The 69760-nt window shown below is 48.3% G+C and overlaps 6 protein-coding genes and 1 pseudogene across 8 annotated transcripts in view; 5 read left to right on the top strand and 2 right to left on the bottom strand.

Annotated features, from left to right (window-relative positions):
* LOC138808140 (protein RoBo-1-like) overlaps positions 1-4330 on the top strand; it is a 5280-nt gene extending 950 nt beyond the window's left edge. For both annotated transcript variants that reach the window (XM_069994097.1, XM_069994096.1), the window contains exons 2-6: positions 529-618; positions 820-927; positions 1700-1843; positions 3155-3286; positions 4016-4330. In XM_069994097.1, the coding sequence (XP_069850198.1) occupies positions 546-618; positions 820-927; positions 1700-1843; positions 3155-3286; positions 4016-4218 (660 nt within the window). In that variant the 5' untranslated portion in view covers positions 529-545 and the 3' untranslated portion in view covers positions 4219-4330. The remainder of the gene's footprint in view (positions 1-528; positions 619-819; positions 928-1699; positions 1844-3154; positions 3287-4015) is intronic.
* Positions 4331-7056: 2726 nt separating this feature from the next.
* LOC138808136 (uncharacterized) lies at positions 7057-17646 on the bottom strand. The gene is made up of 5 exons (XM_069994092.1): positions 17379-17646; positions 16969-17137; positions 14422-14513; positions 8622-8798; positions 7057-7327 (listed from the first exon to the last, which is right to left on the bottom strand). The coding sequence occupies exons 1-5, from the start codon at positions 17644-17646 to the stop codon at positions 7110-7112; spliced, it is 924 nt and encodes a 307-aa protein (XP_069850193.1). The 3' UTR covers positions 7057-7109.
* A 9388-nt stretch (positions 17647-27034) lies between these two features.
* LOC138808123 (olfactory receptor 2T27-like) lies at positions 27035-28042 on the bottom strand. The gene has a single exon (XM_069994077.1). It carries the CDS (start codon positions 28040-28042, stop codon positions 27035-27037), a length of 1008 nt encoding a protein of 335 aa, XP_069850178.1.
* A 15012-nt stretch (positions 28043-43054) lies between these two features.
* Positions 43055-44005, top strand: LOC138808125 (olfactory receptor 2T29-like). Its single transcript, XM_069994080.1, has one exon. The coding sequence runs from the start codon at positions 43055-43057 to the stop codon at positions 44003-44005; it is 951 nt and encodes a 316-aa protein (XP_069850181.1).
* Positions 44006-51341: 7336 nt separating this feature from the next.
* LOC138808124 (olfactory receptor 2T29-like) lies at positions 51342-54564 on the top strand. 2 transcript variants are annotated; one of them, XM_069994079.1, is made up of 2 exons: positions 51342-51355; positions 53634-54564. In XM_069994079.1, exons 1-2 carry the CDS (start codon positions 51342-51344, stop codon positions 54562-54564), a joined length of 945 nt encoding a protein of 314 aa, XP_069850180.1. The 2 variants fall into 2 exon arrangements, with proteins under 2 accessions (XP_069850180.1, XP_069850179.1); XM_069994078.1 differs by lacking the exon at positions 51342-51355 and having other exon boundaries at positions 53602-54564.
* A 10960-nt stretch (positions 54565-65524) lies between these two features.
* LOC138808135 (olfactory receptor 2W3-like) lies at positions 65525-66469 on the top strand. The gene has a single exon (XM_069994091.1). The coding sequence runs from the start codon at positions 65525-65527 to the stop codon at positions 66467-66469; it is 945 nt and encodes a 314-aa protein (XP_069850192.1).
* On the top strand, positions 66466-68560 carry LOC138808134 (olfactory receptor 2T5-like; annotated as a pseudogene).
* Positions 68561-69760: the final 1200 nt, after the last annotated feature.

Raw genomic sequence — 69760 nt, 5'->3', positions numbered from 1 at the left:
TCCAATCTGAACCTATAAATGTGGAAGTCGAGGAAAGACGGTGTCTGTTGGTTAAACTTACTCCTTGCCCTGTGGTGGTATCTGGAACATTAATTATCCAATAGACAGCGGTCTGCGTGATGGCGACGCGGTCATCTTCACGACCACCCCGTCTGCGTGATGACGGCGCGGTCATCTTCACGACCACCCCGTCTGCGTGATGGCGGCGCGGTCATCTTCACCACCACCCCGTCTGCGTGATGGCGGCGCGGTCATCTTCACGACCACCCCGTCTGCGTGATGGCGGCGCGGTCATCTTCACCACCACCCCGTCTGCGTGATGGCGGCGCGGTCATCTTCACGACCACCCCGTCTGCGTGATGGCGGCTCAGTCATCTTCACGACCACCCCGTCTGCGTGATGGCGGCGCGGTCATCTTCACGACCACCCCGTCTGCGTGATGGCGGCGCGGTCATCTTCACCACCACCCCCGTCTGCGGCTGCGTCCGGCAGAGCCCCACAGTGCTGACACGTGGCCCCTCTTTGCAGACTCTCACCGAGCGGCCATGCCCCGGCTCTCCGTGCCCCGGAGGCTCCTCTGCGTCTGCGTCCTGGCCACCTGTGTGTTCAGCACTGTGGGTAAGAGAACACAAACAACGCCTTTCTTCCAACATGCTGGGGGGGGCAGGGAAGGCCCCGGGGTGGGGTGGTCAGTCCCTGGAGGACAGAGCCTCGTGGAGCCCCGTCTCCAGGCATGTTTCCGGTACTGGAAGCAGCTACAGTGCCTGACAGCTTCCTTTCCTGAATTGGTTTTGAGCAATGCGCGTGTCCTTGTTGTAGAGACAGTCACCTGTGAAGACTGCCTGCTGGAAACGTGCACCCAGACACCAAAGACCTGTGAAAGCACCGATGGCTGCTTCACCAACATGCAGTTCTGGAACAAGTCTGGTGAGTCGCCACAGACATCAGCCACACGGCCACGCTGCCCACGCTGCAGGTGCCCCGGGGGGCGGGGGCAGGGGAACGGGAGGGCGGGAGAACGGGGGAACAGGGGGGCGGGGAATGGGGGGACAGGGGAACGGGGAACAGGGGGGCGGGGAATGGGGGGACAGGGGAACGGGGGAACAGGGGGACGGGGGGATGGGGGGATGGGGGAACGGGGGAACAGGGGGGCGGGGGAATGGGGGGACAGGGGAACGAGAGCAGGGGAATGGGGGAACGGGGGGATGGGGGAATGGGGGGACGGGGGAACGGGGGGGCTCACTCCTTCCAGCACATTCTGCCTCACAGTAAGCCCTGGCCAGCAGGAGGTAGGCAGGCGGGGTGGATGGAGGGGTGGATGGAGGGGTGGATGGAGGGGTGGATGGAGGGGTGGATGGAGGGGTGGATGGAGGTGGTGGATGGAGGGGTGGATGGAGGGGTGGATGGAGGTGGTGGATGGAGGGGTGGATGGAGGGGTGGATGGAGGGGTGGATGGAGGGGTGGATGGAGGGGTGGATGGAGGGGTGGATGGAGGTGGTGGATGGAGGGGTGGATGGAGGAGTATTTGGAGGGGTGGATGGAGGGGTGGATGGAGGAGTATTTGGAGGGGTGGATGGAGGGGTGGGTGGAGGGGTGGATGGAGGGGTGGATGGAGGGGTGGGTGGAGGGGTATTTGGAGGGGTGGATGGAGGGGTGGATCCTTGAAGGGTGACTTAGGCTGCCCCGCCCCTTTCTGCAGGGACTGCGTTTGCAGGGTTCAAGGAGAAGGGCTGTTTGTCTGGCTGCGTGCCGCTGTCGTTCTCTGCCACACTCGGGGAGCAGAGGACCTTTGAGTACAAGCGCCAATGCTGCCAAGCTGACAGATGCAACCAGAACTTTCCGGGTAAGTGCCAACTTCGCTGTGTCTCCCTTCGCTCCTGTCTCTGTCCTGTGGCTTTTTTTCTCTAACTTGTGGGTGCCTGACTAGAACCTATTTCTACTGCGGAGATGCCGGGGTTTTGCCTGCTAATTGCTTCTACTTTCACTGTCTGCTGGAAGGGTCGAGGTTGGATATAAATAAGCGTCTCTCCTGTTTGGGAGGCTGCCTGACAGCTGAGGGCAGGGCTGGTTCTCGGGGTTTTCTCTAATAGTGGGTGTATAGAGAGACTGAGTGTAGAGTGAAAGGCTTTGATTTGGCCAGGGGCCAGTGGCTCGTGCCTGTAATTCTAGCTACTTAGGAGTCTCTAACCTCTGAGAATTGTGGTTTGAAATTAGCCTGGGGAAGAAAAGTCTGTGAAACTCTTGGCTCCAGTTAGTCCCCCAAAAGCTGGAAGTAGAGCTATGGTTCAAGTGGAAAGAGTGTCAGCCTGGCTGGAAAAGCTAGGGGTCACCCTGGCCTGCGTTCAAAGCCCATTTTACAAACAAAGAAACAAATGCTTTGCTTTGCATCCCGTTGGCATCTTCTTCGTCCATATAATTTCTCACACTGGCTTTTTTGGGGGGGTATTTTTTTGGTGGGGGGATTGGTACTGGTCCTGTACTTGAACTCAGGGCCTGGACACTGTCCTTGAGCTTTTCTGCTCAAGGCTAGTGCTCTGCCTCTTGAGCCACAGCTCCACTTACGGCTTTTTGGTGCTTCATTGGAGACAAGAGTCTCACAGACTTTCCCACTCAGGCTGGCTTTGAACTGTGATCCTCATATCTCAGCCTCCCGAGTAGCTGGGATGATGGTGGGCTGCTGGGGTCTGTCAAGATGCCTTTGAGGCCTAGAGGTTTGCTCTTCGAAACTTCTGCCTCCTAGCAGATGTGCTCGCTGGCTGCGATGTTAGAATCTCATTTCCTGGCTCCACACTGGTTTTCCTTTGTTGAGGCCCGTCTTACACTGCTAGGCTTAAGTAACCTTAAGGCCCCATTCACCTCCTCGAGAGGCGGGACTGCAGGTGTGAGCCCTGAACACATTTTAGAGCATTCTTTTAGATCAGAAGTGACCCTTTTCCCCATTGTGTAGATAGCTTTCTCCTGCGAAGGTGAAGAGGGTCATTGATACAAGGGGACAGTACCACTGGATTTCTTTACCGCCCTTTTGCCCACCAATGCCATCACGGCTGTAAATTCTTTGGGAGGAATCACGACCTGGAGTGGAGGTGGGTAGTCATATTCCCAGCTATTTTTCGTGCCTAGGCCTCAGGATGAAAACTGACCTCTCTTCATTCAGTGTTTCAGAAGTCCTCAGTCACCAATGGAGTTGAATGTCCTGCCTGCTACTCCGAGAAAGAGTCTTCCTGCGTCCCGGCTCCTCTGAAATGCACAGGGCCGGAGAAGAGCTGTGTGGAGGTCACTGGCACAGGTACCAGTATTTTTTCCCAAGCATTGAGGTTCCTCTTCTGAAAGGGTAGATCTAGGGCACGAGCCATCTGGTGGATAACGAACTAGTTACGTCAAAACTCCACCGCGTCCACCACCGGTCATTGGCCCCTCAGCACCTGTAGGTGTGAGCGTGGGCCCCGCGTGGAGGGGCGGCCGGCCCGTGGTGTCTGTGGCTGCTGACTGCTGCCAGCTGTCAGCTGAGGCTGTGGCTGGTAATCTGAGGCTGGCCCGGGAGGGAACTTGGTCCGGGGTTGGGATGCCGGGGCACGTGGGATGTCACGTAAGATTCAGAAGGGGAATGAAGCCACTGATGAGGACACAGTCTTTCACTCCAAATTACATGGGCAGCGTAGAGTTTTCACAGTATTACTCCCCGGGGCCTTTGGAAGAAGGAGCCTTATCTTGAAAGGGAACGCTATACTATTTTCAATTGTTTTCCCCAAACAATGCAAATCTAAGGAAGAAGACGCGTATACCTCACAAGAGTTTTAGCCAGACTCCAGAGCTTCTGCCTCTGTCGGCCACAGCTCTCCTCCCGCACACAGAGGCCCCAGGCTCAGTCCCCCCGTAAGGGCTCTCCTCTACCAGAGAGAAAATGGCGACCATCTCTTCCTGAGCCAGAGGCGCTCTGACCACTGGAAGTGACGTGCCGGGGAGAGCAGCAGGCGCAGAGACTCACTCCTGAGGCTTTTCTCTCTTTTTTTGGCAGGAACCAAAGATGGTGAGACTTCCTTGGAATTTTTTGGAAAGGGCTGTGCAACTGAATCTGCCTGCAACCTGGAGGACGTCACTCTAATGGGGTCAACACAAATACGCACCTCCTGTTCCAGGGCTGTGGACGCAAGCCCCCGACAGGCGTCCACCATCTCCTCAGTCCTGGCTGGTGTCTTCCTGCTGAAGCTCTTTATTTAATTGTTCAGGCACTGGCATGATCCCATAATCCTACAGACCTGGACGTGTTGTCATTCTTGGATTGTTTCTTTCTCCAATGGGAGACAATTAAAAACAAACAAACCTGAAACTTGTATAAGTCTGTATGGAGTTGCTTATTCATTTTACTTTAGGTTAAAAGAAATCCTTATTCATTCTCTAGGAGCTTCTTTTTCCTCCCCTATTGTACATCTTAAGAGTCTGAGAGGTATCTGTAAGAATCTCCGGGATTCAATTCCCATTAGAACCCACATCTGCAGGCACAAATCCCAGAGCACATCTCTTTTCTGATATTCTTCATTGCTGCTTCTAATCCTTACTCCCACGGCTAAGAAAATGTTTCTCCATGAGCAATTCAAGGCCCGGGGAGGCTTTTACCAGTTTGTTGAAGTTGCAGGTGCATGGGATCTATGGCCCCTATCTCAGACTCAGGAGTGTGGGCTTCTTGCTCTGTGCACTGGATACAGACAGAGATTTTCTGTGAAGGTAGTTTTAAATACTTAGATTAAAGGATGAAAATACATAGGCCAAGATCCCAGAAAGCTGTGGCCGCCATGGCAGGGTTGGGAAGCACTCAGGCACCACCGTACTTCACAGGTGTCTTTATGGTAACTCCGATCAAATGGCCGCCTTGATTCTCCCATATTCAGTCTCCTGGAGGGTACAGCTTATCTCCTGAAGTTACACCAAAGGGGGCCCTAGAATGTGTTTTTCAAATGAGGGGTTGTAAGATCAGAATGTGTCTCTATTCAAATCAGGCCCTGCTGTGATTGTGCTAGTGGGTTTCCTTTTCCCTTCTTGGCCCAAGCCATACCGTAATCTCAGAGTTCTCTTTGCTGTTCTTTGTGGGCTAAGGGAAGCATTCTTCCCCAGGTCTCCTTGGAACCATCAAACAACCATCTCGTATGCTCTCTCCACACCTGTGGATGGTGGGGTGTGGACCTGTGCTCCAGGGCACACGGAGTCTCCGTATGGCAGAAAACGATCATCCATAAGTTGCTATTTGAAGGAAACCCAAAATAAAATAGTCATACCAAAAGAATGCTGAAGGCGTGAGCCATGTACGGTGGAAAGCAGCCTCTTGCTGCGTTAGTCTGCCGAACTATGAGGCTTGGCGTTGCACCAATCAGCTGTTTTAGCACATCCATTTTAACTGAGACATGTGAGCAGAGACCAGTCAAAAGGGTTTGATCATCCTTGGCGAATCCTGAAGTCCCAAAGGAGACCCTAAAAGTATGATGATACCCTAAAACAATCACAGCACCCTGAATTGATTTCTATCCTTTGCCTGAAAGCAGGATTTCTAAAGAGGGAGGGCTAACTGCACTTTGTGTGTGTGTGTATGCGTGCGTGTGTGCATGCGTGCGTGTGTGTGTGCGTGTGCACGTGTGTGCGTATGTGTGTGTGTGCGTGCGTGTGTGTGTGCGTGGGTGTGCGTGTGCATGCGTGTGCGTGCTGTCCTGGGGCCTGAACCTAGGTCCTGTCCCCAAGCTTGAGCCACATCCACTTCCAACTTTTTGGTGGCTACTTGGAGGTAAGAATCTCGCAAACTTTTCTGGCTTCAAACCATGATCCGCGGACCTCAGCCTCCTGGGCAGCTAGAGTGCGTGTGCCTGGCTTCCCAGCAGCCTCTCAGATGGCGGGCTGGCCGTGCCTCTCTGGAGTTTTCTGGGAGGAATGGCTGCTGGTCACCCAGCAGCAAATAATGCTAATAATCTCTGCTCTGCTGCAGGCTGCTGGTCATCCAAGTGTTCCCTAAAATGCATGGACACAAACGGCTAAGTCCCTTCTGTGTTTGCTCCTAGTGTGTGAAATATGATTTCTATTCCAAATGGGCAGTCATTATGACTCGTGGAAAACTTCATTTTCAAGATGAATTCACATATCTATTTAGCAATAACACAACTAAGCTTCTCTTTCTTTTTTTCATAAAATTAGTTCATATTTTTTGTACTGGGTATTGGTAAGAAAATGTAAGTTACCACTTACCATGATACAACCAATATATTTAACCGAGTTTTTTTACTCTGACAGATGTGAAAGAGTAGAAAGTATTTAGGCCATTAACTTGGCTTGGGGAATCATGAACTGGCATTTCTTTATAAATTTGGAAGCCCTTTCAGAAAAAAAAAATAGTCCTTTGTTCAGAATTATATTGCCTAAGTCATTTATAGCACTCTCTATCATTAGAGACCTCTGGCCCCTGAGTGTAACTGTTGGGGCGTTTAATTGAAGGCCTTTCCATGTGATGCAAAACAACCATTTCAGTGTTTTCCTCCCAGCCACACCGTTATTGTATTTTAACAAATAGCTAAAAATTAGAATCACCTGTGTTGTGCAGTTAGCGACAGAAACAAGGAACACAGTGGTGGTGCTAGCACCTGACTGACGCCGAGGCTGGATCCTGAATTCCTGGCAGGGACCTGGGGTGGCTCGGAGTCAGCGCCTTCCACGGTTCCCAGCAGAGCAGGCCGACTCCGAGTCAGCGTCCCCCCCCCCCCCCCCCCCCCCCCCCCGCTCCCGGCACACTCTTCCAGCCAGCTGCTGCGCTGTGACCTCTGCCTGACTCTCCAGCCCCGCGTCTAAAACCTTCACGCTTCCCTGATCCAGTTCACCACCTCCCACTTCTACCACGTGGCCAAATCAATGGACCCGTGTGCTTCTGCTTGTCCATGTGCTTACACGGATTTCGGTGACTTGAAAGACAAGGACCTGACTTTACCCTGACCCACCTTTGCGAAGCGGAGCACACACAAGGAGAAAATAAAGGGACAACTGACTAAACCCGTGGAGAAATCAGGAGTCGTTAACAAAACTGTAAACAAAGAAAGCAACTTCGTTTATAACTGGAAACAGCCGGGCCTTTGTTGGGGCTAATGAAGTAGCTTCTCCAGGACAAGGAGGAGGAAGCCGGCCGCGGGGTGCCGGGGGCCGGCCGCGGGGTGCCGGGGGCTGGCCGCGTTTCTGACGGCTGATTTGCACACCGTGCTCCCATTGGCGACTGGAAGACCCATGTAAGACGTTATTCTCCCACCGCAGAGACTGGTTGGTATGCACTTCTTCATTTCAACGACGATGTTGCTGTTATTACCTGCAAGAAGCCATACAGTAAGACTTCATTCTCCTCCTCCTCTTCCTCCTCCTCTTCCTCCTCCATCCTCCTCCTCCTCCTTTATATTCCCCCTTCTCTCTGGCCTGTCGTAGGACATAAGTCAGCTACCCTCTTCAGTGACTTGCCCAATACTGATATCTCTAGCACAGGCAATGGGCTAGAATGTTTTCCTCCACACATGGGGCCTTCGAATACTTAAATTTCCTTATAATCTGTGTCAGTCAAATATTGGTATGCCTTCTAAGCATTATTAAAAGAACGTGCTTCTAACCCAAATTACTATTTGGAGAATCTAGCATACGCTTTTAGAGATACCTTATGCCAATAGATATCAGAAATTGAAATACTTTGAGCATCTTGTATGCTATCGATACTCAAGAAGCTGGTGTATCTGTAATTCAGTTATGTACTTGTAATAAAAAGACATAAATCTATTCCTCCCTTATTCTTGGTCTTGGTTGTCTATTAAGAAATAGCAACGGCCATGGAAAGCTAGCATTTGGCCATGGTTGGGTTTTTGTTGTTGTTGGTTTTTGGGTTTTTTTTGCATTTTAAAGCACCTTCATGTATGTTCTTTTACATGGCAGATAGTCTTTGCTCTCAATAATTTAATCTTTCCACCTCTGGATACCATCTTTCACTGCTATTCTAAAGCAAAACCAAATCATTATGTTTCATAAATGATAGCAGGCAGAAATGTAAGACTTCAGGAGATGAAGCAATGTGGCTAGGCCCCGCCATCACCTTCCTGATGATATGCTTCTGGGACGGGTCCCCAAGGTCAGCAGGAGAGATGGGCGTGGTGAAAACAATGCCGGGAGCAGCCCCGCCCCCACAGGACAGCCCACCCCGGCCATGAGTGATCCTACCTTCCTAAGTCACTGCTAACTTGTGTCTTTGTTTTACAAGTTTACGCTGACTTTTTTCAAAGCACAGTACGTTACTTTTTATGATGTTACTGAAACCTATTCATGGCCTCTCCCCAAAGCTTTTACTTTGAAATTTTAAAATCCAGGGCAAAAAGACCCTCCCTCCTACACAGAGGCCAAAGCCTCAGTCTGCTGAGACAGCATCTTTGAAGTCTGCCGATCCATGCACGTACACATTCAGAAGTGAATGAACAGGAGGAAGGAAAGGGCATGTCTCCAAGGGCGATGCACCTCCAGGTCACCGTGCCTAAGAGGTTTGGGCCAAAGCAGGCTTCTCCCGAACCTTAACAGGCACCTGCCCTCTACCTCTTGGTGGCTGCAGAACGCCACGTTTAGAGCAGTACCTGTGTTTATGATGCCAAAGAACTCAACACACTTTATTTTATCTGCAGCACACCATCTGAGCTCCACATCACATTTCTTCCCCTGCACAGCCAGGCACGTCGGGCACCTGAAGCCACTGGAGCTGAATTCGTCAACGACCTTTTCCTCCAGGTCACTCAGTCTGAGCTCCCAGGAGACTGTCAGAAAACAAAACCGGTTAAAAAAAGGGGGACGCCTAAACAAACAACTGAACTATGTTAAAAACCCAAAATGTTTCTCCTACTAACAACTCTAATAAAATATAATAAAAATAAAACATCACTTAGACTTGTTTACAGTAACACACACACACACACACACACACACACACACACACACACACACACACACACACACACACACACACACACACACACACACACACACACACACACACACCAGAAAGTGGGCTCTGTTCTCAGAACAGTCTAGAAACAGACCATCTCATCCAACTGCTCCCCACCCTGGCAGCCCTCATAGAACTCTGTTTTCAGCAGTCTTGGAATTTCAAACTTGCTAGACAGGTGTGCCACTATTTGAGCCAGGCACTTTATTTAATGATTTTTTTTTTCCCGATTGAGTCTAGCTTGCATTTTTCCCCTTGGAGCCATCCAATTTCAGACTCATCAGTAGCTGGAACGGCAGGCCTAAGAAAGTGCACCCAGCCTCATGTAGCAATTTCTAACTCCTTCAGGTCAGTACTGGAATTAGCACAGAAATGGCTGTCCATACAGAGCTTACCTTCTGAAGAAGGAGATAGATTAAAAACAAAGGATGGTAGGTGAGATGATAATGAAAACTACAGAGGGGAACAGCAGTAAGGGGAGAGGTCCGGGTCCAGGGCCGGCCCAGTGCTCCCTGAGAGGCTGACGCTGCCAGCTGAAGGAGCTCCAGCTCCACACAGCTGCAAGGTGGTCTTAGGAGGGGTGTGCGGCACAGACCGCTCTGGCAGGAGCCCCACCAACACCAAGGAGGCTGATTCTGCCTGCGTTCTTTGTCTTTGAGTCTCCGTAACAATGTCTTAGTGAACTTAACTAAGGCGGCTGGCTCCCTGTCCACCCACTGTCCCTCGTCATGAGCTAGGACAGGGCTGGGTGGCTCCAGGGAACCAGCCTGGGCAGAGCAGAGGGGAAGGAGCTACAGAGAAAGCCTGGGGAAAGCTAAGGGCCAAGAAAAGAAGTGAGCAGCAGCGACAGCACTCAACAGCAGAGCACCCAACAGCAGAGCACTCAACAGCACAGCACCCAACAGCAGAGCACCCAACAGCACAGCACCCAACAGCACAGCACCCAACAGCAGAGCACCCAACAGCAGAGCACTCAACAGCAGAGCACTCAACAGCAGAGCACCCAACAGCAGAGCACTCAACAGCACAGCACCCAACAGCAGAGCACCCAACAGCAGAGCACCCAACAGCACAGCACCCAACAGCAGAGCACTCAACAGCACAGCACCCAACAGCAGAGCACTCAACAGCACAGCACCCAACAGCAGAGCACCCAACAGCAGAGCACCCAACAGCAGAGCACCCAACAGCAGAGCACTCAACAGCACAGCACTCAACAGCAGAGCACCCAACAGCAGAGCATTCAACAGCAGAGCACTCAACAGCAGAGCACCCAACAGCACAGCACCCAACAGCAGAGCACTCAACAGCAGAGCACCCAACAGCACAGCACCCAACAGCAGAGCACCCAACAGCACAGCACTCAACAGCAGAGCACCCAACAGCAGAGCACCCAACAGCAGAGCACCCAACAGCAGAGCACCCAACAGCAGAGCACCCAACAGCAGAGTGTTCTCAGGCTACCAAAGGCAGCTGTGATTTGCTGACCTTCCTCCAAGCCTGGAGCTCTCTGGACTCCCCAGGCTCTGCTTCCATCATAAAATGAGAGTGTGCGGTGCCCATTGCCGGACACGCTCACGGGACACACTCATGGGCACGCTCACAGGACACACTCACGGGACACACTCATGGGGCACGCTCACAGGACACACTCATGGGGCACGCTCACAGGACACGCTCACGGGACACACTCATGGGGCACACTCACAGGACATGCTCGAGGGACACGCTCGAGGGACACACTCACGGGACACACTCACAGGACACGCTCGAGGGACACACTCGTGGGACACGCTCACTGGACACACAGGACACACTCACGGGACACATTCATGGGGCACACTCACAGGACACGCTCACAGGACACACTCACAGGACACGCTCACGGGACACACTCACGGGACACACTCATGGGGCACGCTCACAGGACACGCTCACGGGACACACTCATGGGGCACGCTCACAGGACACGCTCACGGGACACACTCACAGGACACAGTCACAGGACACGCTCACGGGACACACTCATGGGGCACACTCACAGGACACGCTCACAGGACACGCTCACGGGACACACTCATGGGGCACGCTCACAGGACACGCTCACGGGACACACTCACAGGACACAGTCACAGGACACGCTCACGGGACACACTCATGGGGCACGCTCACAGGACACGCTCACGGGACACACTCGCGGGACACACTCACGGGACACACCAGTGCCCAGTGTTCCCGGGCCTCACCTTGCCTGAGCACCAAGAACCCCACAACTTCTCTTCCTTTTCTTTTCTGTTTTCCTTTTCCTTTCTTTTTTCCCTCCTTTTTCTTTTCTTTTTCTCTTCTCTCTCTCTCCTCTCCTTTCTTCCCTCCCTTCCTTTCTTCCTCCCTTCTTTCTTTCTTCCTTCATTTTGAGTGCTTCTACTAGGGCTTGAAGTCAGGGCCTGGGCACCGTCTCTGAGTCTTTATGTTCAAGGCCAGATCTATACCACTTTGGGCCACAGCTCTACTTCTGACTTTTTAATGGTCGATTAGAGATACGAGTCTCACAGATTTCCTGCCTGGGCTGGCTTCAGACTCCAATCCTCAGATCTCAGCCTCCTGAGTAGTTAAGAGCTACGGGTGTGAGCCACTGACACCGGACCCTGCAGGCCCCTGTTCAAGTAGACCGAGGCCTCTCAGCAGGGCAGGGAGCGGGGAGGGGGGGCTTCAGGACCAGTTCTCACTCGCGATCAGGATGCGCTTCGTAGGAAAGCAGGGCAAGTCTGTGTGGGAGAGCAGGACAGAACCCCCAGGGCTACCGTGTCCCGGCATGGAACACTTAGTTAAAACTATGAGAGAAGTCGAGGGTAAACTGCCCAGGTAGAGGATGCAAAATATTTTAACTTTTTTTCAGTTTAACGAATAGCTTTGAGATATTGTGCTATACCACCCTGGTCCCTGCAAAGGAGAGGATAACCAGGTCTCTACCTGGGCAGGTGGGCTGGGGTGGCGCTGAGTGAAGGCAGGAAGAGCAGGAGCCTGAAGTGAAGGCTGAGATGACAGGATGACCAGCAGACCAAGGACTGCAGGTCCTGCAAGCGTGGCGATGCTCTGAGATCCACGGCGAACCGTGCCTGGCTTCCTAGAATATTATATGATGAAGCCCAGTCCCAAGTAATTTAAAATCATGGAGAGACAAAAAGGAAATTATAAAAACTCTAACTGTAGCCACTTGGGAGGCTGAGATCTGAGGATAAAGGTTTGAAGCCTTGAGAAACACGCACAGGACGCTTATGTCTAATTAACCAGAGGTAAGCAGAACATGCAGGTGTGGCTCAAGACGTAACACCTCAGCCGTGCGTGAAAAAGCCAAGCAAGTTCATGAGGCCCCAAGTTCAAGCCCCGCACCAAAACAAAACCTGCAGAAAAATAAGCTTAAAATCAATACCTAAAAAGACCTTAAAAGAACAAAAGAAAACTAACCAACAACACAATAATACAGACACCTTCTACTTCTCAGAAATATGTTTCACATTCTTCCTTGGTGAGCTCTTCACACCAAACTATTTTGAAGTTCTTCCAGAGTTGTGTTTAAATTCAAATTAATTAACATCAAGTGTAAGTAAAGTCAGTCACACCAAATGCACACACCTGTGTTGCTGCAGACAGCTAGTAGCAGCTTCGATTAAACGATTGTGGAATGGAATTCTTAATGAAAATCAAAGCTCTTGTCTTTTCTACTTTGGGCTTTTGTTTCTGTGAAAATCTTAATAACCTCAGGCAAGTTAATGTCACTCCTCCCAGCTATTCATAGTGATCCTGAATTGTTGGATTTTCCCCATCTTTCTGTGAACATTAAGGCAGAATTGGAATTTAATATGAAATTGTGCTTACTTTTCTTATTAAAGTTCTAAACTGGCTCATGAGCAATTCTGACTGGTACCTGGTAATGGGGAGCAGCGTGGTGGCTGGCAAGACTTTCCCAATTCCAGAGAAACATGAGGACAAGGAAAGACAGTGGCCCAGTTACTGGGAAAGCAAGCATTCATAGAATTTGCAGATGGCAGGATGATCTGATAAGCCAAATCCTGCCAGACAAGAAAATGGTGACGGGGGCTACAAAAAAAAAAAAAAATCCTGACTTAACCCACGGTCAGTTTCTATTTTTAAAAAAAATCCTGACTCAACCCACGGTCAGTCTCTGTAAAAAAAAAAAAATTCCTGACTCAACCCACGGTCAGTCTCTGTGAGGAGGAAAACGGCTCGAGATGGCTGGACGGGCGGACCTGTTGTCTTCCCCCAGCATGCCGGTGCTGCGTGCTCTTTCTCTACCATTCTTTTCTAATGAACTTTCCTATCACCTTCACGATGTTAAAATCTTGCCTGAATTTTTCTTGCCAGAAGATGCCCTAACCTCTCGGGAAGATATCTGGTTCACTGATGGGAATTCAGTTGTGTTTGTCTGTTGTGCATTTATTCAAAGGTACAACGTGAGCGGTGGGCAGGAGCTGTCAGAGCCACTGGATTCGAGGACCGGCTCGGGGACATGGGGTGGACGAGGGCCTGGCAGCAATAATTATGAAGTGTGAACTGAAGGACCTCGTCTGCTGCATCTGGAGAGCAACCGGGGTGGATAATGCTATCTGCAGAGAAGCCCAATAGCCCTGTTCGAGATCAGGGAAGAAGCAGAAGTAACTAGAACTACTTGAGCAAAGCTAATGATCTATTTTATAATGGTGAATATTTTACTTATTCACTCATTTCTCCAACACAAGTCAGCTCTAGAGAAAAAACAAAAACAAAAACAGCAAACAGCAAACTATTCAGCCGCGGTTGCCTGGTTCTGGGCTTGGGTCTCGGGCCCTGCGTTCTGGCTCACCTTTTCCTTTTTTTTTTTTTTTAAGGTGTTCTCCAGGCTGGTTTCAAACTTTGATCCTCCTGCCAACCTCCTGTGGATTACGTGTGTGGCAACCAAACGGTCAAAATGCCAGAATGCCTTTTTTGTCGTTGTTCTTGTTCTAGTCCTGGGGTTTGAACTCAGGGCCTGCGTGCCGTCCCTTAGCTTTATCTCTCAAAACTGGTGCTCTTATCACTGGAGCCACAGCTCCCGCTCCCAGAGCTGCTCTGCATGAGGCGCCGACCTCACAAGGCCAGGCACATGTCAGAGCTACCTGAGCTCCTAATTCCTCACATGTCCGCAGGAAGGAATCAAAGAGTAAGTTCTCTAAAAAGGAGCTGTTGGGCTCGACAGCTGGCCTGGACTTGACACTGGGACTCCGTCTCCAGCGCTGGTGAACAGACCAAAGCATTTTGAGGGCACAGGTCATGTCTACTAGTTCACTAAGGGGTCATGAGGAGTCCAGGGCCCAAAAGGGATGGTGACACTCAAGTCAGTATTGAAGAAGAAATAGAGACAAGGCAGGAGCCAGGGGGACGGCATCCCATCCGCTCACCTGTGAAGAAGGGCACAACAGCCAGGCTACAAGCCAAGAGCAGGCTGCCGGGAGCTGCAGGAGGCATGGCTGGGCTGCGCTGCCCCTTCTCTCTGTCGAAGAGAAGACAGTCAGCCCAATCCACCACAAGAAACACCTCGAGGCTCCCCACGGGCACTCTGCGAGGGAGCGCCTGCAGTGGACAGTCCACAGTGGACAGCTGCAGTGGACAGCTGCAGTGGACAGTCCACGGTGCACAGTCTACAGTGCACAGTCTACAGTGCACAGTCTACATTGGCTGCTGCAATAGACATTCTGCAGTGGACATTCTGCAGTGGACAGTCCACAGTGCACAGTCTACAGTGGACAGTCTGCACTGGGCAGTCTGCACTGGGGAGTCTGCAGTGGACAGTCTGCAGTGGGCAGCCTGCAGTGGGCAGTCTGCAGTGGACAGTGTGCAGTGGGCAGTGTGCAGTGGGCAGCCTGCAGTGGGCAGTGTGCAGTGGACAGTCTGCAGTGGGCAGTCTGCAGTGGGCAGTCTGCAGTGGGCAGTGTGCAGTGGGCAGCCTGCAGTGGGCAGTGTGCAGTGGGCAGTCTGCAGGGGACAGTCTGCAGTGGGCAGCCTGCAGGGGACAGTCTGCAGTGGACAGTCTGCAGGGGACAGTCTGCAGTGGACAGCCTGCAGTGGACAGTCTGCAGTGGACAGCCTGCAGTGGGCAGTGTGCAGTGGGCAGTCTGCAGGGGACAGTGTGCAGGGGACAGTGTGCAGTGGACAGTCTGCAGTGGGCAGTCTGCAGGGGACAGTGTGCAGGGGACAGTGTGCAGTGGGCAGTCTGCAGTGGGCAGTCTGCAGGGGACAGTCTGCAGTGGACAGTCTGCAGTGGACAGTCTGCAGGGGACAGTCTGCAGTGGGCAGTCTGCAGTGGACAGTCTGCAGTGGACAGTCTGCAGTGGGACAGTCTGCAGTGGACAGTCTGCAGGGGACAGTCTGCAGTGGACAGTCTGCAGGGGACAGTCTGCAGTGGGCAGTCTGCAGTGGGCAGTCTGCAGTGGACAGTCTGCAGTGGACAGTCTGCAGGGGACAGTCTGCAGTGGGCAGTCTGCAGGGGACAGTCTGCAGTGGGCAGTCTGCAGTGGGCAGTCTGCAGTGGGCAGTCTGCAGTGGGCAGTCTGCAGTGGGCAGTCTGCAGTGGACAGCCTGCAGTGGGCAGTGTGCAGGGGACAGTCTGCAGTGGGCAGTGTGCAGTGGACAGTCTACAGTGGGCAGTCTGCAGTGGACAGTCTGCAGGGGACAGTCTGCAGTGGGCAGTCTGCAGTGGGCAGTCTGCAGTGGACAGTCTGCAGTGGACAGTCTGCAGTGGACAGCCTGCAGTGGGCAGTGTGCAGGGGACAGTCTGCAGTGGGCAGTGTGCAGTGGACAGTCTGCAGTGGGCAGTCTGCAGTGGACAGTCTGCAGTGGACAGTCTGCAGGGGACAGTCTGCAGTGGGACAGTCTGCAGTGGGCAGTCTGCAGGGGACAGTCTGCAGGGGACAGTCTGCAGTGGACAGTCTGCAGGGGACAGTCTGCAGTGGGCAGTCTGCAGGGGACAGTCTGCAGTGGACAGTCTGCAGTGGGCAGTCTGCAGGGGACAGTCTGCAGTGGACAGTCTGCAGTGGACAGTCTGCAGGGGACAGTCTGCAGTGGGACAGTCTGCAGTGGACAGTCTGCAGTGGGCAGTCTGCAGTGGGCAGTCTGCAGTGGACAGCCTGCAGTGGGCAGTCTGCAGGGGACAGTCTGCAGGGGACAGTCTGCAGTGGGCAGTCTGCAGTGGGCAGTCTGCAGGGGACAGTCTGCAGTGGACAGTCTGCAGGGGACAGTCTGCAGGGGACAGTGTGCAGGGGACAGTCTGCAGTGGACAGTGTGCAGGGGACAGTCTGCAGTGGGCAGTCTGCAGTGGACAGTCTGCAGGGGACAGTCTGCAGTGGACAGTCTGCAGTGGACAGTCTGCAGGTGACAGTCTGCAGGGGACAGTCTGCAGGGGACAGTCTGCAGTGGGCAGTCTGCAGGGGACAGTCTGCAGTGGACAGTCTGCAGGGGACAGTCTGCAGTGGGCAGTCTGCAGGGGACAGTCTGCAGTGGGCAGTCTGCAGGGGACAGTCTGCAGTGGACAGTCTGCAGGTGACAGTCTGCAGGGGACAGTCTGCAGGGGACAGTCTGCAGTGGACAGTCTGCAGTGGGCAGTCTGCAGTGGGCAGTCTGCAGGGGACAGTCTGCAGTGGACAGTCTGCAGGGGACAGTCTGCAGGGGACAGTCTGCAGGGGACAGTCTGCAGGGGACAGTCTGCAGGGGACAGTGTGCAGGGGACAGTCTGCAGGGGACAGTCTGCAGGGGACAGTCTGCAGGGGGCAGTCTGCAGTGGGCAGTCTGCAGGGGACAGTCTGCAGGGGACAGTCTGCAGGGGACAGTCTGCAGGGGACAGTCTGCAGGGGACAGTCTGCAGGGGACAGGCCCTCGCTGCTGCCCTCGGAGCGCCGGCCTCCCGCTGGGCCTCGGGCTCGGGGACTCGGGCTTGTGGGAGTCTGGCTCACCCGCGCCTTTCCACGAGCGCTGCCGCGGTGTGCGGGAGGAGCAGCTGGCAGAGGAGTCCACGGCCTCGGGCGGCAGGGCAGGTGCGGCACCCAGGGTCGGGTGTGAACCCGGAACCGGTACCGGCCTTGCGGGTCTCGGAGGCGGTACTTCCCCTGGAGGCCGCACTTCCTGGGGCAGCCAGCAGTGGGCACTGCGCAAGCGCACTGGGAGGGGCGGGCCCAGCAGCACTAACTCCCCCCCCCAGGCTCTTCCCGCCTCTTCCAGGTTCTGATTGGCCTAGCCAATCAGCTCTCAGAGCGCCGAGTGGCTGTTTTCTGCGCAAGCGCAGTGTGAGGGGCGGGCCCTGCAGCACTATATCCTCTTCCGGGCCTCCGGGAGCCTTGGCCAATCAGATCTCAGAGCGCCGAGCGGCTGTTTCCGCCCTTGCGGCCCTGGCGGGCGTGCAGGCGGGAGTCGGTGGAGCGTCCTTTCGAGGTGGTCAGCATCCATCTGTGTAAGGCGCGGGGCGGCGGTGGGGTGGGAGCCTGGCCGGCCGGCCCCCTGGCCTCCGATGGCGCGGGCGCGGCTGGCGGCCAGGCCTGGGTCCTGGGCAGCCCCGCCCCGAGGTGCGCCTCGAGGCCGCCGCCGCGGGCTTTGCATGCCTGAGCCACGTTCTGCTGTGTGAGCATGGCCGCCATGTGCTTTGCATGCCTGAGCCACGTTCTGCTGTGTGAGCATGGCCGCCGCGGGCTTTGCATGCCTGAGCCACGTTCTGCTGTGTGAGCATGGCCGCCGCCGCCATGTGCTTTGCATGCCTGAGCCACGTTCTGCTGTGTGAGCATGGCCAGTGTCTAGCCATTCACCAGTGGACGGACGGGTGGATTGGGGCCGTTTGGGGCCATTGAAAATGATACTGCTGTGAGCAGTCTGTGTTTGTTTGAACAAAACACAGGGTTCTTTTCAGTACTTTGGGGAAAATGAATGGGTTACCTCAGTCCACAGAACTGACGTTCTTTTTAAGCTGTACATTTCTAGAACAAATACTACCGTGGAGTTGATCATTCAGAATTGGTCCTACGCTAGCCTTTTTAAAAAGACATACTAAGAACTGCCCACGTAGATGATTTTAAGTTAACTCAGCAACTGTTTATCTATTATGAGTATCTATAATGTGCTGGGGATGATCTAAAAACAGGATGCGGCTGTGGAAAACAAAACAAAAACCCAACTCCTTCACTAGATAGATCTTGCTTTATTGGGCACACTTAGGAATCTACAAAGATAGACAAGCTTTGATTTGTCTCACGGACCATCAAGTCTATCCACAAAACCAGTGGAACGTTTTTATGGTAAGGAGGCAATGTGAAGGCAGCGGAAAGCTTTTCTATGAAGTTAAATGGGCAGCTTTCTAACGGTGCTTTAACCTCAGGAAAGCTCTTGGAGGCAATGCTTGGGAGTTTTGTCACTCCCTCCTCATTCTTCCCTATCCCTCCTCCATCTTCTCAGGTAGGCAAGCATATCTTCTTCTGTGCCTGAGGTCTGTCCTTAAGTCATTCTGGAAATTTAACTTTGCATTTTTTTAGTTTATTGTGACATGTCCTATAATGGAGAGAGCTATATTAACCATGTCACTTGGCAAATGCTGTCTCATGATTCAGTTTTTACATCTTTCAATTTCCATGATTTAAGGTCCTATTAAAAGAGAAACACTGTCTCTATTACCAATTGTATAAAGTAGAAATGTGGCATATACTTCCTTTTCTTCTTTTTTTTTTTATCCTTTCCTTCTTTTATCTTTTTGTTGATTCTAGGGTTTGACCTCTGGGCCATGTAGTTGGTTAGCTTGCTTACTCAGCTGGTGCTTTACGACTTGAGCCAATAGTTATTTAGAGATAGATTCTTGTAAGGTTTATTCCTGGATAGTGAGCAGACCCCCCCCCAACCTCCAGTACCTGCGTTACCTAGGCAACTGGTACACCTGGAAGAGGTCATGTCTGCATCCAATGAGGTCACGTCTGAATCTGATGTGGCCACACCTTTCTCCCACTTGGTCCCACCTCTTACCTGGTCCCACTTCCCTTTACCGGAATACACCTTTCCCGCCCCTACCCTATGTAAGGCCTAACGAAGGGCCAGACACTCCCTTTTGCCAGCCGTGTGGAGTGCCAACCTTGCCTGGTCCCAGCAGATCTAAATAAACCTACCCCATACCTGAATAGCACTTGCATGGTGCTATTCTTACTCACTACCTCTTTTTAAAAACCTAACAATTCTCATGGACATTTTTTTGGAGGTAGAGTCTCAAGGAGAATTTGGAGATTGATTCTCAATCAATGATCCTCTGATCTTAGCCTCCATAGAAGCTAAGATTATAAAGTGTGAGTCACTGGTGTTTGGCTATGATGTGTACTTTCTTAAGTGAGTATCAGGTCTTATTGGAGCTGGCAATTTTTTTCCTGTATAGAAACTGATTGTCACAGCTACCATTCTTCTTTTAGCCCCTGTGATACACTTGGAAGTATACTTTCCTGATGTGTTTGATTTATTTCCCAGCAAGTTTTTTCCTGGTATTTCAGCTATGTGGGCAACATGGTGTTTGCAGGCGTGAGCCACTGGCACCTGGCTATTGTATTTCTATTTTTTAATATAATATTATTGCTAAGGTGTTGTACAGAGGAGTTACCACTTCACAATTTGAGTAATACATTTCTCTTTGGGGCAGTGTTGCCCTTTCCTTTGCTTTCCCCCCGTTTCCTCTGTATTTCTATTCTTAATACTATAAATTTGTTATTTATACTAATAAGTGAAATAATATTAAATGATCACTCAATCACTAGTTAATAAAACTCAAAATGTCAGGCTGACTAGATACATTTTACTATTACAATCTACCAGAAGAGGTATTTTTTCCCCAATTTGTCCCTGGGGAATCACAGAGCAATTATAGGTTATTTTTATGCTCCCAGTACTTGCAACAGCAGAGACAATTATTTTTGTTTATTCATATGAATTCATCCTCCAGACTTTGAATTAGTGGCAAGGAGAACAAGTCCCAGAAGGGACTTTGCACAAGTGGTTCAGGATGCACCTCTAGAGAACTCCTCTTGGCACTTCCTTCCCCCGGATCCTGCCAGAACCCACCTGGTAGCAGCTCTGAACCGTAGGTGTGGTGTCTGGGCTCACAGCCCCAAACTCCAGCTCATTAGTGCCTGCTAATGAGCACTCTATTGAGTTACTTGAGTGTATTTCCAAGTCCCACCTCTACCAGGGACCTGGGGGAGACCTAGGAAGAAGTCCCGGGCACTCGGAGCATCTTCACAATTACAACTCTCTACATGCCAACTTCTCAACATCTGGAGGGATGCTCCAGGGATCTTAAAAAGTTCCTCCCCTCATCCTCCACAGAAACACCCATCTTGCCACTGGAGGCCTTTGTGTTCTGACCGTCTCCTTCTTGAGTAGGTTGTGTCTCATGGATGCTCGATTACACTTCCTCCTTTGTGTCACCTTTCCCTTGTTGAGTCCCTCCTTTACCTCAGACAAGTGCTCGATACAGCTGGCATGTATGAAATCATTCGTTTAAATTTAAAAATTATATTTTAAGATATATATATATATATCAACTATATATATGCACCATTTTCTTTGTCTGTTGATGGACACTTAGGTTGACTCTATTTCTTGTCTATGGTACTACAATAAGCATAAGGATGTAGGTATCTCTTTGATATATTGATTCATTTCATTTAGAGTTTTTCCCAAGAGTAAAGTTTTCTCTTTAAGGGGTTCCTACTTTTTTTATTAGAAAGGTGATGTACAGAGTTACATAAGTCAGGAAAAATGAGTGAGGGTTTCTGGACTATATGGTAGTTTTTTGGCAGTTGAACTTCCACAGTTTCCAGTCATTTCTATGCCAATATACATCTTTACCAACAGTGTACAAGAATTATCTTCACACCACATCCTCACTAGTCCCTTGATCTCATTGTTTTGGTCATTACCATTTTAGGATGTGTGAGATAGTGGTTTTATTTGCCTTTCTTTGATGATTAATAATGTGTTGGGTATTGTATCCGATTTTGAGAAATGTCTATCAGGTCCTGTGTCCATTTTATAATCAGATTGTTTTCTTTCTATTGAGTTGTTTCAACTCACTATATATTTTGAACATTAATGCCTTGTTAGAAATATGGCTTGTGAATATTTTCTCCCAGTATGTAGATTGTCCTTCACTACTGTTTATGTTCAGAAGTTTTTTGTTTAATGGAATATCATTTTTCAAAAGAACACATACAAATGACCACTGGATTCACCAAGACATGTTCAGGTTCACTTATAAGGAAAATGAAAATAAAAACTGTATGATAAAGTGATGGTTTAAAATGGAAAAGATGGGGCTGGGAAGGTGGCTCAATGGTAGAGCGCTTGCCTTGCATGCCTGAGGCCCTGGGTTCAATTCCTCAGCACCACATAAGCAAAAAGAAAAAAGCCGGAAGTGGCCCTGTGGCTCAAGTGGTAGAGCACTAGCCTTGAGCTGAAGAGCTGAGGGACAGCGCCCAGGCCCAGAGTTCAGGCCCTATGACCGGACCCCCCCCTCCCAAAAAATAGTAAAGATAACAATTGCTGATTAGGGTAAGAGAAAAAGTAGACTATTATAGACATTATGGAAAACACAATGGAAGTTCTTCAACTAGTTAAAAATAGGGCTATCGCAATGGCTGAGTAAAGTCCAACTTCTTTTCACTCTCAAATGAAACAGTAAGCCCAAGCAACATGCGCACATCCACATTTATTGCAGCAGTATTCAAAAGAACAAAGAAATTGTCTCCGCTGATGAATAACTCAGGTAGCATTGTAATCTGTGCACTCCTTTCATCATGAGCCGCCCTCCGCCCCGGCCTCACTTTTTTTTTTTATTTAATTTTATTTTATTTGTGAACATACTGTACAGAGGGGTTACAATTACATGGGCAGGATAATGAATGTGTACATTTCTTACCAAGCATTGCAGCCTCCTCCTTTGTTTACCCTTCACATCCCTTCCCAGCCTCCCCCCTCCCCCCCATCCCAATCCTCCTTCCCTGCCCTTTGCGGCCTCACTCTTCTTAGTCCCGTTTTCATGTGTGTAAATTAAGAACTATATTTCTCCATTATTTCTCTCTTTATTCATCCATCCCCTCCCCCACTCAACCCTCACTCCTTGTCTTTCTACTTCCTGGTATTCATTTTGTTACACTTCCTGTCCATTGTTCAAAGGGCTTACACCATGGAAATCAACCTCTGCATATATGAGACTTCAGTTCGAATATATATATATATGATATATATATATGTATATCTAATAAGTGTTTTAGGTCTAACTTTCACCTATGAAATAAAACATTTGCCCTTTGTCTCTCTGAGTCTGACTTCATTTTTTTTTCCAGGTTCACCTATATCCCTGTGAATGACGTATTATTCTTCCTTATGGATAAAATTACATTGTAGGGTATCTTGGCTGTTTCCATAATTTGTCTATGGAAAATGCTGGAATGAACACAGGTGTGCAAGTGCCTTTTTGTATTCCAACTTGTAATCTTTTAAATAAATGCCTAACAGTGGTATCATGAGATCCCAGGCAGTTCTATTTTTAGTGTTTTGAGGAATTTCCCTACTGACTAGTGGTTGCATTAATTCCCATCGACAATGTATTAGGTTTCCTTTTTCTTTGCAGTCTCTCCAGTATTTGTTGTTTTATTCTTGATGATGACCATTACAACTAGAGTAAGATGTAACCTTAATGTAGTTTCCATGTATATCTCCTCTGTGGCCAAGGGTATGAACCATTTCCTCCTGTGTTGATTGGAAATTTGAACCTCTTCTGAGAATTTTTGTTTAGTTCCTTTACCCAGTTACTGATTCTTCAAGCATTTACATTTTCAACTCCTTGTATATTCTGGTAATCAGATTCTTGCAAAAGGCCTTCTGCCATTCTGTAGACTGTCTTTTTAGCATAGTGACTATATCTTTACTCATCAAAAGCCTTTTAGCTTGATACAGTCCATTTGTCTTTTTTTTTTTTTTTTTTTTTTTTTTTTTTTTTTTTTTGTCGTGGGCCTTGAACTCTGGGCCTGGGCGCTGTCCCTCAGCTCTTCAGCTCAAGGCAAGCGCTCTACCACTTGAGCTACAGCACCACTTCCGGTTTTCTGGTGGTTTATTGGAGATAAGAGTTTCACGGACTTTCCTGCCCGGGTTGGCTTTGAACTGTGATCCTCAGATCTCAGCCTCCTGAGTAGCTAGGATGACAGGCGTGAGCCACCGGCGCCCAACCCATTTGTCTTTTATTAGCTGAGCCATTGAAATTGTTTTAAAAAACTGTCTAGTCCAATAAGTTCCAATGTTTCCCCTTATCTTCCTGTAGTAGTTCAAGGTTTCAGGTCTTATTCTGAAGTTTTTGATCCACTTTGAGTTGACATTCGACAAAGTGAGAGACAGGATCCACTTTCAGTCTTCTACAAATAGATGTCCAATTTTCCCAATATGATTTATTGAAGAAACTATCTTTTTTTTCCTAACATACATAGCTCTAGGTGAGTGTGTTTATTTCTGGGTTTTCCACTCTGTTCTATTGATCTTCATGTCTGTTTTGTGCCAGTACCAAGCTGTTTTTGTTACTGTGGCTCTGCAGTATAAAGTCAGGAATTTTAATATCTCCAGCACTGGTATTTTTGCTCATGATTATTTTGGCTATGTGGGCCATTGGTGCTTTTGGATTGATTTCTCAGTTTCTACGAAGAGTTTTGATTTCTCAGTTTCTGTGAAGAGTGACATTGGTATTTTGGTGAGCACTGCACCAAATTTGTGCATCACCATTGGCAGCCGGGCCATTTTCACTATGTTAATTCTAAAAATCCATGAACAGGAGAGGTCTTGAGACTTCCTGGTGTCTTCTTCAATTTAGTCTTTACAGAGTTATAGTTTTCGTTATAGAGGTCCTTCATCTCCTTATTCTACTAATTTGCTGAAGGTGTTTATGTTTTAAGAATTATCAGGCCCTTTATTATTTTTTTATTGTGAAAATACCATACAAAGGCGTTAATTACATGGTCATCAGGCCCGTTAGATATAGGATCATTTCACCTGTGATCATGGACGGGACAGTTTGACTTCTTTCTCTCCTGTTTGGATCTGGTTTCCTTCTTCCTCTTGCCTTATTGCTCTGACTAGGAATTCCAGGACTATACCGAATAACAGTGAAGAGAGTGGACATCCTTGATTTATTCCCGACTTCAGAAGAAACGGCTTCAGTTTTTCATCTGTTAGCAGAATGCTAAGTTTTTGCATATAGCCTTTATTAAATTAAGGTTTGATCCTTCTGTTCCTATCTTCCCCAGAGCTTTTAACATAAAATGATGCTGGATTTTGTCAGGCTTCTTCATCTGTTGAGATGATCAGGGGATTCTTGTTCTTGTCTCTTTATGATCTGCGTTGCATTTGTTGATTTACACATGTTGGATCTGCCTCTCATCCCTTGGGTGAAACCAACTTGACGTGGCTGGCTTGTCTGTGCTTAGTTGTTGAATTCAGCTAGCAAGTATTTACTGGGAAGTTTTGCTTCTACATTCATCAGAGATTGGTCTGTAGCGGGCTCTCCTCTCCTCTCCCCCCCTGTCTCTGTGTGTGTCTCTCTCTCCTCTGTCTCTTTCTCTCTCCTCTCTGTCTCTGTCTCTCTCCTCCCGCCCCTCCCTCTGTCTTCGGTGCGGGGATACATCTCATGCTGGATTCACAGACCAAGTCTGGTAAAGATGGGTGTGCACTTTGGAAATGGCGCCCGTTGTCTTCAGTTCCCCACTTGGTAGAAGAACAGACGCGAGGACCGACGGGGGCCCGGCCGGCCCGCAGCAGCAGGCAGCCTGGGACGGGGCAGGCCGGGCCTGCGCACGGCTCGGACAGAGGTGAGGCCCAGGCCCCGTCCAGCCCCGTCCGCCCGCGGCCCGCGGCCGGCGCTGCCCAGGGCCGGGCTCCGCCGGAACTCGGGGAGCTTGGCAGTTGATGGACGGGACCGCGCTCTGGGGGCGGGGCTCCCAGGGGGCGGGACTAACCAGGAGGAGCTTCCGGGGCGGAGCTTCCGGGGGCGGGGATTCCAGGGGCAGAGCTTCCTCCCAGTGGCCAGGCGGCCTACCCCGCCCGCAGCGGCCTACCGGACTAGGGCCCGGGTCGCGTGTGGCTCCTGAGGGAGCGGCGCCCTCGGCCCGCGCCTCCCTGCGGTTGCGTGCGTGGACCTGTGTGATTGGCCACCGTCCCGTCTCGCCTGCGCCCGCGCATGACCGGAGTCACGGCCGCCGCGCCGCCTCCCTTCCGAGCGTGGCTCTGGCCCGCGGACTCGCCTCGGTGGACGCCGGCGAGGCGCGCATGCGCGAGGCGCGGGGCGGCGCTCTTCAGCACGGCGGCGCAGGCGCGAGGCGCGGGGAGGCGCTCTTCAGCACGGCGGCGCATGCGCGAGGCGCGGGGAGGCGCTCTTCAGCACGGCGGCGCAGGCGCGAGGCGCGGGGCGGCGCTCTTCAGCACGGCGGCGCAGGCGCGAGGCGCGGGGCGGCGCTCTTCAGCACGGCGGCGCATGCGCGAGGCGCGGGGAGGCGCTCTTCAGCACGGCGGCGCAGGCGCGAGGCGCGGGGAGGCGCTCTTCAGCACGGCGGCGCATGCGCGAGGCGCGGGGCGGCGCTCTTCAGCACGGCGGCTGGCCTCGGCGGAGAGGTGAGGCGTCGTGCCACCCGCGCGGTCAGCTGTAACACCCGTCAGCCCTGACCTCGGCCCGGAGCGACGCCCGCGCACGCGCACGCACACACCGGGTAAGTGATCGAAGGCCCGCACACTTAGCTCTAGAAAGATCGTTTTTGGTGGTTTTATGGTTGCTGTTGTTGTTGCTGCTGTTGTTGGTCGGTCGTGGGGCCTGAACTCCGGGCCTGGGCGCTGCCCCTCAGCTCTCCAGCTCAAGGCGAGCGCTCTACCACTGAGCCACCTTCCCAGCCCCAGAAAGAATGTTCTTCACACGCACACACGCACACACGCAATGCAGTAAAGCATATACAGTATAATGGAATGACAGTGAGTCTCACAGCGCATGACACACAGTAAGACAACAGGAACGAGCCTGGAAGATCCAAGTACAGAAGGAACAGTATTCATCACACGTGAAGTCCCGCAGTGGTAGCCCCACACGGAATTCCCAAGAAGGGCAGCGGCTCCTGGGTCCCGCAAGACTGCAGATGGGACGTGTCAGGGGGAGAGTTTTCCCCGGGGCATGGCAGAGGGGAGGAGTGCGGCTGGCTCAGAAGCCGGATGGGAGACAGGCGCTGTTATAGGCGACTACAGATTACAATGAGTGACTGCATCTCTCAAACAACCACAACAGAGAGAACTTTAAATGTTCTAATAACAAGAATTAACCATGTTTGGGTGTTGCTATACTGATATCCTTTATTTGAGGTACTGTTCGCCCTTATTTGATTATTACACATATAGCCATGCATCTAGGAAAAAAGAAAAAAAGAAATTTGATATTTAAAAAAAATAACTCCCTAAATTCTCCTCTCTGGTTTCTAATTACATGCATCTACTTATGTATTTTAACTTAGAAGGAAAACGAATTTGGACAAAGGGAGGGTTATATAGGAAGATTTATAAGGACCTGGTTTTTTTTTTGGACTGGGAAGATTGAGTGATGGGCATCAAGGGTGAACAGGTGAATGAATGAAAGAATAGATAAGATGCTTTTTACATTGCAAACATAAGCCAAGTCCTTCCTTTCTAGAACATCAAATCATTGCTGGATCTTGTGACCCAATATGTTAAAGCTCAGAAAGGAGATAGAAAATATGTATCTCTACACAGATATCATTGTCCAAAAATCCACCCACTATCCATACAAGACTTGTCAGATTAGCAGGCATAACTAGCAGGCCAACAAGTGACACCAATATTGTACTCGATGAAATCCACCACTGTGGGACTAAAACAAATCTGGGTCAACGGACATAAACCCTGCCACCTTTTCTCTTACACATACAGTGTTCTATTTCCAATATGAAAAAAAAAAATGTCTCGGGATTAAAATTGGCTGTGGGTAGCCTGCAGACTGAGGCTGGCGCGTTTCTGAGAACAGCACTGTAGAAGCAGGGGCTGCTCCTCCCCGCAGCACCTTCCCGTGCATCTCTGCAGCGCTCCCACCACCTCCTTGTTCCTCAAGCTGTAGATGATGGGGTTGAGCATGGGGGTCACGATGGTGCCGAGCACGGCTCCTATCTGGTCCTGCTCCGGCGTGTGTGATGAGCTGGGGGTCATGTAGATGAAGATGGCCTGGCCGAAGTAGAGACTGACCACAGTCAGGTGGGAGGAGCAGGTAGCCAGAGCTTTCTTCTTCCCGTTGCGAGAGTTCATCCTAAGGACAGTGAGGAAGATGAGAACATAGGAGGCCAGAATGAGAACAAACGGGACCAGGAGAAAGATAATGGTGGAGACAAATTTGACCATCTCATAGACTGATGTGTCGACACAAGACATTCTCAGAATAGCAGGCATCTCACAAAAGTAATGACTGATCTCCCGGGAGCCACAGACAGGGAAATGCATTGGATAGACCGTGTGGACAAGGGCTGCGAGAACTGCACCAGTCCAGGCTGCCACAGCCATCTGCAGGCAGACTCTGGGGCTCATGAGCACTGTGTATCTCAGGGGATTACAGACAGCTACGTAGCGGTCATAAGCCATGAGGGTCAGGAGGATGCATTCAGCCAGGCCAAGGGTGAGGAAGAAGAACATCTGAGAGGCACAGGCCAAATAGGAAATACTTTTCTTCCCTGTGAAATAGTTGGTGACGGTCTTGGGGACTGTGCTGGAGATGTAGGCCAGGTCGATGATGGACAGCTGAGTGAGCAGGAAGTACATGGGGGTGTGGAGGCGGGAGTCCAGCCAGATGAGGAGGAGCAGGATGGAATTTCCAGCAAAGGCAACGGTGTAGATGAGGAGAACCGTGAGGATCAGCAGGTTAGGATACTTGAAGCCAGGGAAGAGCCCCAGGAGGATGAAATCGGTTGATGTTTTGTTCTGCGGGTTCATGTTCTCATTTGCTTTTTTTTGTTTTTACTGAAAACTTGATAAGGCAAAATAATATCATGGAGAATTAGGTGTTTGGCTGACAGGATTCGTTTCTCAGTATCTCTTCTTTCATTTATTAAAGTCAGGATTCTAAAACTAAAGGTTCCCAGAAAAGTGACCATTTAAACAAAATTCCACCGAGAAATTTAAAAAGTCATGTCCTACAGTTATTTTGATTTAGACAAATGAGTATTTTTAGTTCTTTTGGCTGAAAACAATCTCTTGTCAATAAATTTTGCCTCATATTTTTATCTTAATGTACAGTAAGATGTTGGTCCCTTGTTTTTTGTTTATTTTTTTATTTTTGCAGTCCTGTGGTTTGAACTCAGACCTTCACCACGCCACCGGCCACTTGAGCCACATCCCTGGCCGAGAAATATAACTTAACCAGAAAATCTGTTATCCTGGGACTTGTAACCTTAACAAAATCCAAAGAGATCCCAGGAGAAAGCTACCCATAGATATTCTGTTGATTTGATAATTGAACTATTTCAGCTGCAGCAAGAAGGCTCTATGTATATATAGTTAAAAATTCAATTTGATGACTAATTTCACCCCAATAAAAGATGCTTCACTGAGCTGGGTACCAGTGGCTCACACCTGGAATCCTGGCTGCCAGGAAGCTGAGGGCCAGAGCACTGGCACCGCTGACCTCCTTGCGTCTCGCCTTCCCGTACCTCCCCCACCCAGAGCATCTACTGAACGTCCAGCCAAGTGGTGTAGGTCACTTCCTCCATCATTGCATTTTACTCCACAATTTATGTTCTATTCAGCCTTTGCATTTGATTCTGAGAATGATTTTAAACTTTTTTGTCACTTGAATATTCTTTTTAATTCACCTAAGAGACAGTTTTGTGTCAATTTGTAAATTAAAAAATTTATTAAAACATTTTAGAGGTGTTGGATAAAGTCCTATAAATGGCTTTCAAGATCCTTTATTGACAGAGATGCTGTTGTAAGGCCAATATACACTGCTTCTTCTCGGGACAGGTGAAGACTTACCTTCTCATCTGTCTAAAGAGGAATACCTCACAAACATCCAATCCTCAATCAGTGAATCAATGTATGTATTTTTTGATAGGTTGAAGGCTTGAACTCAGGGCTTAGGCACTGTCCCTGAGCTTTTTGTTCAAGGCTAGGGCCACAGCCCCGCTCTGGGTATTGAGTGGTTAGTTGGAGGTAAGAGCCTCACAGAGACTTCTCTGTCCAGACTGGCTTCAAGCCACGGTCCTCAGATCTCAGCCTCCCCAGTAGCTAGGATTGCAGATGAGAGCCATCGGTGCCCAGCTTCATTTGTGTATCTTGAAAATTAACATGAATGCTTTTTCTTTTTTATGCAGAAAAAATGCTTGAAGTGTTATGCTCACTATTGATACTATTCTTTAAATACTTGTATCCCATTTTATGTTTTTATGCCTTCTTGAATTTGAGACAATGAAGCTAACATATCACATGTGATTGACAGAGAAGAGAGCTCTCAGTGTCATATTTGCAGGGAATAGTCACAAGCACTTTTGGCAACAATCTGTACTTGGAGTATTTTGTTTCCTTCAGATACCAGAGACCCTGGGTGCCTCTGGGCCCCGGGCTGCTTTTCCAGTGGCTCTTACCTCTGTCTTCCCAGCTGATGGTGAATCCGTCTATCACCATGCAGCTTGTTACCCCTGGGAGAGTGAAATGATGGGAGAGATGTCCTCCAAAGTTATCATCCATGCTGCTCGTTTATAGCATGTAAAATACAGTACAAATTAACATACAAGGGGTAGTAACTATGGTAGATTCAATAAGTATAAGTAGAATTGGAAGTAGACATTCATAAAACTGCAAAATAATATCCACTACCAATGATAAACTTCCAGCACTATCTGGCATGTAACTTGAGAATAAATTATTCATGTTTCTATGCTTATATGAACCTTCTCTCAAGTATGAAGTCATTGTTTCACAGTGAAGATTAGGTATGTGATCTTTTCATATTGAAAATACTATAAATTTTATAGACTGTGGCAAAAGTGAATCCTGTGTTTTCATTTGGAATATCTTGATTTTATCAGTATCTTGCAAACAGGAAATCTATGTTTGCATTCTTATTTGATCTATGAGGTTTATTTGACTGCTTTAAAATAATAATAACTATTGATGAAACCTAATGTAATATATAAAAATTATAATCCAAACATAAATTTAAGCAGTCATATAAACAATCTTGATTAAATGAAGCACAAACAGTGCATACAAAATATTTTCTGTCAAAGTACACGCATGAATGCTGTCAAGAATTCAACATACGTCCTACAAAAGAAGAGTGGGGGAAGAGGTGTGGAGGGGAAGGGCAGGTGAGAATATTGAAAGGAGTGACACTGGATAAGAGACTCATATTCATAAACCGCTTTGTTAAATTGCAACGCCTTTGTACAACTACTTAAAGATGATTTTTTAAAACACATGTTTCAGGCCTCAAATGGATAATGCTAGTGATTGTGGCTCACTTAGAAATAAGGAAAAGAGATGGGCACTAGTGGCTCATGCTTGTAATCCCAGCTAATCAGGAGGCTGAGATCTGAAGATCATGGTTCAAAGCCAGCCCAGCCAGAAATGTCCCTGTGAGACTCTTATCTCCAGTTAACCACTCAAAAACGAGAAGTGGAATTGTGGCTTTAAGTGGTAGAGCACTAGCCTTGAACAAAATTGCTCAGGGACAGCGCCCAGGCCCTGAGTTCAAGCCCCTTATGCACACACACACACCACACACACACACACACACACACACACACACACACACACAGAGGAAAAGAGGGAATTTAACTCTGCTACAATAGGTGACACCTTTCCTTTATCAGTTGTCACCTTTCCTATCAATAACTCAGCATATTCAATTTTTTCCATTGAACAAGCCTGAATCCAGAGTGATTAACAGTCAAAGAAACTGGGAATGTTCTGGTAGAATGATAATAAGCAGGCCCTATTATAAGATTGTAGGCAGAATGCTCCTGCAGAGACCTCTCCCTGCCCCACTGCAGAGCAAGGTTTTTTTAGGTAATTGGAGGGCAAGGGAAGGGGTGATACTGTCCAGAAAGAAATGCACTCTCTACCTGACTCACAGAACTCCAACTCTCCTGTACAGCACCTTTATAATAACAGTTAAAATATTTTTAAAACTCTGAATTAAAACAGCATAAAATATATAATTTTATTGTTAACAAGCTGTTTTTTGTACTGTGGGGAAAAATATATATATAGTGCTATTCCCAACATAAAGTACAGGAATCACAAAAAATGCATGGGTGAAGCTGCATCATTGCCTTCCCCAATGAAAAAATACAGTAATGGTAACTGTAATGATAGGCGGTGTCAGCATCCACTAACCTGAAGAGCCCTTTGCCTGCGTTGTTCTGCTGCGTTTTTACCTGGGTTTATGTGACCCAGTGCAGAAGAGCCACGGGAGAGGCAGCCAGTGTTCTCCACGCATCCCCTGCCAGACACGGACTGAGGACACACGAGAACACAGGAGCTTTCTGCTGACGCCGCTCTCCAATAAGAACCCACTCAGCCCTTCTAGACAATTACGCAATGCCTATTGTACTAGACACTTACTGTTTACTTCTTGCCCCTTCCATCTGTAGAGGAAATATATTTTATTCCTTGTGATTCAGCTAGAAAAGCATCCTTACTTTTCACGTGAAGCAATCTTTCACACTCTTGCTTTTGGAAGGTCTCTTCTGCAAATGCATGGTTCAGGGATGGAATGAACAGCTCCTGCTAACTTCCTGCGTAGAAAGCCATGGTTTGATTATTAAGCGAGCTACTGTTCTTCCTCTACACTCCCTTTTTTGCTGCCGAGGTAGCTTCAAGTAGCTATGGCCACTTTCCGTATCCCAGAGCTCTTTCTCTTGTCTTGAGAAACCTACCCACTGGCATCTCACAGTCCTGAAGAAGACCTAGCTACATCCCTGCGGCACCCCGGGTCCGGGTTCGTGTCTTAAGAACATGTGTGAGGCCCACTACCATCTGGACTGGATCAAGTTATCCCATAGCTTCTGTGTGCCCCATATTTGGGTAGTTATCAAGGAGTATCTCTTGGGAATCTGTCCCCAGATCTCAATTAACCATAGACGTAAGCCAACCATTGGGCTCTTTGAAAACCTCTTATGAAAAACAGTCACCATCCAATATTGTATAACTTTTGTCTGCAAGATAATACAGTTAAGATGTATCATCTCCATAGCAAAGGAAGTTTTAAAGAAATTCTTCATTTTGTGATTGCTAACTACTTGGAAATTGTTTAATGGGAAGAAAAAAATACTTGTTTAAAGTTATCCAAACAAACATGGTCCTTGTAGGCAAGCCGGTCTCACCCTCTGCCTGTGCTGCTTCCAAGGGAGCATGCGTGTGAATGTGAGTGTACCGCAGCATGGTCACTTTGCACTGGAGAAGCTGAAAGACAAATTAGGCGGTGTCACATGCAATCATTGTAGCCAGAGAAGGAATGAGAAATCATATCTCAAGAAAAACGTGATCCAGATCATCTGTGTGCCCTAGAAACAGTGTGGTTTTCATTTTAGTTGTTACAAGTAGTAGTTGAGTTTGTGGATGGAGAATGTTCCACAAGTTGACCATTTTGCCACCTATGATGTGGGGTTGCTGTGTGAGAGGATGGGACAGCCTGGCGGAACGTGGCCTTCTCCAGAGCCGGTCACGCTCTGGTTTAACCTCCCACTCAGCCAGGGGAGTATGAGCTTCCTCACAGATGCATTGTGATGGATTACTAACGAATGTAAGATACCACGTCAACAGAATCAAGGGGGAAAAAACACACTCACTGCAATTGAGATGAGAAAAGGCCTTTGAGCAAGTTCAACATCCTTTGTATAAAAAAATTCTGAAGAAAGTAGGAATAGAGGCAGTGTACTTCACCACAATAAAGGCTGTATGTGACCAGCCATAGCTAGTATACTAAACATTAGCAGAAAGGAATAACGTGTTTACTCTCCCTCTATAATTGACTACAGTTGAAGGTTCTAGTCCGAGCAAGTGAAATAAATACAGAGATGGATGTGGGTCAAGTCACTCAAATGAAAAATGTTTAAAGACATGTGTATAGGCAAAGTGTACTCTGAGTAAAACAATCGATTAATAAGTGGAAATTTACTGGTTTTTTAAGTGAGCAGAAATGGAGAACAACAAGGACATATAAGTTGTGTTGTCGACTATGCTTTATTCTTCCTTTTGATGGTGCTGGGTTTGAACTCAGGCCCTCCCTCTTGTTTGGCATTGCTTTGTTGCTGGGCCACGCCTCCAGCACCTGACCGAGCTTTCTGAAAATCTCAGTTTAGCAAGTCCACCTGCTCCCCATTCAGCCACTGCATAGTGAAGATGGCATTTTTGGTATAATGTTGGGGACCAAATGACATCAGCAAACAAATATATATTTATATATATATATATAATATGTGTATTACATGCATATTATATACTGTATTGTATATAAATTATATATAATTTGTCTTCCAAATAAACATAGTTGATATGTGTACCCCGACCTTTTACTTCTTCAGATTCTTTTCTTAATAATCTTTTATTGTAAAAAAGGTTGTATAGAGAGGTTACAGTTACATGAGTAGCGTAATGAGTACATTTCATAGCAAGCATTGTTACCTCCTCCTTTATTTTCTCCCTACCATCCCTTCCCTCCCCAACTCCTCCTGCCCCTCCACCCCAACATTATAAAGTTCATTTTCAGTGTAGTGTCCTGTACATCTCATCACAGTGGGTCAGCCTGCATCCCCATTTAAGCATTCTGCAATATCCCTTCCATTCCCCAAATTACAAAAATGTATATACAAGGTGGAGAACACCGGCATCAAATCCAGTGAAAACATATAATAGAAATGAAAGAATTACATAGTGTATTGTAAGTACATTAAAAACACTGGCAAGAAAGAGAAAAAAAACACCTTGTGTCCCTGTCTTAGGGTACATTTTGCTTAACATTATCTCATGTGGCATATGTACATAGCCTTTGACCTTCTCTGCTTGTCTCAGACATACGCTAGTTATTGCAAATAAGGGAAACCATGGGACCTGTGTTTCTTTGGGCCTGGCTTACTTCATTTAATATGATTTTTTCCCAAGTCTTTCCATTTCCTAACAAATGGGGCAATGTCATTCCTTCTGATGGAGGCATATATACCACATTTTCTTGATCCATGCATCTACTGAGGGGCATCTGGGTTGGTTCCATATCTTAGCTATGGTAAATAATGCTGCAGTAAACATGGTTGTGCTGGTAGCTTTGGTATGGTCTTGTTTGTGATCCTTTGAGTAAGTGCCCAAAGTGGGATTGCTGGGTCATAGGGGAGCTCTTCTTCAGATTCTTATATGAAACATTTCTCCACGGATACAAAGGAGACATCTCAGCGTTGGTGGTGGGCTGCGTGGCCAGCAGCAGCGACTCACTGCCATGGCCCTGCCCTGCCCTGCCCTGCCCTGTCCTGCCCTGCCCCACCTGTCCCCGCAGCCGTCTGTGCCACTGAGCTTCCTGTGCAGCTCAGCCTTGCTAGGAACAGCTCAGCAAGATGAACAGTTTTAGTGGGAGAAGGGCGGTGGAGCTGCATGAGGATGGGGTATTAGGAAGATCAGTAGCTGAGCACTGCGGGCTAATGCATGTGGCCCTAGCTTAAACCCAGAGCCAACCCAAGAAAAAGAATCTGCCCGTCTCCACCTCCAAATGACAAGCAAACTGTGGGAATGCAGCTGTGGCTCAAGTGTACAGCACCCATCATGAAACCTGAGCTCTGAGTTCAAGTCCCAACATACACACACACACACACACACACACCCCTGCACGCCCCTCGGCCGCTCCCTGTGCTGTGTGTGCACACCTGCGCACCCCTCAGCCGCTCCCTGTACTGTGTGCACACCTGCACACCCCTCAGCCGCTCCCTGTACTGTGTGCACACGCCTGCACACCCCTCAGCCGCTCCCTGTACTGTGTGCACACGCCTGTGCACCCCTCAGCCACTCCCTGTACTGTGTGCACACGCCTGCACACCCCTCAGCCGCTCCCTGTACTGTGTGCACACGCCTGCACACCCCTCAGCCGCCCCCTGTACTGTGTGCACACGCCTGCACACCCCTCAGCCCCTCCCTGTGCTGTGTGTGCACACCTGCGTACCCCTCAGCCGCTCCCTGTACTGTGTGCACACGCCTGCACACCCCTCAGCCGCTCCCTGTACTGTGTGTGCACACGCCTGCGCACCCCTCGGCCGCTCCCTGTACTGTGTGCACACGCCTGCACACCCCTCGGCCGCCCCCTGTACTGTGTGTACACGCCTGCACACCCCTCAGCCGCCCCCTGTACTGTGTGCACACGCCTGCGCACCCCTCAGCTGCTCCCTGTGCTGTGTGTGCACGCCTGCACACCCCTCAGCCGCTCCCTGTGCTGTGTGTGCACACCTGCACACCGCTCAGCTGCTCCCTGTACTGTGTGCACACGCCTGCGTACCCCTCAGCCGCTCCCTGTACTGTGTGCACAACTGCACACCCCTCAGCCGCTCCCTGTACTGTGTGCACATGCCTGCGCACCCCTCAGCCCCTCCCTGTGCTGTGTGCACACGCCTGCACACCCCTCGGCTGCTCCCTGTACTGTGTGCACGCCTGCACACCCCTCAGCCGCTCCCTGTACTGTGTGCACACGCCTGCACACCCCTCAGCCGCTCCCTGTACTGTGTGCACACCTGCGCACCCCTCGGCCCCTCCCTGTGCTGTGTGCACACGCCTGCGCACCCCTCAGCCGCTCCCTGTACTGTGTGCACACGCCTGCACACCCCTCAGCCGCTCCCTGTACTGTGTGCACACGCCTGCACACCCCTCAGCCCCTCCCTGTGCTGTGTGCACACGCCTGCACACCCCTCAGCCCCTCCCTGTGCTGTGTGCACACGCCTGCACACCCCTCGGCCGCTCCCTGTACTGTGTGTGCACACCTGCACACCCCTCGGCCGCTCCCTGTACTGTGTGTGCACACCTGCGCACCCCTCGGCCGCTCCCTGTACTGTGTGTGCACACCTGCACACCCCTCAGCTGCTCCCTGTGCTGTGTGCACACACCTGCGCACCCCTCAGCCGCTCCCTGTACTGTGTGCGCACGCCTGCGTACCCCTCGGCCGCTCCCTGTGCTGTGTGTGCACACCTGCGCACCCCTCTGCCGCTCCCTGTGCTGTGTGCACACCTGCACACCCCTCAGCCGCTCCCTGTACTGTGTGTACACACCTGCACACCCCTCAGCCGCTCCCTGTACTGTGCGTGCACACGTGCACACGCCTCAGCCGCTTCCTGTACTGTGTGTACACACCTGCGCACCCCTCAGCCGCTCCCTGTACTGTGCGTGCACACCTGCACACCCCTCAGCTGCTCCCTGTACTGTGTGCACACGCCTGCACACCCCTCAGCCGCTCCCTGTACTGTGTGCACACGCCTGCACACCCCTCAGCCGCTCCCTGTACTGTGTGCACACGCCTGCACACCCCTCAGCCGCTCCCTGTACTGTGTGCACACGCCTGCACACCCCTCAGCCGCTCCCTGTACTGTGTGCACACCTGCGCACCCCTCGGCCCCTCCCTGTGCTGTGTGCACACGCCTGCGCACCCCTCAGCCGCTCCCTGTACTGTGTGCACACGCCTGCGCACCCCTCAGCCGCTCCCTGTACTGTGTGTGCACACCTGCACACCGCTCAGCCGCCCCCTGTACTGTGTGCACACGCCTGCGTACCCCTCGGCCGCTCCCTGTGCTGTGTGTGCACACCTGCACACCCCTCAGCCGCTCCCTGTACTGTGTGCACACCTGCGCACCCCTCAGCTGCTCCCTGTACTGTGTGCACACCTGCACACCCCTCAGCCGCTCCCTGTGCTGTGTGCACACCTGCGCACCCCTCAGCCGCTCCCTGTACTGTGTGCACACCTGCACACCCCTCGGCCGCTCCCTGTGCTGTGTGCACACACCTGCACACCCCTCGGTACACACAGATACATGCACACACACCACACAAAGACACACACACAGACACACACATGCACACACACATCCAGAGATACACGTGCACACAGACACACCACACACACACAGATACACACATGCACACACACACACACACCACATACACAGAGAGAGAGAGACACAGACACACATACAACACAGCCAGTGAGGCTGACAGATGCTGTCTTTCCCATGTAAGCCAAGCTAATGCTCTCTCCATCCCACTGACAAGTGTGTGGTAGTGCAGGAAAGAAATTTGCCTAATTTTGGAAACAGACCCCTCCACCCTGAGTAAAACAAATCAGAGTCACTTCTCTAGAGCTGGGCACAATTTTAGTTTTCAACATGGATCATTTTGCTATTTTTGCTTCAACTGGCCTAGAACTCAGCACATGGTCCAGGAGGGCCGCGGCTCACAATTCTAACACTTCAGCTTTTTGAATGCTGGGAACTATCAGACCAACTATTAGAAATGATTTTCAAATTATCAGTGAACCAGTTTGGCTTCTTACATTCTTCTATACTTCTTTTTTGTTGGTTGTGGAGCCTGAACTCTGGGCCTGGGCGCTGTCCCTCAGCTCTTCAGCTCAAGGCTAGTGCTCCACCACTTGAGCCACAGCGCCACTTCCGGCTTTTTCTGCTTATGTTTTTCTGCTTATGTTTTTCTGCTGAGGAATCGAACCCAGGGCCTCACGCATGCAAGGCAAGCACTCTACCACTGAGCCACCAGCCCTTCTGTACATTTTGATTAAAACAAATTAAAATTGAATGCATGATAAAGAATCATGGATGTAAGTGTGTATTAGGAAAGTATGCTATCCTTCCTGTAGGAAGAGGAGGCAAGACAGAAATGTAAAGAGATGACACGTAGTTTACTCTTACCGTGGCACTGGCTGCTGGTGTTGAGAATAACACACTGGTTGAACTCTGAGTGTCAGATTTTACACCTAGGAAACATAATCAGATGCCAAAAAAGTTACTGGGAGGTTAAATGAAGATACTATTACGCATGTATGAAAAAGTGGAACCCATTAAAACTGTTTTCAAAACGAGGAGGATAAGGAAGGATGTTCCTTAGGATGAACTTGATCAAAGAACAAACATGTTGTGTTGAAAACACCTAGTGATTAATTAAACCACTTAAATAATGTGTGCTACTAAGAAGTTACACATATACACACAGAAAGTATTTTAAGTGATTGTTATACATTGGCCAACTTCTGAATTTCACGAGAGGAGGAAGGCGGGGAGAAGGCAGTCCTAATATTCCACGCATAGTCCAGGAAACGAGGGAACGGCAGGCTTTGGCTGGCAGGCGGGGAGGGAGCTGCTGTGTTCACAGCTGATTGTTCACAGCCTTTGTGCTCTTACTTAAACGTAACAAATGTATAATTTTTAAAAGTTTTATTTAAAACGTGCGATTTGACAAGATTCCTTATTGTGGTACAGCTTTCGAGTTTAACAGTAAGACGGGTAAAAGCTAGATGGGAGGGGGAATGGGGACCAACAAAGGAAGAACAGAATGAGCAGTGCCCTGACCCAGAAGCCCGGGGCAGACTCAGAACCTGTCTTATGGCAGTGTAACTCCACATCCTCATCATCACCACCACCACCGCCGCCGCCTCCGCCGTCATAGACAAGAAACAAAACCAGCACTCTCTGATAGAGATGCTGTTCCCTTCTTCAGCTCCCTCACTACATTCCTAGTCATGTCCCCAAAGGAATTTATTATCAAAAACTTCCACCCGGCCTCTAACTCTCGGAGTAAACCCAGGGGTGACATCACGGTCCAGCTCTTGCACATATAACCCGGACGCCGTCCCTGAGTCTGTGTGGACGAGGCTGGAGCAGATTTGCTGGAGAGGTGGCAGGCGGGAGACGCGCTGCAGGCACAAGGTAATCGCTGTCGAGACCGGGCAGCAAGCTGCTGAGCATTGCTTGCTATTGACATGGTCTTCTTGCGTTTTCTCTTTCATCTGCGTCTCCTGAGGAAAGAGAAACTGCTTCTCAAAGCTTTCGCGGAGCATTTGTGGTTTCTTTCAGCGTAGGGAGAACTAGGTTTTTATTTTTAATTATTTGTAAGCAGAACGCGATGTTTCCTTTTTATGTTCCTAGGTTTGTACATTAGATTTTCTGAGGCTAAAATTTTACTGGGGGAAAGTGACTGATACTGCTCAACATGGCAGATGCCATTGAAGGCTGCAATAACTGCAGAAACACAGGCCCAATAATAAGTCCATATACAATTGGTTTGCTTGGAGAAACAGACACACGCTAGACAAAGTGAAGAGGAGCTTTTGTGAGTGCTTCTCTCTTCGCTAACACAAATCCTGTGTGATGTCAGCCTACAACCAGCTTTGTACTGTGTGTAGCAGAAAATAAGATGACAGAGGGCTGCATTCTCCCAAGGTGAGTGCAGGATCATAGACCATCAGAACCATGCAGGCGAGTGCAGGATCATAGACCATCGGAACTGTGCAGGAGAGTGCAGGATCATAGAACGTGGGAACCGTGCTCAGGCTCAGGCTGTCGCTGCCATTGTGGTTTTGCGTTACGCTCCCAGCACGGCTCATAACCCCATGTTATCATGTGCTCAACTACAGATCAGAAGTTCAGTCAGCCGGGCTGACAGAGACAGTTCAGAGCAGGAAGGACGGTGCCCCGTGTCCACCTGGCGCTCTGTCGGCACTGTCTTGTGTGGCTTGTGACAATGCTTTTATTTGCCAAAATGTGCCAGTGATTTTTCCAACACATCTCTCGCCAGCCAGCCGCTGCCCGCGTGCCTCCACCGCTCCCACGGCGGCCGGCCGCTGCCCGCGTGCCCATCACCTCTGCTCCTTCCCACTTGGTCCACAAATAGAGATGTTTGTATTTTTTTTGTCGGTCCTGGGTCTTGAACTCTGGGCCTGGACGCTGTCCCTCAGCTCTTCAGCTCAAGGCTAGCTCTCTACCACTTGAGTCACAGAGCCACTTCCGGCTTTTTCTGCTTATGTGGTGCTGAGGAATCGAACCCAGGGCCTCATGCATGCAAGGCAAGTGCTCTACCACTGAGCCACCTTCCCAGCCCATGTTTGTAGTTTTTTGAAAGCTTTACATTTTATAGAGGGTAGTGTCCATCTGCAGTGGGATAGACGTGGTAAAAGAAACCTATCTGCCTATCTGCTACTCACCCATGTGCTTCCATCCCTTCATGTCTGTATGTCTGACTATAGTATCTGTATTATCATGTATCCGTCCATCACCTCCTGTCCATCTATTTACCTGTTGTCTAAAAATCATCTATCTGTCATCCATTTGCCTACCTATGTCCAACTTCTAAAATTTATCAGATTTTTTTGTGCCAGTCCTGGGGCTTGAACTCAGGGCCTGGGCACTGTCCCTGAGCTCCTTTTGCACAAGGCTAGCGCTCTACCATTGGAGCCACAGCGCCACTTCCATCTTTTTTCTGTGTATGTGGTACTGAGGAATAGAACACAGGGCTTCGTGCATGCTAGGCAAGCGCTCTACCACTGAGCCACATCCCCAGCCCAATTTCTCAGATTTTTGAACCTTTAAAATAAAGCACCAAGCCAAGCACTTGTGGCTCACGCCTGCCATCCTAGCTACTCAGGAGCTTAGATCTGAGGATCTCAGTTCAAAGCCAGCCCGGGCAGGAAAGTCCATGAGACTCTTATCTCCAATAAACCACCAGAAAAGTGGCGCTGTGGCTCAAGTGGCAGAGCGCTCGCCTTGAGCTGAGGGCTCAGGGACAGCACCCAGGCCCAGAGTTCAAGCCCCACAACTGACAAATAAAATAAAGCAGCAGACACAGACACAGATGCCCTCAGCATCTCAGAACATGGGACTGTGAATGAGTTGATATCAGAATTAGTCTGGGAAATTGTTATGAGTATCAGGTATTTTTGGCACATTGGTCTCTTGGTGTTCACACACCAGAGTGAGACCAAAAGAGACTATGCCTAGTAGAACACAAAGCTCCATAGCTCTGTGGATATGGTCATAGAAAATAGTATTTATCAAAGCAGGCTCCAGGAATGGGAAGCAAGAGGCCTTTTCCTTGTTGCTGTTTTTATTTTCGTTTCCTTTTGTCTTGTTTGTTCTTTTATCTGTGTTTGGGAGGGTCAGTGGGGAAATGGAGGGACAAATGGTAAACAAAAGCAGCCGTGGTGCTCAGGAGACACTGTTGAAAATGAACTATACAACATGGGGTGGGGTGGGGGGATGAGGGGAGGGGAAAAACCAAGAGAAAGCAAGGGAGGGGTGACATTGCTCCAGAAGATATGGACTCTATCTGACCTGCGTAACCGTAACCCTCCACACATCACCTCTGCGATAACAAAAAATGAATTAAAATGCTTTGGGTACTCAGGACTGTTTCTGAAGTATCCCTCTATTATTACCATTGCTAAAGTACTCCGTAAAAGAGAAGATACTATTTTCTTCCTGTGGAAATTTAATATTTACCATGACTAATTCCCAAGCCACGTACAGAATCCAAAATTCTCTTTGGCCCTCTGCTAGTATTGGAAGCAGTCGAGAAGACAGAGGCGCTGGCTCAGCACTGACTGCCCTACACGAACCCATAGCTATCCCCGTAGCAGATGGGGTTATTTTACGAGACCATTGGTCTCTCCGAGTTCAGAGCCACCGCCAGGGTTTTTATCTGAGTCTCCCACTGGGTCTATGCTGAGCCTCAGTGTGGTGCTTGCTTGTAGAGAGGAGGAAATGGGGAATAGATATTGGTTCAGGGAAAGAAAAGTCAAAATCATCTCCCTGGCTGACAGGTCTGACTGAGGTTTTAAGCACATCTTGCTCCTTTCCAGTGCTAGTGCTGCGTGCGTCTCCGTTCAATTTTATCTTCACGGCATGCCAGCTGGGGTGCGACCGTAGGTCCTCTGCATGCTTGTCTTTAGTTTGTTTGTGTCCCTGCTGGGATTCTGCCTTTGTTTTTGCTTCGTGCTCAACGCTAACACTCGGTGCTTCTTTAAGAAAGGGAAAGGCCAATCTCTTGGTGGTTTACATCTAATTTGTATTTGTCTGCTCTTTATTTTCCTGCCTTGCTTTTCCAAACTACGTAAGTCTCCAAAAGCTACAAATCTAGTGATTTCATTTCAGAGCCCCAGAGATATAGGAAAGGACGGCCCTCCCTGATTCGCCATCTTCTGATTCAGTGACTTAACACCATGTACATCCATTTGCCTCTGTGTATTCAACAGACACATGTCACTGTACTTCATTTACACTGCACAAATCTGTGCTGAGGTCCTGCTCTATCACGCAGTTACATAACGTGGGGGATAGGAGAGCTGCCGGCAGCAGGACTGGCTCCCGTTCGCCTCGAGGGTTGTTAGCAGCACTGTTGAATGTGATGCTTGCTCCACCAACCACAGCATGGTGACAGGTCACTCACTCAGTTGGAATGGATTTTTCCCTAATTTTGTTTCAATTATTTTCTAATTTTTTTTATATAGATAGCTGATGCCTTTGAGAATTTTTAAGACTCCTTTGTATCCCTAAGCATACATCAAAACTGAAATTTTCCAAATGAAAGTCTGATTTCACAGTTTACCTAGTAAGTAACTACCATGACATCCATTCGCACAGTTCTAGTACCAGCAGATACAGAGTATTAATACCATCAGTAAAGTTCACCATCGTCAACTAGCCAGTCTGCTAGGACTCACCACCATTGTGACCACAGATGTGAATAGATATTGTTTCTATAAATTGTCACTTTGCAGGTGATTTATACACTTCAAGGCTACAGGCACATGGACTCCTCTAGCTCCCATGGTCTGGTTAATACACATGCACACACGCACACGCGCGCGCACACACACACACACACACACAGAATGTTCTCAGAGCAGATGAGTTGGAGGACCGCACCGTGCCAACTCCAAAGCTCTCATGCCAATCTAGGTGAAACTAAATAAACATCTCCATGTGGACGGCCAACCGCACCGCACCGTCAGCCTTCATCCTGGTGGGCCTCTTCAGTCAGTCCAGACACCCGGCTCTGCTCGGTGTGGTCGTGTCTGTGGTCTTCCTGCTGGCCTTCTCTGGGAACGCCGTCCTCATCGCCGTGATCCGCTCCGACGTCCGCCTCCACACCCCCATGTACTTCTTCATCAGCCAGCTGTCCCTCATGGACCTGGCGTACATCACCGTCACCGTCCCCAAGATGCTCGTGGACCAGATGACCGGTCTGAACACAATCTCAGTCTCCGGATGTGGGGTACAGATGTTCCTGTATTTGACACTTGTGGGTGCAGAGTTTTTCCTCCTGGCCGCCATGTCCTATGACCGCTATGCGGCCATCTGCCATCCGCTCCGGTACCCCGTCCTCCTGAGCCGCAAGGCCTGTCTGGTCCTGACACTGGGCTGCTGGGTCCTGGGCTCTGTGGACGGCTTCATGCTCACCCCAGTCACCATGACCTTCCCGTTCTGCAAGTCCAGAGAGATCCACCACTTCTTCTGCGAGGTGCCCGCGGTCCTGAAGCTCTCCTGCTCAGACACCTCGCTCTACAAGACGCTCATGTACCTGTGCTGCGTCCTCATGCTGCTCATCCCTGTCACGGTCATCTCCACCTCCTATACGCTGGTCCTTCTCACCGTGCACAGGATGAAGTCAGCAGAGGGCAGGAAGAAGGCCCTGGCCACCTGCTCTTCCCACATGACCGTGGTCCTGCTCTTCTACGGCGCTGCCGTCTACACCTACATGCTCCCCGGCTCCTACCACACCCCTGAGAAGGACATGGTGGCGTCTGTCTTTTACACCATACTCACACCGGTGTTAAACCCTCTGATCTACAGTCTTCGGAACAGCAGTGTCACCAGGGCTCTGAAGAAAACATTCACGGTCAGACCGTTCTTTCAGGAAACAATGAAGTAGAGAATTTTAGTCTGAATGGCTTTCCTTCTCTTCAAAACCAGCTGTCTGTAGCCATATGCTAAAAGTCCTCCCACTTCAAAGAATGGTTTCCTTGTGTTGCAAAGTTCTTTGATTTTAAACTAATTTTCCAAAACCCTTACCCAGTTGCATTGCATTAGTTCTATTTGCAGATGTTGATAAGTGTTTTCTAATTCTGTGAAAGAATACTTCTGTTTTAGAAAGTATATGATGACATCGTAGGGGGGAATGGTGACAGCGTGTTAACTGGTAAAACATGAGCAACAGAGCGAAGGGTGAGCGGCATGACGATAGCTCCGTGTGTGTGAAAGGTGATAGGAACTCATTCTGCTATTCATTTTCACATTATTATATCCAATTCAGGATTAATTACTAGTAAAGATTTTATTTTATTTTATTTATATTTTTTTGGGTTGGTTGTGGGACTTACACTCTGGGCCTGGGCGCTGTCCCTCAGCTCTTCAGCTCAAGGCGAGCGCTCTACCACTTGAGCCACAGCGCCACTTCCATCATACAGACTTTAATACCAGACTATCCTGCTTTGAGTTTTCATTTGGTGCCTGAGAGACACCGTGGAAAGTCTGTCTCCACTCCAATGTTGGTCCATGTTCATTCAGCACCACCTTTCCCTGCAGGCTGCCTTCTTCTACCTTGCTCCCATAAAACGTGGAGAGAGGTTTGGGGGCATCCGTCAAGAGTGGAAGAGCACTTGCTCATGTAGGACAAAGCTCACGTTTCAGTTGTAGTTTTTGAGAGGAATGATGTTTTGTAATGTAATCGGCTGTTTTTAAATACTTTTTAAGTATGAGAACTACCTGGAAAAAAACATTGATCAATAAATATTACTGTCCAGAAACACAGATTTCCACCTGGATTTACAGAGTACAAATAAAAGAAGTTCCATTGTACTATTCTAAATAGCATCTTATATTTAGACTAAAAATGGTTACAGTCTTGGAGAAGGGTAAAGATGGATACAATCCTGACCCCTACCTGTATCTCTTCTGACACTGAGAAAACCAATAAAATGTCATTGTAATTGTCACTGCCTTACTGCCCCTACCACATACATGTCACAAAAGAATGTTTCAAAATCCACCAACCTTGCACTCTATGGATTTGCGAACAAAACGATCCATGTGTCTACCGTTTCAGGAATGCAAGGGATTATCAAGCTATAGTTTACTCTGGTTCCATATGGACAGGCACAACAAAATTGAAATTTATCTTAGTGGATGCCGCCTGGCTGAAATCACACCAGGATCCTTCGATAGCTTGACGATCCAGCCTGGAAGAATATTTTGAGGCTCTTCCCCACATACCTTAACTCCTGAGATGAGCTCTCAGGAGTGCAGTTGATACCACCACGCCCGTGGGCCTCCCCTCCTGCATCTGTTCCACACCCGCGTTCTTCTGCATCGTAGTCAGATGCTGTACGATCACCTCCAGGCAGAGTTCAATGAAGCTAATGCATATTTTGAATTCTGAGTCTACAGGATATTAAAATAAAAGCAAATACAATTTTTGTGGCTCATGCTGCTCACAGTTACTAGTTTGACAAGGTACATTTTTTTGGGTCGGTCGTGGGGCCTGAACTCTGGGCGCTGTCCCTCAGCTCTTCAGCTCAAGGCAAGTGCTCTACCACTGAGCCACCTTCCCAGCCCCGACAATAAACATTTTTATATTTATTTGAAAAGCTATCAATAAAAATAATCTGAAAGGCTCCCTGATAAGTGGATGATGAATCCAAAATGTTAGGTGATATGACAAAACTAACAGGACTTAAGAAACAAAGAACTCCCACTCATCTGGTTGAACCACTACTAAATATCCCCATGCTGCTGATCACATATATGGTATATAACATATGAGCACCGTTATATATTACAGACTGTGATAGACAATTTGCTCCAGGAAAGTTAGAATGAACTTGTGACTTTAAATGAGCATCATTATTCCACAATACTGTGAATTTCTGGAAATTAAGTAATCACTTAATCACAATCAAAAAAAAAAAAAAAAAGAACCTCGGGGAAGGGAGGGAGGGAGGGGATGGTAGGGGGAAAACAATGGAGGGGGTAACAATGTTCAAGAGGAAGTGTACTCATTACCTCACTCATGTAACTGTAACCCTCTGTATAGTATCTTTACAATAAAAAAATTTAAAAAAAAAAAAAAAAGCCAGTGAGAGCCAGGCACCAGAGGCTGGTGCTAGAAAAGCCAACACATACCAGGTGACTGTGGCTCACACCTGCAATCCTGACTACTTTGGAAACTGAGATCTGAGAAGCCAGCCAGGGAAGAACAGTCCTTGAGATTTTTATCTCCACTTAACCAGCAAAAAGCCAGACGAGATGGCGACAAAGGGTGAACAGATGCAGCAGCAACACTCACTTGACACGGTGGAAAATGATCTATACAACTGTGTATGGGATGGGAGGGGAAAACTGGGAGAGAGTAAGGAAAGGGGTAACATTGTTCAAAAAGAAATATATTCTACCTGACATGTAACTGTAACCTCTCTGAACATCACCTTTAAAATAACAATAAAAAAATTAAAAACAAAAAAAGCTAAAAAAAAATAATAATCTGAAAGGGACATAATTGCATGTTTATTTAACAAAAGGGGTAGTAGTGAGGGCTGGGAAGGTGGCTCAGTGGTAGAGCGCTTGCCTTGCAATGCATGAGGCCCTGGCCTCGACTCCTCAGCACCACATAAGCAGAAAAAGCCAGAAGTGGCGCTGTAGCTCAAGTGGTAGAGCGCTCGCCTTGAACTGAAGAGCTGAGGGACAGCACCCAGGCCCAGAGTTCAGGCCCCACAACCGACAAAAAAAAAAAAAGAGTAGTAATGTTAATACTTTAAAAAGTCACGTGTACATTGAAGATGACCTTTCTGGGTTGGCAGAAGCAGCTTTGGAGGCCATGGCCATCATCAAGTACAGTCGTAATCCTCAATGCCCCTGCGTGAGAATGGGGGTGGAGAGCATGAGGGGTGGGAACCTGGTACAATTCATGCATACATGCTAATGAGCAGATACACATGTGTATACGGAATATGTTTTGTAAAGTGATTACTGTACATTAGCCAATTCTTATATCTCATGGATAAGATTTTGTTGATGACAGTGAGATTTGACACTGTTCTTAAGGTTGGTTAAGACATAAGCAAAGAACACGAGAAGAAAGCCAGGCTTGTGGAAATGTCTGTTCGCTTCCTTGGCGCTCTGGCCTGCATTCTTCTTCCACAGCCCCGAGGGGATTTACCAAAAACTTTCACCCAATCCTCTGCCATGCTGAGTGAAGCAGGGTGATGTCACCTGCCTGTTTTTCTTACCCTGGGCGCCCAGACACACTCGGTCGGCCCATGGGGTCGAGGCCGGAGCACCACAGCCCTCAGAATCAGCCGGGGGACCGTGCACAGCACAGGGTAATGGCTGTTTTTGTCTTGTTGGTCTGCTTTGACACATCCTATCAGATCTTATAGCATTTCCTGTCTTCTCTACCATCTACTTTTCCCAAAGAAATTGAACTTTGTTCTGCAAACTTTCAAATAGTGTTTACTTACTGACAAGGTTAAGAACTAGGTTTTGACTTCCAATTATTATCAGCAACAGAATATGCATTTGTTCTGGGTTTTTTTTTTTTTATGCTTGAGTGATGGTGAATTAGCCTTCCTGACTGAAATGTTGCAAAGGGAAAGTGACTGATTTTCTTTACATTGAGGTGACATTTTTTGTCAGTCGTGGGGCTTGAAGTCAGGGCCTGGGTGCTGTCCCTGAGCTCTTCTGCTCAAGGCTAGTGCTCTACCCTTTGAGGCACAGCTCCACTTCCCGTTTTCCGATGGTTCATTGGAAATAAGAACCTCACAAATGTTCCTATCTTGGCTGGCTTTGACCCTGGGTGCTCAGACCTCAGCCTCCTGCGTAGCTAGGATGACAGGCGTGAGCCGCCGGGGCCGGTTGAGGTGAGCTTGAGGGTCACAGTGCTGCCAGCAGCAGACGTTTTGATCAGTCACACATGTTCTTGAGGCAGTAGCAGTGCGTGGGCTCTGAACCCACGCTGTAGACAACGGGGAGATGGAGATTTCAAGAAAACGGAGGCAGTTTTAGTCTCTGCTTTTATCCCTTTGTGAGGCACAGCTCACATTTCAGGCGATTTATGCAGTCATGGGCAGATCGCCTAGAAGCAGTGTTTGTAATCTGTAAATGCTTCTTGTCGGGCAGATGGACTGTGGCAGGCCATTGGAACGGTTCTGGGTGCGAGGTGAATTTATGGTTTGTTACCACGCAGGCCAGCACCGAAGACGCACAAGTCTTCCTGTTCCGCCTGCCGCCTGGCTGAGCTGTTAGTGTGACTTTGTGACAGTGACTCTTCTTACCAAGGTGTGGAGAGACAGCCCTTCACGCTCCCCTTCCCCCTCCCCCGCCTACCCACCCCTCCCCGCTGCTTCCGTTCACTCAGCACGTCTTCCACATCTGCTCTTCACACCTGGCAGTTACTGCCTGCTCCTCATCCCAGCTTTGTCCACACACACACCAATGTGATCAACAGAAGCATTTTCTAATTTTTTGGAAAGCTTAAATTTTTTTTAAAAAGATGCTAGTCTCCTTCCCCTGGTCCACCCCTTACCCGTGTGCCTGTGTGCACTCATGTCTGTGGGTCTGTCTGTATATCATTTGTGCATTCATGTATCTACTTATCTCATGCCCACCTGCCTATCTTCTAAACATAATCTACCCTCCATCATCGGTCTACCTCTACCCTCTGTAATGTCTCAAGGTTTGGACCTCTCTAATAAGATATCAAATATGCTGCTGCGTGGCAAAGCCGTCAGCATCTCAGAATATGGGGCTGTTAATCAGCTGATATCAAAATTGAAGTTATTACAAAATTACAAAAGGTATTTGACACTGTGTTTGTTTGTTTTTTTCCTGAACCACTTCTTCATTGTTACTACTGCTGGAATATTCCACAGAAAAAGGATATGTTGTTCTTTTTCTGCTGGGTAACGCTATGAAAAATTTAACATTTCTAATGTCCCCCACTGAAAAGTGAACAAAGTGTTTTTTTCCCTTTATGAAAGAGTGTGTAGGATTCTATTATAATTCAATTCCAAAGAGCCAGGTATTTGGGATTCTATTGCTTTTCCTTGTTTTGTAGCTATCTGAAACCTCCACAAGTGCGATCACCTCTCCTTCCCAGGGCGGTCCGTGGGCAGCAGCACAGAGGAGGAAACGGTCGACCAGCGGCTCAGACACCTGCATTGTTCTCACTTTTCCACTCTGCTGCTCAGTGTGCATGAAATTGATTGTGGCAATTAACAAGCAGATGTTTGCAGAAATGACCAAACCCCTGACATTTAGTGCCAGTGGTAGAACCTTTGAGAGCAGGGGCAGGGAGAGGCGTATGCTAGACAGCACACACACACACACACACACACACACACACACACACACACACACACACACACGGATATTCCACAAAGAGATGTTTAATCAAGGTTAAGTGAATAAATGTTTTATCCTTATAGTTACACATTCATATGACTATGTTTTCATAAATGGATATATTTTAGATGATTTACATAAATTTAGTTATAAAACACGTAGGGCAATTTTCCTTTTCAAGTGAGATGTACATCTATTCACTTATAAACTTTGCCAATATTGTTTTGAAAACCATTTGTCAAAGGTACATATCCATACGAAGTCCAGAGAACTACAGCAGCTTCTTTCATAATTCAGTTATCTTACAACCATCTCTAGCAGGCTTCTTCAAGATGCTCACTCTGATGTGAGGCTTAACACTTATTTTATAAAATAATAGATTTCCTTTCTATTTTATTCCCAGATTTGTAGGCAGCACACCATGCCATATTTACCTACAGCACGCTTTTCTTGTCCTTTCTCTCTCCCAAGTCCCAAATAAATTACCCTGGCTCATATGGGCTCATGTTTATTTGCATGTTTCTTTCTAGATTTACATTCTGCATCTTCATGATAGTCCTCTTCCTAGCTCTGCCTTAGTTAACTTAATATGATGATCACTAGGTCTAACATTTTCTTGCAAGTTACAAAATTTCATTCTGTTTTTTTGTTTAAAACTAAACACACTTATGAATGGATAATTTATTTATTCATTCATTCATTTATTCTTCTGTTGTTGGATACCTGGGCTCACGCCATATCTGACATTATTATACATTTTGCCATAATAAATTCAGGTGTGTGGGAATCTCTCTTCGGTGATGATTTGACTCCTTTCAGTAAGTGGCCAGGAGTGGTACAGCAGGGCATGGGTCCTGTGGTACTTTCATTCTCGTGTTTTCAGGAACCTCTTGACTGATTTCTACATTGGCTGCACTGCCTGAGACTTCCTCTTCCCTCACAGTCTCACCTGAATTTGCTCTGGTTTGTTTCCTGGGTGATAGTCACTCTGACTCAGCAAGGCTTTTGTGTGTGTGTCCCAGTACTGGGTTGAAGCTCCGTGCTGAGTACTATCCCTAGCTTATTCCTTCAGCTTAGCACTCTATCACTTGAATAGAAGTTCCATTTCCAGCTTTTTGCGGTTAATTAGAGGTAAGAGTCTCATGGACTTTCCTGCCCATGCTGGCTTTGAACCTAGATTCTCAGATCTCATCCTCCCCTGTAGCTAGTGAGGCATAGAGCCTGGCACACTCAGTGACTTTTGATTTATATTTTCTTAGCAGCTAAACAGGTTGAAGATTTTTATCATACTTACTTCTTTCAAAAACTATCTATTCAGTGTCTTTTCAGTGTTTTTCAGTGTATTTGTATGTTTGTTCCATTCTTTGCTCTTGTGGTGCAGACTTTTGAATGGTCAGGCATTTGACTATCTCTGGATTTAGTTATTAAAGACTCAGAGGCTTTTGGAAGAGCCATTTTGCCTGCTTTAAAATTTTCTTGTGTCTGCTTTGTGATTTGTCTGTCCACAGAGATGGGTTCAAATGCAGATTTGGGGAAATGAATGTGTGGTGGGAACCTTCTCTTGGTGCCAGGATCCCAATCTCCAGAGAGACAACTAGTCAGCAATAATAAAACCATACTCAGAAGCACATCAGTTCCTTTTCATTCGGAAGGATATTAACCTCGGGGCTGGGACTTGTTGGACAGTGCAGTACCACTTTGCCTGATTCCTCGGGCCGTTCTGCTTTTAAAGTAGAAGATAGATACTCGCATCCCTCAGGTTTCTGCCTGCCAAGTAGCAAGATTCCAGGAAAGAAGGACTCAGATATTTACAGAATGAGCTTAAAGTTTAAAATGTATTAAGGTTAGTAATTGATTAATTAAAAGAAGGAATGGACAAAGGTAAATGTGTGAGATAAAAGGGATAAAGATAGAGGAAATCATTTTAAATGGTGGGAGAGAACATAATAAAAAAATAAGTATAGTGAAAGAACAAAATAGTCAAAAATAGCAACCATCCAGCTGGGCCCAAGTGGCTCACGCCTGTCATCCTAGCCACTCAGGAGGCTGAGACCCGAGGATCACAGTTCAAAGCCAGCCCGGGAGGGAAAGTCCATGAGATTCTTATCTCCAGTAAACCACCAGAAAACTACTAGTGGTGCTGTAGCCCAAGTGGTAGAGTAGTGCTCACCTGGAGCTGAAGAGCTGAGGGATAGCGCCCAGGCCCAGAGTGCAAGCCCCATGACCAACAACAACAACAATAAAAAGTAACTACCATCCCACCACAGTGATAATCCTACCCATTAGTACCTCCTTCTTATGAAGAGAACAAACTGGACTCCTCTCCCCGGGCTTTCTCTCGCTTTATTTTGTATGGGGGCAGCTTTCACGTGCAATCTACGTGCCTTCCAAGGGAATTAGGATCTGCTGTAAGATGCCATGCCCTGCCTTCCCTGCTTTTGTTTATGCAGGTGCAGGCTTCCTCCACCAGCTCAATCCTGGATGCAAGCCTTCCCCCGGTGTCCAACTGGCACCAAAACTCCACTGTCTGTGCAGGTTTGGCGCGGAGAATTCCCAAGTGGCCCCTGCTATCCCCCAAATTCTCAGTCTCTGGTAGCACACAATGCAGTCAAACCCAAGGCATCAGCAGCGGCTGGGAAAGTCACAGGCTTCTCAGATTTGGGGCTGCTCTAGCTTTGCCCGTCATCTACCTGTGCACCCAGATTGCCTTCACAGACTGTAGGTGTGTTGCCCTTAAACATTGCCGCGGACCGGGTTCTGTCGGGACGACGGAGGACACCTAAGGGAGGAACCTGGAATAGGTGGGGAGATGGCAAACAGACAACTCACACACAAGAGGAGTGGATGCTGAGTGCTGAGTGCGATTTAATGTAGAGGATAGCAAACTTTTATAACAGAAGTCTTCATGAGAAAGGGCAAAAGGTTACACAATCTTGCTGCATGGCTTCTTTCTTGTGTGGTCACCAGCTGGGCACCTGATAGGTATTTGTCTTCCGCTTATCTCTAAGGAATACAATGGGTTTGGGTTTCGATGTTTGTCACCAATTAACCATTACCTATTTTTATAGAGGTCTTAGCTTTCCCATAAGATCTTTCCTGTTCCTTCTTTAATAGTAAACTTCAAGGAGACCTAGCAACTCTCTAGGTTTAGCAATTCTCTTAGTAAACAGCAGGAAATTCTCTCTCCTAAATAATTATCTCAGCAATTACCATACATTCTTTCTGTTTTAACTGAGCCTACAGCTTCTTGTAAATCCCTTACAAACAATTCCTTCTGCTGAAGTGACTTTGTGAAACCCCCAATACTTTTATATTTACTTATAACTTGTCTCCTAGCCTCCAGAAGAGGGGTTTCAGGATAGCACTTAACTCTGGTGAGTCCGTCATATTTTTTAAGACACTCATCAGATATTGGAGTCGTCAACACTCTTAAGAAAGAGCTTTGAATAAGGGAACGTTGACAATGAGCAAGTACACAAAGCAGTAGAAGCAGTAAAGGATTAACAGACACTCTTATGAGGGAAAGAAAGACAGAAACACATCTTTCCCAGGGGTTTGCCAGCCTTTTTCCAGGAGTAGGCCTCTTAGAAGCCCTATTCTCTGAGGTAGACTTCGGTGAAGTCCCAAAACTTGGAGATAGGTTTCTGTAAAGCCCCATTCTCTGAGGTAGACTTTGGTGAAGTCCCAAAACTCAGAGATAGGTCTCTGAAGCCCCTATCTTGGTCTGATAGATGGTTTCCCATGCTAAGCAGACTCCACTGGAGTTGGCGTGGCAAAACATAGTGCAGAGTCATTTTCCACGTGGAGCTTCTTGCAGGGTCCCCCTGAAGGAAGTGCTTGGGACTGTGTTTTCTTGCCAAGTGGGGAAGGTACACAGAGGCTTGGAGATACAAAATACTTAAAATGGAGGTCATCTGCTTGCCAGTGACCGGTTTGATGGAGGATTTTCTCACTTGGTTTTGCCTGGTGTGCTATGCCATGGTTTTTAAAGCTTGAAAGGCTTTAGAGGTTTCTCTGTTCCTCTGTTGGTGCTTGACCATCCCTGAGCCAAAAGCATGGGGATTTCGTTTTGGAGGCCCATACACACAGTATGCTCATGTCCAAGCTGTCTTGGTGGCCTAGGTGAAACACATGGACGTCACCAGGTGGACGGCCAACCGCACCGCACCGTCAGCCTTCATCCTGGTGGGCCTCTTCAGTCAATCCAGACACCCGGCTCTGCTCGGTGTGGTCGTGTCTGTGGTCTTCCTGCTGGCCTTCTCTGGGAACGCCGTCCTCATCGCCGTGATCCGCTCCGACGTCCGCCTCCACACCCCCATGTACTTCTTCATCAGCCAGCTGTCCCTCATGGACCTGGCGTACATCACTGTCACCGTCCCCAAGATGCTCGTGGACCAGATGACCGGTCTGAACACAATCTCAGTCTCCGGATGTGGGGTACAGATGTTCCTGTATTTGACACTAGGAGGTGCAGAGTTTTTCCTCCTGGCCGCCATGTCCTATGACCGCTATGCGGCCATCTGCCATCCGCTCCGGTACCCCGTCCTCCTGAGCCGCAAGGCCTGTCTGGTCCTGACACTGGGCTGCTGGGTCCTGGGCTCTGTGGACGGCTTCATGCTCACCCCAGTCACCATGACCTTCCCGTTCTGCAAGTCCAGAGAGATCCACCACTTCTTCTGCGAGGTGCCCGCGGTCCTGAAGCTCTCCTGCTCAGACACCTCGCTGTACAAGACGCTCATGTACCTGTGCTGCGTCCTCATGCTGCTCATCCCTGTCACGGTCATCTCCACCTCCTATGCGCTGGTCCTTCTCACCGTGCACAGGATGAAGTCAGCAGAGGGCAGGAAGAAGGCCCTGGCCACCTGCTCTTCCCACATGACCGTGGTCCTGCTCTTCTACGGCGCTGCCATCTACACCTACATGCTCCCCGGCTCCTACCACACCCCTGAGAAGGACATGGTGGTGTCTGTCTTTTACACCATACTCACACCGGTGTTAAACCCTCTGATCTACAGTCTTCAGAACAGCAGTGTCACCAGGGCTCTGAAGAAAACATTCACGGTCAGACCGTTCTTTCAGGAAACAATGAAGTAGGGAATTTTAGTCTGAATGGCTTCCTTTCCTTCTCTCTGCCATCTTCTGTTCACGGTCTTGTGCTATTGTTTCTCCTCTGGCGTTCCAGGAATTGCTTCATTGTACCGCAAAGTTCTTCCATTCCAAACTCCTTTCCCTTTTCAAAATCCTCACACAATTGCATCGTAGTGATACTATAGCTTCTGGTTACAGTAAGTGCTCTCTAATTCTTTCTCATCTCTTCTGACTAGAAAACCCATAATCAGATATTTGAAGAAAACAATAATGAGGTGGTCAACTGATAAGAGAGTATTCTGAGTGATAGAACAAAAAGAGTAGGAGTGTTAACAGTGGGTGAATCTTCATGAGGATTATGGGCATTAATTCTACTCTTTATTTTGACGCTCATTTCCTATGAAATTGAAACTACACAGAAATAAAGAGCTCAATATCAGGTTTTGTTGTGCTGTCTGCTTTCAGCATGCTAGTAGTATGACATAGACCCTTGGGTACTGCTCACTCCAGTGTGCCAGGCTGTGACTGAGACACTCAGTTGCTGACCTGTGCTCATTCAAGGCTAACTTTTTCTGAAGAGTCCAACCGGGAAGGCAGCTAAAATCCCCTTTATCCTGTAATAGCATGAGCATACAAAACCATATGAGAGAATGTAGAAAATAGTAACCCTGGGTGAATGGATAAAGTAGTAAGATTTGTCTACATGAGGTGCCAACATCTGAACAAAATATGAAGTACACGCCTTGTACAATTGAACAGATGATTAAGAACCACATATATTCAACCATTTCTTTGTTCAACACATATCTTCTACTATATTATAGCAAAACTCATATACAGGAGACTGAAATCTGAATAAAACAAGTTCTCACGCCAAAATAATTTGAACTGTAGGTGTAGTTGAATACGTAGGATAATGTGATAAAACACACATGATGCCAAACACTGGTGCTCACACCTGACAGCAAGTTTGTGCATTCCTTTAATCTATAAAAGATTTTTAACAGTACGTCCATTTTTACAAGGTTAAATTTATAAACTATGAGCATGGGAGACCTTTCCATCTTCAAAGTCTTCTTCACCTTTCCTCTTTAAGGCTCTACAGTCCTCATGATAGAGGTCTTCCACATCTTTTGTTGAGACCTAGGTATTGTTTTATGTTTGTCTGATTGTTTATTGTTTTGCAGCTACCATGGATGGAATTATTTTCCTTCCCAGCCTGTTCAGGGTTTGTATAGAGAAAAACTACTGATTTTTTTTGTACACTGTTTCATTACCAAAATTATTTGTGAGATCTATGAGTTGGGGTAATTTTGATTAGAGTACCTAGGACCTTTTAAGTATAGAAATATGTCATCTACTTATAGGGATAATGTTAATTCTTTCTGTATTCGGATACTTTTGTTTTCTTTCTCTTGTCTTATTACTCTGCCTATGATTTTTTTGTTGTTGGTCATGAGGCTTGAACTCTGGACCTGGGTGCTGTCCCTGAGCTCTCCAGCTCAAGGTGAGCACTCTATCACTTGAGCCACAGCACCACTTCTGGTTTTCTGGTGATTAATTGGAGATAAAAATCTCAAAGACTTTCCTGCTCAGGCTGGCTTTGAACCATGATCCTCAGATATCAGCCTCCTGAGTAGCTAGGATTACAGGCATGAGCTACAGGTGCCTGGCTCCTGCCTAGGAATTTCAGAAGAGTAGGAAAAGTTGGATATTCTTTTGAGGAGCCTCCACACTGCTTTCCAGAGTGGCTGAACCAGTTTACATTCCTACCAACAGTGTGCACCTGTTATTTGTTTTCTTGTTGATGGCCATTCTAACTGAGGTGAGGTGGAATATCAATGTGGTTTTAATTTGCATTTCTTTTTGGGTTGTGTGGCCTGAACTCTGGGCCTGGGCGCTGTCCCTCAGCTCTTCAGCTCAAGGCTAGCGCTCTACCACTTGAGCCACAGCGCCACTTCCAGCTTTTTTCTTTTTACTTATGTGGTGCTGAGGAATCGAACCCAGGGCCTCAAGCATGCAAGGCAAGCGCTCTACCACTGAGCCACCTTCCCAGCCCTTGATTTGCATTTCTTTTATGGCCAGCAATGCGGAGCATTCCTTCATGTGTCTCATGGCCATTCTTATTTCCTTTCCAGAGAAGTCTCCTTTGAATTCTTTAGCCCACTTATTAATAGGGTGGTTGTTTCTTTGAAGATTTGTTATTGGGGGGGTTAGTTTTTTGAGCTGTAGGTATATTTCTGATATGAGGCCCTTATCTGTTCATTACCAACAAAATACTTGAAATCCACACCTTTTCCTGACTTTCCCTATATTTCCACTTGAACGCTTACTCTTTATATTTTAATTCAGTATGTCTGAAGTCTAACCATAAACTTCTCCCCTAATATTTTCTTGATGGAAATAAAAAGAGGCTTCTCCATCTGAGTACACAACACTTCTTTTCAATCCGTTGCTTAGACACGGTCTTATCTGCCTCCTTTTGTGATTTTCCACTCTGCACGTGCCTCTGTGCTGGCGTCTTGACTTCCATGGAGCCCTTCCCCTGCCTTGTTCATGATTTCTTCACTGTCTCTAGCCGGACCCACCTCTCCCACACCACTGGTTCTCCATGCAGCAACCGGATAGACACTTCTGTGCCCAAGACGCCGGAGAGCACAGGAGCCTCCAGGTCTACCTCCACAGTTCCACGCCGACCCCAGAGGACCTGAGCTCCAACCCCCCCTTACAGTTCTGTCCCACTCACCCCACTTCCCTTTCCCTCTGCTATCCATATGGCCGCCAGGGAACAAGGCACTGTCCTACATAGGCTTTTCTGCTGGGGTGTCTACTGGAAACCCTTCTCCCTGTTGCCCACGGCTTATTTCCTTTCCTCCACCTCACAGCCAGCTGCTGGGTGAGGATCCACAAAACACCAGGGCTCCCTTCCCTGCCCCTCCTACACATGCCCAGAGACTCGCCTTCCCCTTGAAGATGTGTTGGCTTCGATGTGCATAGGGTTTTCTTATTTTTACTAAATTACTTGTTCATTTATTTGCCTTTAGGTGACACTATGTAAGCACTGTAATGAGAGGGATATTTGACTATTGGTAAAGATAAGGTTTTTCAACAACTTGTTTTATGTGGTTATCATTGAAGACCTATTATTGAGTGAATTTTATCCTTTGCAAATAAGGACAATTTATTTCTTACTTCCCCGTTTGGATCCCTCTGATTTCTTTTGTCTTATTACATTCTCCAAAGATGGATGGAAAAAACGTCTTCTAGAAGTGTTTTGTGGCTGGTGTGGCTCCCTTCCCCTGGACTGTGCAGAGCTGCTCTCGACAGTGGAGTGTCCTCCCCACCCCCTCCAAATTACGATATGCCTCTCTCTAATTCTATATTGGATTTTTTTCCTAGCCATATTTCTATCATTTCTTAACTTTCCCACATATCCTGAGAGCTGCTGTATAATTATCAAACTCTGTTTTCTAAGGAATGATTTAAGGACAGGCCAAGGGATTCATACCTGTAATCCTGGCTTTTTAAGAGTCTGAGATCTGAGGACTGCAATTCAAACCAACCAAGGCAGGAGAGACTGTGAGATTTTCATCTCCAGTTAACTATCAAAGGCTGGAAGTGTAGGAGTGCTCAAGTGGTAGAGTCCTAGCCTAGAGCAAAGAACTTCAGAGAGAGAGCCCAAGCCCTGAGTTCAAATCCCAATACTAGCACAAAAAAGAATAATTTTAGAATGATAATTAGAAGTCAACACCCAACTTTGGAGTCTAGATTTTTCTAAGTTGTAGATGGCTAGTGTTCCATCTGTATTTCAAGAAGACTGGATGATGTACTCAGATAACAAATCGTACAACTCATCTCCTCTTTCCATTCCCTCTCTCCTCAATCAGGTGACAGATTCATCACAAAAACATTGGCTTCATAGACCAGTTTCCTCACCAAACTGGAAATGTCCAGACTCAGAGAAATGAGGAAGGGAGGGCTATGTAGAGTTTGTCCATAGTGGGAATAATATTGCTCCACTAGCCCTCAAAAGTGACAGAACAATCCTAGAGTAATGATTCCAATTCAAGACATTGGGATTTATTAAACTTGTCTGCTCTCCTCTCATCAACATCTAGATATGGCTGCTGTTTGCTTCTGGGAACTTCTGTGGATCTATGGAGGGAAATGTAAAAGAGGTCCGTGAATGCGCAGAATATGTACCCAAAATCTATAAATCGTACCCATTAACCAGTTTACAACATTCTCTGTGACTAATCTACTCAGTAGCACCCATACAATCATTTTGATGAAGTTCCTAGTCAATTGAACCAAATTAATTAGTCTGCTTTTTTCTGATAATTGCCTTTCTGATTCCAGGGACTCTTCCTATTCATTCATTCATTTTTTTTCTTCTCTTGGTCTTCTAATTTCATGCCTTGTCATGTCATTGTTTGTCTTTATAGGCGCATTAAAAATAAGGCCACAGGGCTTGAGGTGTCCCAAGTGACAGAGCTCTTTTTCTTTTTTTGCATGTGTGAGGGACTGGGTTCAACACACACAACACAGGAAAATAAGAAAACCTTAAATATGTGTCCACAGTCCGGTGAATCAGCAATTTCAAACATTTGTTTGATTTTCTTCCACTTTTCTAAACCAAAATATGTGTCTATGGAGGTTGACATCTCGAATCCAAAACTGAAAAAAAATATAAATCAAGATCACCTTGATGTTCCATAATTTAATAAACTGTCCATTGTTCCATGTATCCATAATAGTCTTTCCATGTAGGATATTGAGTTCTTTTTCTCCAATTATGAAATTATTTTTAGAAAGATATCAAGGTACCTTTGCTTTGTTTTCAGGAGATCTAAAGACAGGTGTGATCCTGGCTAGGTTGAATTGGACTGGTTGTGCCTCAAATGCTTTTTCGGGCCACTAACAACTCTTGGATACAGGAGTGGCAGGCAAATGATGTATAAGTGTTTCTGTCTTGAACAACAGTGGATTGAGTGTCTGTATTTTACTGGCATGAAATCGTCCTTGTGACGTCCAGGGGCAGATTTTCGTAGTCTTCATTTTCTACCTGACCCTGTGGGAGCCTGGAGAGTCTGAGGATGCACTCTCTCTAGATGCCGTGTGTCTGTGCTAATCACACCAGAGGCTTCGAGAGACTCCTGGCACGCGAGGGTACCAATGGGACGCTGGTGCCTGTCCCGTAGGACGCTTGGCTGACTGATGAGCCTAGACCACCACGGAGGCTCCTCCCCATTTATCCTCGGAGACCTACGAGAACCTGTAAACCCCTGGGCAAATACGGTAGACCCTTGCGTACAGGCATGAGCCGCGCTTAGAGAGGTGCCTTCACGCCCTCCCTTGTCAGAGATCAGCCTGACTGCAGCAGCCCTCACAAAGAGAAGAGAAGACAGTGCACGATGCACTGTGATCTTAGATCTCTAGACCTGCGCCTTCTGCAGTCTCCATTTTCAGCGCTACCTAGCACCATGCAACTGGTGAGTCAAATCTGCATTTAGAAGCTAATCTCTCAGATCTGCACTTCTTAGTTTACTAAATAAAGAAGTCAGGCTGAAGGTAGAGCTTTTACCTAGCATGTCCAGGGCCCTGGACTCAATCTCTAGCATTGAAAAAAATCTCAAAGGTATAGAAAAGAATAACCTCTTCCTTGATCTTGAAGTTTGCAGAATATGACACATCATTGCAGCTCATCTTTTTAACTATCACCATGCAATAAGTTTATCAGCGCAAAAGTCTTTTAACAGGATTAAGTACATGAGTTCTGAGCAGTTATAAAGAAAAATGAAGTCATGTCATTTGCAGAAAAATAGATGGAACTGGAAGAGCATTGTGTAGAGGAAGATGAGCTGGGGCCCAAAAGACAAATACGGTGTGTGTCACATGTGCAAGCTAGACCTAAGACATATCTGTTCATGGATACATGTGGATATATATATATATACCTGTTATTTATATATAGCATCACCCTATGATTATTTAGGGAGATAAGGGGAAGAGAAGAGGAATAAAAACGGTTCAGAGTGAATAATTTCAAAATATATTGCAACTATGTGTGAAGTTGGCATCAGAATCTCAATGGAGCTGTTGATCAGTAGAGGATGGGGGAGAAAAGAGCAATGGAGAGGATTATTCACAACATGTAATATATCCATGTCTGAAATACCTGCTGAGCTTTCTTGATGTAATTAGTACATACTAAAAACATGAAGGGTTGGGGGATACAAGCCGGAAGGGGCAGCGCTAGTGAGGAGAGTATATGAGCGCAGACACGGTCCATGTGCCCTGTTTCATGTATAAAAATAGAGCACTGAAATCTGTTGACATTGTTTCAAGAAGGGAGGGGCAGGCAGAGGAGGCTGAGGGAGGCCGCCAGGTTGGTTGGACAGACGCATGAAACTGTTGCAGGGAGCCCTCCCTGTACGACTGGTGTGTGACTGCTTTAAAATGCTGAGACCACAGAGGAAACATGAAATCATTTTAAGTGGAAACTGGATTTTGTTGGGAAATGAAAACAGCAGCAGCAAAAATAAGTCTGACCTTTTTCAGGGAGAAATGCAAAAATTAGATCTAAGATACGAGTTTCATTTTGATTTAAAAAAGAACAAACTCAGAGCATCCATGGAAGAGGTATCACCAGCCTCTTGTGGGCAAACAGGAGACTCAATTCACTGGTGCATGGATGGGCCGGGCCTGCTCCCTGCACTGAACGTGTCTCTAACCACCTGTAGTAGCCATGGTTTTTGTGTTCCCACTGCGCTAATCTTCAAGACTGTAAGCTAATTTCACCTAAAACTGAAAGTGAACTAAATTTTCATTGCTCATTTACAATTTCTGAAAAGCAACGTACCTAATTTAATGGAATATGTATTCATCGTTGATTGTATAGACATTGCTGATCAACAGCAGCTTTCTGGCTGTTTGATAAGTCAGCACCCACAGGAAGAAATAAAAGTGGTTGCACGACGTACTTTCTGCACACGCACTCTCAAATACACAAGGTAGCCCAGGCTTCACAAACACCCGTCCTCCTCACAGGTGTGCTGCGCTGCCCGCTCCAATTCTGCACAACACTGTGGGTGAAAAACTCCCTCTCCCACCACCACCCCCACGGGGAGATTTCCTCTCCAGCCCAGCACTGTGCTGCTTAGCAGGAGTTCCCACCCTGAGTCATGAAAAAGAGCTGCCCCAAGATAAGGAAGACGCAACCTGCCACACAGCTAGTGAGCTGACATATCCCCCTGTCGCTGAGCTGAGCTCTTACTCAGAGTCCAGCTATAAAAACAAAAGGCCTGGTGTTACCGGGTGCCAGCGCCTCACGCCTGTAATCCTAGCTAGTCAGGAGACTGAGATCTGAGGATCGCAGTTAAAAAAAAAAAAAAAGGTATTGCTCAGGCATTACCCGGAGAGGATGTTGGGAGAGTGCTAACAACTCCACATAAAACACAGGAAAACCTATGTAGGCGAGAAACAAAGGACTCTCTTCTTAATTTGTTTTGTCTCTTTCTTATGACTGTATTCTTTACCTTATCTATGGTGTATTCACGTGCACATCTGTGGGAGGCTGCAGGGAGGGCACAGAATCCAAGGAGAAAGGGTGAAAAAGCAAAGCCCCAAAGCACACTAGACCTTGATGAAAGTGAACTGCACAATTTCTGGGTGGAGATGGGAGGGAGCGAGTCAACAGACTACACTGTAGAAAAGGGAAGGCACTTAATACCTGACCTGCGTGAAGGTAACCCCGCTGTGTCACCACTAAGACAACAACAAAGTAAACGAGGAAAAAAGAACAGGTAGCTAGTTAGGTTAACTATATCAACACTCAGAACAGCTGTAGGAAGTATTTCTGAAGGGGCACAGAGACCTGCAGGTTCTGGGCCGGCCCAGTGGAGAAGGCCTCTGGGTAGCCCGGCTACAGGCATGAGCCACCAACTCCGGACATGAGCCACCAACTCCGAGCCAGAGACATTTTTTTCTCTAAGATTTCTGTCTTACTCTCTTGTTTTAATTTTCCCAAGTTTTTAATTTACCAAGTTTTTATGTACTTTATACGTTTTTATTTTAGATTTTAAAAATATTCTCAAAAGAGATCTGTAAAATAAATATGGTGCATATATTTACTACAGTTTTTTTTAATTGTGAAAATACCCTACAGAGGGGTTACAATTACATGGGCAAGGTAATGAGTACATTTCTTATCAAGCATTGTTGCCTCCTCCTTTGTTTCCCCTTCGCAAGGATCACTGACTAAGCTGAGAGGAAATGCCAGTGTTGTTTTGATTTGCATTTTTCATGGCTAAAGATGGCTACAGATGTCATGTATTTATTATTTGTACTTCTTTTGAAAAATGTCCGTGCGGTTCATTTGCCTCTTTGTTCCTTGGATTGTCCATCCCTTTGGTATTCGATGTGTGGGCTTTTTATGTGTTCTAGATACCCTGGGGCAGCGGGGGGCTCGGGCGCTGTGCCCACAGGCCATGAGCTGCAGGTCGCGACTCGCAGGGAGGACGCGGGGCTGGCTGTGCCCCTCCGTCCTGCCTTCGGAGCCGTCCCATCGCGAGCCCCTCAGCCAGCCCACAGCTTCTGGGCAGGTCCCGGACAAGGTGCGGTGTGTGCAGCCACCCTAAGACAACAGGACTCGCTCTTGAGGGGCAGCTGGGCCACCAGTCCACACACTGTGTCCCCCTCATTCCCAGTTGCCTAAGCATCTCTGCGGGCCCCGTGCTACCCTCTCCTGCTGCGTCACCTCCCTCAAGGCTGACACCATGAGGAGTCCCGTGATTCCCAGCCAGTGGTCATCCTTGATTTGCAGAGTAACTTAGGTGCAAACCCTGCAGCCTGTGGCTGGCAGGCCGTTCTTAGAACCACTGCACCCCGCCTCGGCCTGGGGCTCTGCTTCCCTTAGGGTCCTCAGGAAACAGGGCTGAGTCCAGCCAGGAAGGAGAGCACACCAAGCACCGTGCCCCATGCCCCGTGCCCGTCACAGCCCCAGCTGCTGTTGACTCTTCTGTGGCCCCACGTGGGCCCCTGGCCCTCCCAGCACCACCACCAGGAACATGTGCCGCCCAACGGGTGCTCTGGGGGCCCGGGACCCCTGAGTTCCCAGCACAGGTCAACCTCCAACCACCCCTGGTGACGGCCCAGCCAGCAGCCCGGCTGCGGCGCGGGGCTCGGGCTCAGGGCCCTCAGTGCAGACTCTGCTTCCCCTCCTCCCAGACCTGCTGGCCGGGAGCTAACACTGATCCGGAGGGGCTGTTTCCAGACCCCCGAGGTATCTCAGCCTCAGACCCCACGGCCGGGAGTCAGTTCCTGAAACCACTGTGCCAGAAGGTCACGATGGCAGAGCTGCCCCACCCCCGACCCCACACAGGGCGAAGGGTCTTACTTTTCTTACCTGGATTGTTCCCATTCATGGAATCTGGCATCAAAAGCCTCTCCTCAAACATCTTGCTAGAACTTCTTTTTCTTAAGCAGTAATATTTCCCTAGATTCTGAATGAAGAAAGTACGCTACTTTAGTGCCATACCCACGGAAAAAGAATGTGATTTTCTGTGTATGTTCCCTTAGTGTAGTATTCTCTTGTCTTGCATTGTTTTTCTATGCAGGCTACCTAAAATCAGCTCAAAAAAATAATTGGGTGAATGAGTTACGTCTTTAGGATCAAGAATATTTTACATAAACAGTTCACCAACATGGCCGTTAAGTATGTCAACCAGTCCCACAGTTGAAAACGCACGTGGAACTTGTGACTTTCACCTAATGGAGTGACCCGTGGCCTGCTTCTGCCCAGAAGCTTGATAGATAATGGAAAGAGTCCACCAACAGGTATTTCACATATCCTAAATACAATGTTCAGCCAAAAGGTGCGTGAATTCCGAGATCACTTCTTATGGCCACACATGGTTTCCCAGAGAGACGGACGGTTGGTTCAGAGGTGCTGAGTGCTGGAGCCCTGGACACTGGAGCTCGGGAACAGGGACACATGGTGGCTGCACCTGACCTCATCTTATGAAGGGAGGCGTGGCACAGCATCTCCACCTTTGTTAGCATTTCTTTTTTTTTTTTTTTGGTAGTCATGGGCCCTGAACTCTGGGCCTGGGCGCTGTCCCTCAGCTCTTCAGCTCAAGGCTAGCACTCTACCACTTGAGCCACAGCACCACCTCTGGCCTTTTCTGCTTATGTGGTGCTAAGGAATTGAACCCAGGGCCTCATGCATGCAAGGCAAGCGCTCTACCACTGAGCCACCTTCCCAGCTCCCTTTGTTAGCATTTCTCTCCCCTGCTAATGACACTGTTTGTGTTCTTCATACATACATTTTGACTAACTTAATTTTTGTCAGAGTTGTGTATATTTTTATGGTAATCAATAACAAAATGTACTATCATCTGCATACATTAATGACATAGCGACTTTTTCATAATCGTTTTTAGCATTTCTAGGCTACATACATGGTGTATCACTGAGCTTTATCAAAATGTTTTTCAGGAAATTTATTGAAAACAATCTCCTTGTAAGTGGACCCGAGTGGTTCAATCCTGTGATGCTTACAGGCTATTTTCTGAACCCCGACAGTCATTTTGCAGTGTTTGGACGGGAAGAGCTGGGGAGGTGGCACTTTGGAGAATCAAAGGTCGAGCTGAGGCAGGGCTGCTCATTGTCTTCATTGTGTTAGAGGCAAAACCAGCGATGGTTACAAATAAAGATCTAATTCATGTTTCCTGGGTTCAAAATCAACTTGACATCTTTCTTCATAAGACCATTTGATTATCACACGTGCCTCAGTTTCCTTCCCTGCGGATTGTGTATATGAGAACAGTAGTGTCAGCCCAACTTCCTGGGTGCTGGGGCTGAACGAGGCGGAGCGCAGTGCCCAAGAACAGCTGAGTGACGGTGAGCGCTCCGTGAGCGTCTGCTCTGCCAGTTAGAGTATCATTCCCTGCAGGTCCACTAGACAATGGATGGCGCCAACGGCAGCACCCCAGACCACTTCATCCTCCTGGGCTTTTCTCACAGCCCCCAGCTGGAGAGGACGCTCTATGTGGTCATCTTGATAGCCTACCTCCTGACGGTTGTGGGCAACGCCACCATCATGCTGGTGTCGCGGCTGGACCCCCGCCTGCACTCCCCCATGTACTTCTTCCTCACCCACCTCTCCTTCCTGGACCTCAGCTTCACCACCAGCTCCATCCCTCAGCTGCTCTACAATCTCAGCGGACCGGACAAGACCATCAGCTACGCAGGCTGCGCCGTCCAGCTCTTCCTGTTCCTGGGGCTCGGGGGCGTGGAGTGCTTGCTGCTGGCCGTCATGGCGTACGACAGGTTTGCCGCTGTGTGCAGGCCGCTGCGCTACTCGGTGATCATGGGTCCCAGGCTCTGCCGGGGCTTGGTGTCGGTGGCCTGGGGGTGCGGCATGGCCAACTCCTTGGTCATGTCCCCCGTGACCCTCCGCTTGCCCCGCTGCGGACACCGCCGGGTGGACCACTTCCTGTGCGAGATGCCGGCTCTCATCCGCATGGCCTGTGTCAGCACGGCCGCCGTGGAGGGCGCCGTCTTCGTGCTGGCCGTGGGCATCGTGCTGTCCCCGCTGCTGTTCATCCTGGTCTCCTACGGCCTCATCGCCGGGGCCGTGCTGCGCATCCGCTCCTCATCCGGAAGGCAGAAGGCCCTGAACACGTGCGGCTCCCACCTCACGGTGGTCTCGCTCTTCTACGGAAACATCATCTACATGTACATGCAGCCGGGGAACAGCGCCTCCCAGGACCAGGGCAAGTTCCTCACCCTCTTCTACAACATTGTCACCCCGCTTCTCAACCCTCTGATCTACACGCTCAGAAACAAGGAGGTGAAGGGGGCCCTGAGAAGGCTGCTGCAGGGCCACAGCAAGCCCAGGAAGGAATGAGGAGAGACGCGGGCGCGGGCACCCCAGGCCCGGATGTCACTGCCCGCAGGGGCGCCGGGGGCCTCGGCCCTGCGGGGTCAGACCCCGAGACCCTTGGCTTGTTTGCCTCTCCTGGACTTGATACCGCTGTGTTCCTTCTAGCATTCCACGTGTGTCCGCTGAACCCTCGTCCCGACGATCGTCTATACAGTGGTCCAGGTGAGATAACTGGTCACGTGTGAGATCCCACCAACTTGTACCAGTGTGCCAAGTAGGAGACAGGTTTTCTCAGAGCTTTGTTTTTGTCGTTGGTTTTCACTTCCTCCACAGTATTGTAGATGTCCTCTTCAAAATGGCCCCCAATCCGTCCGTGCTCAAGACCGACAGGCTCTTCACTGAACACTGAATTCAGCAAGTGTCTGTTCCCAAACTCCCACCCAGAGCCTCTCAGACAATCAGTCACGTTCATTTTCTAGGCATTCACCCCCGACCTTTGGCATTTTCCCAACATTTAGTGTAAGATTCTGGATAAACCAAAAGATAACATGTGTTCTCATACATAGGCCTTAAACATGAGAAAGCGTCATTGTGCATCTCTTCCCAGCCGTTGTTGGAAGCCTGTGTGATTCTTAGCGCTCTCCTTGAATCCACTTGGTACCTCGGACTTGGATGCTAAATCCGTGGTTCAAAAAGAGTTGATCAGTGGGCTGGGAAGTTGGCTCAGTGGTAGAGCGCTTGCCTTGCATGCGTGAGGCCCTGGGTTCGATTCCTCAGCACCACATAAGCAAAAAGAAAAAAGCCGGAAGTGGCGCTGTGGCTCAACTGGTAGAGTGCTAGTCTTGAGCTGAAGAGCTGAGGGACAGCGCCCAGGCCCAGAGTTCAGGCCCCACGACCAGACCCAAAAAAAAAAAAGAGTTGATCAGCCTGACTCCCGGTTCCCGTAGCAACCGCCACCACATGAACGTTGAAAGAGCAAAAATCCTTGAGCGTTTGGCAAGTAGTGTCAAAGATCATTTCATCTCAAGAGCACCACAGACTGGTCCAGGCCTCTCCGTCTTCAAGTACACACAGATTGCCTGAGATTGGGGATGTAGGCTACAGCTCTGTGTACTTGTGAGGGGCCTGTGACCTTGCCTTCTGCGTGTCCCCCAGTGTGCCCGCCCAGGTCTCCCATGCCACATTTTCAGGCTGTAGGAAAAATACCACACACTGCTATCTTTACAGGTGCTTCAAGGCACGGAGCACCCAGGACTAAAGGCAGCCAGGAGCAGGCAGGGGCACGCGTCTGTTCCCTCCCTCGGCCCCTGCCCCAGCCCGGGATCCCTGCCCTTCCACCCCACCCTGCTCCACACTGGAGAGGCACGGAGCCACGGGAAGGAGGAGCCGGGGCTTCATAGGCCCTCGTCTGAAAAGGCACCTTTCTGTTTTTAACACAATCTCGGTCTCTGGATGTGGGGTACAGATGTTCCTGTATTTGGCACTAGGAGGTGCAGAGTTTTTCCTCCTGGCCGCCATGTCCTATGACCGCTATGCGGCCATCTGCCATCCGCTCCGGTACCCCGTCCTCCTGAGCCGCAAGGCCTGTCTGGTCCTGACACTGGGCTGCTGGGTCCTGGGCTCTGTGGACGGCTTCATGCTCACCCCAGTCACCATGACCTTCCCGTTCTGCAAGTCCAGAGAGATCCACCACTTCTTCTGCGAGGTGCCCGCGGTCTGAAGCTCTCCTGCTCAGACACCTCGCTGTACAAGACGCTCATGTACCTGTGCTGCGTCCTCATGCTGCTCATCCCTGTCACGGTCATCTCCACCTCCTATGCGCTGGTCCTTCTCACCGTGCACAGGATGAAGTCAGCAGAGGGCAGGAAGAAGGCCCTGGCCACCTGCTCTTCCCACATGACCGTGGTCCTGCTCTTCTACGGCGCTGCCATCTACACCTGCATGCTCCCCGGCTCCTACCACACCCCTGAGAAGGACATGGTGGCGTCTGTCTTTTACACCATACTCACACCGGTGTTAAACCCTCTGATCTACAGTCTTCAGAACAGCAGTGTCACCAGGGCTCTGAAGAAAACATTCACGGTCAGACCGTTCTTTCAGGAAACAATGAAGTAGGGAATTTTAGTCTGAATGGCTTCCTTTCCTTCTCTCTGCCATCTTCTGTTCACGGTCTTGTGCTATTGTTTCTCCTCTGGCGTTCCAGGAATTGCTTCATTGTACCGCAAAGTTCTTCCATTCCAAACTCCTTTCCCTTTTCAAAATCCTCACACAATTGCATCGTAGTGATACTATAGCTTCTGGTTACAGTAAGTGCTCTCTAATTCTTTCTCATCTCTTCTGACTAGAAAACCCATAATCAGATATTTGAAGAAAACAATAATGAGGTGGTCAACTGATAAGAGAGTATTCTGAGTGATAGAGCAAAAAGAGTAGGAGTGTTAACAGTGGGTGAATCTTCATGAGGATTATGGGCATTAATTCTACTCTATTTTGACGCTCATTTCCTATGAAATTGAAACTACACAGAAATAAAGAGCTCAATATCAGGTTTTGTTGTGCTGTCTGCTTTCAGCAGGCTAGTAGTATGACATAGACCCTTGGGTACTGCTCACTCCAGTGTGCCAGGCTGTGACTGAGACACTCAGTTGCTGGCCTGTGCTCATTCAAGGCTAACTTTTTCTGAAGAGTCCAACCGGGAAGGCAGCTAAAATCCCCTTTATCCTGTAATAGCATGAGCATACAAAACCATATGAGAGAATGTAGAAAATAGTAACCCTGGGTGAATGGATAAAGTAGTAAGATTTGTCTACATGAGGTGCCAACATCTGAACAAAATATGAAGTACACGCCTTGTACAATTGAACAGATGATTAAGAATCACATATATTCAACCATTTCTTTGTTCAACACATATCTTCTACTATATATAGCAAAACTCATATCCAGGAGACTAAAATCTGTATATTTGTGAAATACATATGCATTAATCCATAATTTGTATACATTCACCTGTTTACAATATTCTGTAGCTAGGGGCTGGGAAGGTGGCTCAGTGGTAGAGCGCTTGCCTTGCATGCCTGAGGCCCTGGGTTCAATTCCTCAGCACCATATAAGAAAAAAACCGGAAGTGGCACTGTGGCTCAAGTGGTAGAGCGCTAGCCTTGAGCTGAAGAGCTGAGGGACAGCACCCAGACCCAGAGTTCAGGCCCCATGACTGGACCCAAAATATATATATATATATATATATTCTGTAGCTAATTTACTTAATAGTACCCATAAAATCATTTTGATGAATATCCTAGTCAATTGAATCAA

This window comes from Dipodomys merriami, unplaced genomic scaffold (assembly GCF_024711535.1).
Source record: "Dipodomys merriami isolate MVZ:Mamm:240054 unplaced genomic scaffold, mDipMer1.0.p SCAF_440, whole genome shotgun sequence".
Classification (NCBI taxonomy): domain Eukaryota; kingdom Metazoa; phylum Chordata; class Mammalia; order Rodentia; family Heteromyidae; genus Dipodomys; species Dipodomys merriami.
This window is presented reverse-complemented; position numbering and strand designations above follow the sequence as displayed.

Coding starts and splice junctions, on each gene's coding strand:
- LOC138808136 (XM_069994092.1), bottom strand. CDS start 17,646: ATGGCGGCCATGCTCACACAGCAGAACGTGGCTCAGGCATGCAAAGCC. Junction 14,514..16,968: donor GCGCTCGTGGAAAGGCGCGG/GTGAGCCAGACT, acceptor TCTCTTCGACAG/AGAGAAGGGGCAGCGCAGCC. Junction 7,328..8,621: donor CTTTGGCATCATAAACACAG/GTACTGCTCTAA, acceptor GGCTTCTTGCAG/GTAATAACAGCAACATCGTC.
- LOC138808123 (XM_069994077.1), bottom strand. CDS start 28,042: ATGAACCCGCAGAACAAAACATCAACCGATTTCATCCTCCTGGGGCTC.
- LOC138808125 (XM_069994080.1), top strand. CDS start 43,055: ATGTGGACGGCCAACCGCACCGCACCGTCAGCCTTCATCCTGGTGGGC.
- LOC138808124 (XM_069994078.1), top strand. CDS start 53,602: ATGGACGTCACCAGGTGGACGGCCAACCGCACCGCACCGTCAGCCTTC.
- LOC138808135 (XM_069994091.1), top strand. CDS start 65,525: ATGGATGGCGCCAACGGCAGCACCCCAGACCACTTCATCCTCCTGGGC.